The 72,089-nt window shown below is 41.7% G+C and overlaps 1 protein-coding gene and 2 long non-coding RNA genes across 4 annotated transcripts; 1 reads left to right on the forward strand and 2 right to left on the reverse strand.

Moving 5' to 3' along the window:
* Positions 1-19,336: 19,336 nt before the first annotated feature.
* LOC141366204 (uncharacterized) lies at positions 19,337-20,768 on the forward strand. The gene is made up of 2 exons (XR_012371304.1): positions 19,337-20,404; positions 20,524-20,768. It is a non-coding gene; the product is annotated as an uncharacterized lncRNA (long non-coding RNA).
* A 4,323-nt stretch (positions 20,769-25,091) lies between these two features.
* LOC129434520 (uncharacterized) lies at positions 25,092-28,763 on the reverse strand. Of its 2 annotated transcripts, none has more exons than XR_012370961.1 (8): positions 27,958-28,763; positions 27,224-27,285; positions 27,036-27,109; positions 26,688-26,911; positions 26,526-26,574; positions 26,369-26,439; positions 26,101-26,188; positions 25,092-25,911 (listed from the first exon to the last, which is right to left on the reverse strand). It is a non-coding gene; the product is annotated as an uncharacterized lncRNA (long non-coding RNA). The 2 variants fall into 2 exon arrangements; XR_012370962.1 differs by lacking the exon at positions 27,958-28,763 and adding an exon at positions 27,635-27,878.
* A 36,193-nt stretch (positions 28,764-64,956) lies between these two features.
* Positions 64,957-71,087, reverse strand: c9h5orf15 (chromosome 9 C5orf15 homolog). Its single transcript, XM_055180193.2, has 3 exons — positions 70,907-71,087; positions 68,484-69,058; positions 64,957-66,394 (listed from the first exon to the last, which is right to left on the reverse strand). Exons 1-3 carry the CDS (start codon positions 71,034-71,036, stop codon positions 66,263-66,265), a joined length of 837 nt encoding a protein of 278 aa, XP_055036168.2. The 5' UTR covers positions 71,037-71,087; the 3' UTR covers positions 64,957-66,262.
* Between the last annotated feature and the right edge of the window lie 1,002 nt (positions 71,088-72,089).

The raw sequence follows: 72,089 nt of genomic DNA on the forward strand, positions 1-72,089 counted from the left end.
AGACTGACCTGCTGGCTACCAGTCCAGCCGATCATGCGTAAAATCGAGCATGAAATAGGTACATCTCTAGTTTAAATCTGTGGTAGCCATTATGTCCATTTCTGGCAGTTCACACATATATAAATAATAATTCAAGTATTTGTCACACATTCTCTTTTAAAAGTAATATTTTATAACATATGTACATATATAATCAGCAGAATGGAGATATTGAAAATGCCATAGGAATCTGGTCTGAAATCAACTAGGGTATTTTAAACACTCTTTATAAAATATCAATAATTGTAAGACACTATTAAGGTCTTCTTCTGATTTAGACAGATAGACCTATTAAAGGCGAAACCTAATGAAGTGTCTTTTCTGTTCTTTCAAGGTTCAGCAATAAAGTTAAATGAGGAACAATTTCTTTCTGTCCATTACATTAAATGACTCACTCCATTCTCCTCTCTTCTGTGGTAAGGTTCAGTTCATTGCTGAGTTTTATGGCTTTTAAGGAAATGAGTTCTGCTTCAACCTGCAGAAGATGTGCAGGATGTGGACATTATTTATTCATCTTTGTTTTTTGAGCCTTGTTACCAAGTTAAATCACTTTGTTTGGTCATGTCTAGCATTTCATCAGATTTCCCAAGAATCCAGTGTAACAAATTGGAAAATAAGGTTTGGAGGTAGAATTACCCATAACTTCTCTCAGCAACTGCAAGATTAAAAGATTTTCTGAGTGGGTTTTTAAATATCTGTGATGGTTCATATTTTATTAATTGCTATTTAAATGTTACATTGAAGCAAGGCAGCTTTTCAGTAAACACATATTAGTACACTGCATATATAAAAAGAGGTTTATGAAATTATATTAATGCTAATAATTCATGTGAATATGAAATCAAGATTACAAGACATTTGGCTTCAGATTCTGTTAAGAGTTTAAGGTATAGCGGAAGATTTTCCCGAATTATTTAAAAGAACCGCCCCTCCTCATTTTTTTTAAAATGCACACACGCCCCACTCTCCCTCCTCCCGAGAAGGAACGCCTGTTAAATGCGTGCACGGGACAGGGAGAAAACATGCAGGAGCTCAGTTCTTCTCTTTGCTCTGTTTACAAGTTGCTGTCGGCATGTTTATAGTGACTGTGCGGTTCGTGACTTGTGCCAGGGCTAGCATCGCTAATCATAGCTTACATCAACTTTTACTAGTAGTGATTTTAAATGGATTTCTCCATATAGCATGACAAAATGTACCTTTCCAGTAGAAACTTCGCGTGGGAAGCCCTATCCTGTCCTATTAGCTCACGCCAGCGGACAGCGTGTGAAATAGTCTCCCATAAACACTCTGGTCTTTATAGTCCTTTCTCTTCTTGTCATACAATTCGTAGACACTTTTTCTCTTGCGACCCTCAGACATTTTGAAAAAAAACACAGTGAGAACGCGAGCTTCAAGGAATGGTTAAAACCGTAGCACAACACACATACACGTGAAAGTGCGCATGTGCAGAAAGCAGACCTGCCAACCTTTACGCATTTTGCGTAACAGATACGCATTTAGACATTAAACTACGCTGCTACGATATGTCACTTCAAAATACGCGAAAAGCCTTTGGTGGCTTTGAGTTAAACTGTCTGTGCATTTGCGCACTAGGCAACTCGTCTATCTGTGTAACCGCATTGGGCAGCAACCTGTTGGGAAAAGACGACGTCGACCAATCATAGCGCTAGTTTTAAACTCTTTAAAACGGAGAGCGGGGAGCCGTCGAAGCGAATAACGAAAATAACGAAATTGTTTTTCATCCCGGTCCATCTTCATACTGTGACTTGTTTTACAAGGGAGGATGGTTCTAAACACCGTTTTTAAAGGTAAATGGGCAGGGTATGGGAATTGTGACTTGGATCCATTGTAATAAGCCTGCCAACCAGGGGCGTCTAGACGCCTTTTACTGTTGTACGTGCCCCAGTCTGTTGTACCCAGTGTCCTATGTTGTGCCTCAAGTTTAAGTTTTTACTTTATTTGCCAGTATATTCATTTACATTGTTAATCGCGCCAAAAAAACTGAGCTATATGAACCGTAATTCACGCTTGTAAACACGTTGCAGTCCCACAAGACAAACTGGCGCGAGCACGCAGAAATCGATGTCCGCGAGCGGAGCGTCTGTGTTTACTTTTTCTAGCACTCTGCCGCCGCTCACTCAGAGCATGTGATGTGAGGCACGCGAGAAAACATGACAAAACAAAAGTACGCTTCTGAATTTAAATCAATCTTATTCTTACTCGATTGTTACTGGCTCCTGTACATCAGATTTTTTTGTGCAGAGCAGGGAAATAGAAGCAGAAAGTATAGATGATGAGGGAGGTAAAACGAACTATATGCTCAGCCAGTCAAAACCAAGTATAGAGGTTTGCATTATTGCTGAGAAAATCAATGTTTGTGTACTGTTCTGTATGGTCAGATATGACATTACTGTTTAGTTCACTAGATCTACTTTAGGACACTACATAAACAGTTGGCATCACTGCTAAAAAAAGCAGTTTACCAGCAAGACCAGCATATGTTGTGTTTTGTTGCTGGTTTGCTGGTGACCAGCATAGACCAGCTTAATTCTCATGGTGATTTGGTGCTGGTTTAGCTGGTGGTTATCATCAGCATACCAGCACCACCAAGACCATGTTGTGTTTTGGTGCTGTATGCTGGTGTCCACCAGCTAAACCAGCATGGGAATCATGCTGGTTTATGCTGTTTTTTCAGCAGGTTTAAACACTATGCTGATAAAATACACAAAAGGATCATCCACATATGTTTTTTATTGTAGTAGCAGCTAAGTAATGTTATTGTAAATTTGTGTAAAAGACTCATTATCATCAGTACTGTAGAATGCACATTTGCTAACATGGCATTTATGCATTAAAACATATTAAGACTGTTCATGTTAGGTATGTTAAAGAAAAAGTAGTGGTAGGACTGCTGTGCCCCATTAGAGGTTCATGTCAATGTGCCTGCTGGAATATAAAGCAAGGACATAGCATGCTATTTGTTGATTCTTTGTTATTTATAATGTCCCATGTATTTAAGACATATGCCATAAGCATATTGTTTAATAGGCATATTTTTGGAGGTTGCCTTTTCATTAAATGAGTTCTTCATAGCCTACTTGTATGTTGAAAGACTAGATATGGTGGTGAGTGGGAACAATTTGCTTAGTAATAAGTTGTAGTAATAAGTCATAAGTAAGCATGTGAACTCAATCACTACTGATCAGCAAATGTGCCTGACCTCGTGCCGCGCCGCTGCGGTAAGTTGCTACTCAAAAAAAAATTCCAAGGTTGGCAGGTCTGAGAAAGCGAATCTAGAGGCGAGCACGTATGACGTTATACGTCAACATATAATCAGAATGATTGACATTTGGGATGACCAATAATATAGGTGATCCACCCGGAAAACGAAAATCTTCCGCTATACCTTTAAATTAAAAGTAAAGAATTAAAATTTCAATATTTCAAGAGGAGAGTATGTTTCTCAGAATAAAATTGTTTATCTAATTGAATATGAAAATTATTAAGTGTTCAGGCTATGTAAAGGCTTCAAGTGTTTTAGGACAAATAAAGACATAGGGTGAACTAGATGTCAGTCACTTTCCCAACATTACAGTAGGGCTGGATTCTGGATGGTTCTGAGGGCGTTTGCTCGCTATAGCTGCATGGGAAAAGTCTGCATTGCATTTTGGTTTCTGATATGCAGGGGTGATTCTAAAATCTTTTAAATGGGGTGGTCCCAATCAGGGGGGCCCCATGGGGAAAGCCATGTGCCCCAAATGCAGAAGTGGGAGATATAATTAAAGTGTAACTAAACCCCTGGTCAGAGCCTGACTCCACCCACTTGCAAATTTGAAAAATGCAAGAAAAGTGGGCAGATCCCAACGGAGATAGAGGGGACGAACTAAGCTCATACCAGTGTGTGGTGAGATCGTAACAAGGGCATGATGTCAAAAAACTTACTAAAATCAATGAACAGCATTAATAAAGCCCCATTCTTACAGATCATTAACTAAAAAAAGTTGGTAGGGTTTAGATACTCTTCAAGTGCCTGGACAAGGCATCTCTCTTTTAATAAATAACCTCTTACTTAATCATCATTATTACAAGTATTTTTTAAGTATTTTTAAAAGCTATATTTTTATCTGATTAAAGACAAAATCATTTAAATGTGACCCTGTTCATGAACAAGCAAAGGAAATACAAAATATAAGACTACCATGCAAAATTGGTGTTTACTATTCTACATCTTAATATTACAAGTGTCAGAACACTAACATTTTTAAAACCACACATTTAAGAGTTTACCACGTTACTGCATACTATTTTTAGTAATAGTGACTTTTTTCTTTAAACATAAAGAAACGTAACATTACCATTTCTATTTTAAGACAAATTTATTAAAAAAAAAAAAACTTAGCACTTTTGTTTTTCCCCCTATTTTTCATGAGCTGAACTCAAAGATCTAAAACTCTTTCTATGTACACAAAAGGCCTATTTCTCTCAAATATTGTTTACAAATCTGTCTTAATCTGTGTTTAGGCATATCAGGTCTGGCATATCAAGATGCTGATTAGACAGCATGATTATTGCACAGGTGTGCCCTGAAATGCTCAACTCTAAGGCCCTGTCCCAAATGCCACACTCCGGACTTGTGGTCCTCCTCAAAGTCCACACTTTGATGGCATCATGTAGTCCAGACTTTAGGGAACCTTGATGCGAGTCCACGTGGGTGCACCGGAGTCTTATTTTGGGACAGACTCGAGCGTCACACTGGAAATAGGTAGAGAAATTGCCTGTCAGTGTGAACTCCTCTTTTCCATCGTCTGATTGGTCTGATTGCACTTTCGCTAGGACTTCTGAGTTGGTAAACTGCGCGAAGCCTGCTGCAGTGGGGGCTTTGCTGAAGACCGCATCAAGGGGGCAAAGGAGGCGCTGATAAGCACACTTCAAAGTGTAAAAATGACAGATGGGACACCCTACGGACTCGTAGATTACGCGAGCATGAACAATTTAAGGCCACAAGACCGAAAGTCCACATGAAGTGCGCCATTTGGGACAGGGCCTAACTAGAAAAAACTACCGCCAGAGTGAATGGCCAAACACGCACAGGCACGCACACACAGGCGCATACACGGGAACAAACGCTGTTTTACAAAAATTTCCATGTGTCTCATTAAGTTGCCTAGCTCCTGAATCAGTCTGTGGATCTCAATTGTAAGTGATTATCCCTATGTCCTAATCTCTTCAAAGATCAGAGCTCTTGGATGTAAACTTTTGAGCAGTAGCACAATATGTCACTAGGTGAATAAAGCAATGAAAACAATAATTTTCTCTTTATCTGGAGTGTCTGTTTACGTGTGTACCCTCCCTGAAGTGCTCTTAAAAGTATGCAAAAACCGCGTTTTGAGACTGCAGGTAAGGACACAAGCTTGCTATACATTGGGACCCTTGATGTCTTATTTTCACATAATGTGACTATTAAAACACGTTGTGAGATATCATCATTGATATTTATAAGCAGCACGCAGAAACATCTCTCTGACTTCAGTACACAAACCTCCGTATCTCACGAGAAATGGTCCAAAATCCCGGTAATTCTCGCCTACCCTTTTATGTATACTGAGGTTTCGGACATACTACTCGTTCGCCTACTGCTTTTTGCCTACTATATAGTATGGTAGTACGCGGTTTCGGATGCAGCCTCAGACACTGCTCAGCTAACTCTAGTGAGTGTAAAAAAAAATTCTTATTGTCCTCAACAAGTTGTTTCATAAAACAAGACTTTTTTATCATTTATATTCAATTTTCATAATAATATTAAGCATTTTGCACGTGTAACTGAAATTTCTTTCCACCCTGTAATTTTGGGGTAAACGCCCCTTTAAAAAACCAACTGATGTAGTCAGTGACATCCCCTACCCCATTTGGTCTTTATTCAGTAGAGGTTGAAACATATAATGCACACACAGAAAGTATCTTTTTTTTCCTTATTTTCATTATATTGTGTTTGTAATTGCATGTTGTCAAGCTTAAAATGTCCACCTTGTTATTGTGAAATATTCATTAACATTAAACTTTGCAGAAAATATGTATTTTAATCTGTGCATAGTCAGCTTCAATGGTAAACCACTTAGCTAACTGCAGCTACATAATGTGTTCATAGGGTGGCCATTCGTGCCAGTTCCGCCGGACACGTCCCGAACATGTTTTTGGGTACGTTCTCCGGAAGTCACGTTGGTCGACCGCATACGTCATCAAGGTTTAATATTTCGGGTTTAATTTCAGAAAAGCAACCGTTATGTCACGGAGTGACTGTGAAAGGGCGGAACCTAAAGTGAGGAAGATTAGTTCCGCCCGGACCATGATTCGCAAACACCACTCACTTCCGGGAGCTCCATGGCAACCCAAATGGGGTTTGATTCACAACAGGTGTGGAAACGAGTGTGGCGATTCACAATTGGGCGATCGTATGAAGAGGCGGCACATAAATAGTGCAGTGAGAGACCGGAAGGGGGCGGTCGATTCCTGGGCGAAACTTATTTCTGCCAAAGGCAGACGGAATGCATACCTTCTGAAGAGTCGGAAGGCCCCGTTGATCCGGCGAACGCATAGAAGCGAGCGGAAAGAGGACGGAGCTAAAGGAGACGAAAGGAAGGTTGTTATTTCCAGCAGTAATTGTGGGTGCAACGGAGCGGAGGAGATAGTTGGAGAGAATGTATGGTGTACTGTGGAGCTTGGACAAAGAGAGATACACATATTGGGCTGAGTATACGATAATCTTTATTGGAGCATTGTGTTCATATGCACTGTGTGATGTGAAGTTAACACACATTGAAGATCAGCTAGGATTGCAGGAAGGAGATCGGGCTGCCAGTTGTGTCTGATGTCGGTTATCTGGAAGAGAAGTAGAAGGATTCAGTGTTAACGAAAGCGTGAGTACACCGAAATATTCATCGTGTCAACAGTTACATTAAAAGTGTGGAATATTCGTATACCTGTTGTGAGTTGACACCAGTGTGTAAGCGGCCCCACTGTAAAAGGATTAGTGGGTGAGCCGGGGACAGCAAGGAACATCACTGGTGTGTGAGACGACCGTCTTTTATATACATGCCCGCTCGTGGCCCTGGACCCCTACTCCGCCGAGTGGTGACGTGTCAACAATAGCAAGTAAGGAACAGGGTGCATATTGTGGGGGACGTTGACTGAGGGAAGTATTGGCTGTTGTATGAAAATCCAGCTGCGTAGCCCTGAATACCTGTTGTGGAGTGCTTTCAGAGGTTCGCCCTTGTCTAGATCTCTGGTCCATTGTCTGGAAGAGAGGAGAGGGAAGCGTTCGAGTCATTCCTGAGGTACATACCCGGTGGCACAAACCTACCTGCAAGTCACCCAGCGTGGCGACGCCAGCTGAGGCCGTGGTAGGCACAATGCACAGCAACTTCAATCTGCACTTTCTATCTACCCTCGTTTAACTCGGAGAAGTGGTGTGTCTTTCCCCCATTTATGCACTGAAGCTGAGTAAATTTACAAAGGAATTCTGTCTGTTGTTACCAGTCCTACAGGTCGGAGTTTGAAGCTCTGTGTCGTCGAAGAAGTGTTTTCACGGTTGGAGGCGACCATGTGGAGTGTTGGCCCGGGAAGTCAACCCCGGCAAAGAGGACTACAGGTGTCGTGACGAATATATCCTCCCCAGTCCCCCGAGCTCTAAAGGGCTAAAGCCTGTCGTCCACCTCTTCGAGAATCCGTGAGTTGTTTCCATTCCATAGCCCTTATGTACTTACCTGTATGCCCGAAGTTCAGCTCCAGTTGCCCTTGTATGCCCTTCTGTACGGCCACAGCTAAGAGCAAGCGTATAGCCCTTGTAAAACTTACCTGTATGCCCGAAGTCCAACTCCAGTTGCCCTTGTATGCCCTTCTGTACGCCCACAGCTAAGAGCAAGCGTATAGCCCTTGTGTACTTACCTGTATGCCCGAAGTCCAGCTCCAGTTGCCCTTGTATGCCTTTTTGTACGCCCACAGCTAAGAGCCAACGTATAGCCCTTGTAGAACTTACCTGTATGCCCGAAGTCCAACTCCAGTTGCCCTTGTATGCCCTTCTGTATGCCCACAGCTAAGAGCCAGCGTATAGCCCTTGTGTACTTACCTGTATGCCCAATGTCCAACTCCAGTTGCCCTTGTATGCCCTTCTGTACGCCCACAGCTAAGAGCCAGTGTATAGCCCTTGTGTACTTACCTGTAAGTCCAAAGTCCAACTCCAGCTGCCCTTGTATGCCCTTCTGTATGCCCACAGCTAAGAGCCAGCGTATAGCCCTTGTGTACTTACCTGTAAGCCCGAAGTCCAACTCCAGCTGCCCTTCTGTACGTCCACAGCTAAGAGTCAGCATATAGCCCTTGTACATTTACCCATACGCCCCGAGTGAAGCCCAGTGGTCCTCCTGTATTTCTATCTGTACGCCCGAGTGAAATACTGGTGTATTGCCCTTGTAGATCCACCTGTGAACCCTACCTGTAAGACTTACTTGGACAAGTGAAGTTGTGATTGTGTGTTTTCTTCCTCGCATACTTACTCACACACCAGAGGCCAAGCCCCCAATACACCCGTCTGCACATCCACTGGGCATCCTGCACCTACTTACCTGTGGATCGTCCAAGTGTCCCCAACAGCAGGCCCCGGACCATGTGGCAAACAGCGTCAGGTACGCCCTACACCTACCCACCAGTATTACTTACCCTTTTTCCCTTCTGTACGTGCAAGAACGAGAAGAGCCCCACCGCAACTCCCCCTGCAGGACAAACACAAGAGACACTGCTGTGAATAACCCGGTTAAGTTGCGTGAGGGACAGGAAACGAACGGTCTAAAGACTAACCTAGGAGCCCCGTGACAGAGTCAGAAGCGACTCGGATTGCCACTCTCTGGACCAGAGAGATAGATTTTAGATTCCCCTCCCCCTTCCCTGAATACCTTTTAAATAATTAAAATAAAGTTTGTTTTAATTATACTTACCTTCCTTCGTGTGTCTGGTCATTGGGGTGTTTTTGGGACCTCCTTGAGGTGGAAACTAGGGAGGGGCGAGACTCACGACATCTGTGGTCCGCTCCGACCTGTGACAGTTACATTTCAAGGTAAGAATGAAACTGCAATGATTGTATGTCTTAAAAGAAATAAATCCTAATTTTCTAATGTATTTTAACTGAAATGTGAGAACCTCGATGACGTATGCGGTCGAGCAACGCGACTTCCGGAGAACTAACCTGAAAACATGTTGGGGACGTGTCTGAAGGAACTGGCACGAATGGCCACCCTATGTGTTCATTAAATGCTAACTTTAGCTAAAAATGTCCACCCTGTTATGAAAATGTACATTGAATTTTTCATGACAGGGTGGACATATTTTTGTAATGACACGTAAAGAGACGGAAGCAGTCGCTGGTGAAAACACAATGTTTATTAAATGACACAGGGAAAACCAATGACTGAATAGATGGCCAGGCAGGAAAAGTCCAGTGTTGTTTGCAATGGTGACGAAGGACTACGTTGGTGAGTTGGTGACGGTGATGTTGATAGCAGCGTTGGTGGAGTGGTGAGCAGTGGTGAAAATCCAGGCTGAACACGGGAACATCCACACAAAGACGACAGCAACAACAAACAATCCAACTCGACGACACGATAATCCAAACAAGACGACACGGGACGACAAGGCAAACATTGAGTGAGAATCTGGCGAGGAACATAGAGTCATGTGAGTATTTATGGAAGGAATGTAATGATGAGCAGCTGGAGCGAGACAATCAACACACAGGTGAACGGGATCATACTGATGAGCACATGGCAGAGCGGTGAGTAAACACACACAAACACATGACACGGAGGAAACAATGGATTTCCTACCGTGACAATTTTGTGGTTTGCTTGTATATTGTCTGCTTGCAGTTAATTTAGAAAAAGTGCTGGTGCTTGACCAATACGCATTTCTAACATCCTAAGATCTTAATACTAAACATATGAAGTTAAATGGAAAATCACAGTTTTTAGGGGGGGAAATTGTACAGTCTCAAAGGCAATTTAGTGATATTGACCCATCTATTCTGTAACGCACAGGCAGCCAGTGTAAAGACTGTTGACTTTAGTGATACAGTGGGGGAAATAAGTATTTCACACATCAGCATTTTTATCAGTAAGGGGATTTCTAAGTGGGCTATTGACACAAAATTTCCACCAAATGTAGCCATCTGTAAGGTTTTGTTCTGTGCTTTTCTGTTTACTGTGTATTTTTGTCATTGGAACTTGTATTTTGATTCTCTGCTCTGTTTGGACTTTTATTTTGAAACTCATCCTGCCATGTTTCACTTCACACTTCCTGTTTGTTCTTGTATATAAGTCACATCCTGTTCACCTGCTCCTGGCTGATTATTACATCGCCATCCTGTTTGTATCTGCCTGTTTTCTGTACCTGTATTCTGTATTCTGTTTTGATATCTGTTCCTGTGTTTGACTTCTGCCTGTATTTGGATTTATTGCCTGTTTTGCCGCCTGCCCTGATATATTTTGCCTGTCTTTGGATTTACGATTTGGATTTGCCCTACTGGATTTGTTTGCTGGCCCTTATTGGGATTTTACTAATAAACACCTTTAGCACATGGATTCTCCTCTTCATCGCTTTCTTTAAAGCACACCCGTTACAGAATAATCAGCCCCAAACCGGAATCCAGCGAAGGTCAGTAATCTCCCACCAGCACCATGAAACCTGTTTTTGCACTGCTTGCACTCTGTCAGAACCACCGGCCCATTGAGGATTTTGTGAGTGACTTTCTGGAATTATCGAACCAGGTACATTTTGATGAGGACACTTTAAAACCAATTTTCTACAATGCTTTGGATGAATGGTTGCGTTTGTGTATGCCACATGATATGTCTGCCTGGTCCCTGGAACGTTATATTGACTTTGCGTTGTTGTTGTGTGGTTCTCCGTTCACTGTGGGTGTGGTGGATGATGAACCAGGGAATATTCACCACACACCTAGCCATGTTTTGCCCTTTCTGCCCAAACCTGTTAATGTCATGCCTGTTCTACCCACACCTGTACAAGTCATGCCTGCTCCCAAAATGACCGCCACCATGCCTGCTCCCAAAATGGCCGCCACCCTGCCTGTCCCTAAAATGGCCGCCATCCCGCCTGTTCCCAAAATGGCCGCCATCCTGCCTGTTTCTGCACCTGTTTTCGAGAGAGCGACCACCATCCCTGTACCTGTGTTTCAGAGGGCCATCGTCACCACCACACCTGCACTTAGGAGGGCTATTGTTCACCCTGCACCTGCCATTAAGATGGCCGTCATGCCTGAATCTACCACCGCTGAGGTATGTCTCATTGACTATGTAATCTCTGAATTTGCCATAGCCCTGTGGTGCGTTTGGTCTGCCTTCTGCTCTGTTATTCCCGAGGTTCCTCAAGGCCCTGCATCTGATCCGCCCGACTCATCTGAGGCTCCTCCCCGAACTTCCAGCTGTCCTGTATGTTGCTCTCTCATTGGATGTAGGTCATCGCCGATGTTATTGTCAGTCAAAACACATTTCACACGGAATGATTTTGAATCGCCGACCGGTCCAGATATTTAGCATGCCAAATATCTCACGGGTGTCGGCGACTCGTCGGCGATCCTCTCAGAACGCGTCTTTTATAATTCACACTGTGTGATTGTCACTCGCGTGCACGAGCATCGATTTGCCTGTGATTTCGGCCATTTGTCGGCGATTTCGCAAAACCTGTCGGCGAGTCAAAATCAGGGCTAAAATCGTGCAGTCTGAACTCGGCATTACTCATCATCATTACTAATGTATGTGTTCTTTTACTAAACTTAAAGGAACCCATATATTTATTTTTTACATTTAAAAGTAAAAATAAGCAAAAAGAAAAATATCAGTAAGCTTTACCTTATTTAAATTCTCTATAATTGTCTGAAATGCATCTTTGAAGCACAAAGTAATATATTTCCTCCCTGTTTTACAGAGTAGCCAGGCATATAGCAGTATTGCTGCTGGTTCATCTTCAGCTGAAGCCATTCAGCCCACAGTGAAAGAGGCTTTCAACGTCAGGCTGCATATGGTCCCTCATCTCTATGTGCTAAAGAAATCAATCAGGCCATAGCATATTATATTGCTAAGGACATGATTCCAATTTACACAGTAGCAAAACCTGGATTTCAGAAACTGATGAAGACTATAGTTCCACTCTACAAAGTTCCCTCACAGAAGTTTTTTTCAAAGACAGAGATACCCAAAATGTACAACAGCCTTAAAGTGGAAGTTGGCAAATGTGTAGCCCAAGGAAAATGGTATGCAGCAACCACTGACCTATGGACCAGCAGTGGAGGAAGTGGTCATCCTTATATCAGCTTCACAATTCACTACATCAAAGATTGGAAACTTCAGTCAAATTGCCTGGAAACACAGTTCTTTCCTGAAGACCACACTGCAGACAACATCAGGGAATTTTTTGAAAACATGTTGCAAGAGTGGGGAATCAGCAAAGAGCGTGTTGTTAGTGTAACAGCAGATAATGCTACTAACATGAAAAAAGCATTTGACAGTGATGCCATTGCCACATTTCCCTATCATTGGATTGGGTGCTTCGGCCACAACTTAAATCTGGCTATTTCTAAAGTTCTAAAAAATCAGAGAGTGAACACAGCTATCCGAGCCTGTCGACATCTGGTGCAGGGATTTTCAAGAAGCTGGAAGAGAAGAAGAGAGCTCAGAAACAAACAAGAGGCCTTAAACATTCCTCAGAAGTCTCTTATCCATGATGTAGTCACTAGATGGGGACCAACAGAGAAAATGCTGCAGAGGTTTGTGGAACAACAGCAGGCAGTTTGTGCTGTACTGGCAACTGAAAGACGGGCATGGCATCTGATGCCAAAAGATGCAGATATTGCAGTCATTGAGCAAGTCTTAAATATTCTAGAACCACTCAGTGCTTTTACGGATGCTTTGGCCTCAGAGAGCAGAGTAAGCCTGTCAGCTTTGAAGCCAGTGCTAAGTCATATCATGTCAGAGATTCTTGAGGTGAAAAATGGAGACAGTGCCCTTACCAGAGACCTGAAGAGATTAATGAAGTCAGACCTTGAGTCCAGGTACACTGACAATGCAAAGAAGGTGATGGACTTGACAAGCTTTGTAGATCCCAGGTTTAAGGGAAGTTTTTCTGATGACCTTGAGGCTACAGTCAACTGCTGCATTGAGGAAGCTTCGAACCAGACAGAAATAACAACACCGAGTGAGACAGCTGCCCAGGCAGAGCCAGAGCAAACAAGCGAACCCACCCCCTGCACTTCTGGAAAACAACGCCAAAGCTTGGCCACCCTACTTAGTAAAATCACCTCCACAAGGCAACAAAGGGCAGAGGATGTTGAAGGCAACACCTCTCTGAAGTCAAAAATTGAAGCAGAGGTAAAGATGTATCTTTCTGTGCCAATAATTAAATCAGAAGCATGGAGTTTGCATGCTGAAGAACTACCTCATCTTGCTGCCATGAGCTCAGAAATTTCTCTGCATTTCTGCCACAAGTGTTCCCTCAGAGAGGGTATTTAGTGCCAGTGGACACATCCTCTCACCTCATCGTTCAAAGCTCCAGCCAGAAAAAGTGAATATGCTAACATTTTTGCACTTTAATCTGGAGTAAATCCCACTCTAGATACTGTACCTGGAAACTGGCTGAAGAATGTAAATTAGTTCTTTAAAATTATGTTCTTTTGCACTTTAATAATTTAAACAACTAGAGTTGTTGTGGACACATCCTCTCACCTCATCGTTCAAAGCTCCAGCCAGAAAAAGTGAATATGCTTGCTAACATTTTTGCACTTTAATCTGGAGTAAATCACTTTAATAATTTAAACAACTAGAGTTGTCTGCTTTTACAGTTGGACTGCATTTTGTTTAAATCTGTTTACATATTTCTACTGTGTGTTGTTTATTTATATATGTTTATATATATAAGTTCAAGCTATTAAACATGTTATTTACTTTATAATAATAACGTTAGCTCCTTTTTTCAACCTGTTTTTTTAATGCAATTCAACACCGTGGTAATACCGTCTACCGTAAAAAAAAATCATTAATCACCGCAACATAAAAATTTGTCACCGGCACAAGCCTAGTGCACACATGCAATTAAACCTGAAAAGAAGCTCTTCAGCACTCAAATCAGAGTTAAAACCATCCATTTGTAAAGACACTTCACTAAAGGTTAAGGATGAAGCTTATTTGGTAGTTGGTGTAATAAGAGGAAATTCTCTGGTAGTTTGTGTAAAACAGAGGAAATTGGCAAACGAAGATGGAAACGTAAACATAATAGTCTTATTGTCACACACCTCTAAGTTTCAGAAATGAAAGCGTCAGCGTAAGTTCTACCAGGAAGACTCTAATACCACGTCATTCATTCATTAAATCGGCTTACCAATCACAGCTCAATGCCGACTATTTAAACGCTGAACTAACACTCTCTCCTGCTGCCCGTAGGTGTCGTAGCTGAAGTTCGTTTGCTCGATGCTTAGTGCAAACCAAACGTTTTCAAAGCGATTGTTACTCGTACCAAGCAGAATCGGATGTCAAAACGCTCGCCCTTCCTCTGCTTATTTGTGAATTCGGTATGTTTACTCGGCCCGCAATGTTTTCGTGCCAATTTAACCTTTTCCCAGGATCTCTCATCCACGATATGCTACTCGTCTCATTTGCCGCTCGTTCTCACAGACTGCAACACAAGGTTACGGTAGGCGTGTTTGACCAGTCCCTTCGAACGCAACTCATCTTTGCCAAAGACCCTTATTTAGGGAAGCTCGCAAACTTGGCACAAAAACGCAAGGAATGAGGCCGTTTCATTTCAATGAACAGATTAAAATGCAATGCAGTCCTGTTAAACGTAAACTGTAATCGACCATATAGCAACTCACTGGACGCTTGCACAGGTGTCACTGATGATTGCCTGAGAAGTTCGGCCGCAACAGGTGTCACTGATCATATTGATTGCCTGAGGAGTTACGGTTCATGGTAAACACCGAAGGGTGATGTCTTCCTAACTAAAATATCTTTGTCTTCTCATCTAAACGAGTCACCACACGAAGGCTCTGTAAAGCAAAGATATATATATATTTTTTTACGGCATTATTCCTCCTGAAAGGCGATCGCGTCTCAACAGCACGGCATTAACGCGTGAGTAAGTTAACGTCAAAAAGACCCGAACGCAACTGTCTTAATTATCTGTGCGTGTTTGTTGTAAACAAATGGTGAAAAATGCGTAAACGACAAAATGGTGTAAAATCATATGTGTCTGCCTAAGAAACAAGGTAAGGTCACTGCTTTACATAATTTTCCTGAATATGTCTATACAACCTTCCCGATATGTGCCTACCTGTTCCTACCAATTTAAGGGACATATTAAATGTTACCTACTATATTTGTCAGTTATTGCAGTCTTTGACCAAAATATACAGGATGTCTTATTTTAGTTGTTAATGTCATGTCACTGTTAACATCACTATGCAGCCTGCTCAATACTGACGATAGGCCACATTGGCATACTAACACGGGAATAAGCACGCAGTCGTAACGCTCAACTTGCATTTCTTGCGCAAATTGCGAGTGAGTGTCTGGTTATGTCGGTCAAATGTACAATTATCAATGTTTCGTCCGACGACCGTCGGAAACGCTGTCACACAGTTGTAATAAATTGATTTGATTTCATAAGAATTGTGGCATTAAATGTACTGTCATTTTAATTTGGTGTGAGGTAAGTTATATCTTTTTTTTTTTTATCATTATATCGCAGCCCGTGAGATTGCCGACACGATAGTACTGGGAATGTGACAATTTATTTCTTCTATTTAATATAGCAATGCTGACATCGCGGGTATGCGCATCGAATAAAATCTGCTTCCGCCCGCGCGGTACTTTTACAATGCGTCTCATGCAATATTCAGTCATCGTCGCAAGGTTGTTTTCACTAAATACGACAATAAATACGTCAAGTCCGAACACCGGAAGCGTTTGATATTTTGAGTATTCAATTCGGAGGTGTTTTTAGTTCACAGCAACGGTTTAAAACTGAGTGTCACTTTCAACCGGTCGATGTGCTTCCACTAAACTCTGGACAATAATGAAACGTAAATGGACCACAATATATATCTTTTATCTTGGTGCTGAAACATGGTAATGGTATGGAGGAGATTGTATTTAAATAAATCGCGAAAATTTGCATATTACGTTTCTTGTTTTAGACTACAGTGAACGTCATGTCAGAACGTCCACCGCAGGCATCATTCTAAAAATAATGGTTAACATGGGTCCGATGCCCATTCTGACTAAAACAGCAAATGTTTATAATTTAATTTGAAAGTACTAACAAGTTCTACCTTGTTAAAATTTCATGAACATATCTGATAAAATGAGAAGTTATAAGCAAAAACATGTAAATAAGCAGCATTTCGGTCACACACATTCCATAGACATCCATATAACTTTCCTCTGATTTCTAATAATAAAAATATCATAACTTTCTCAATCTTCAACGGATTTTTCGTCTGCAAACCTCTTAAAACTTTGTTGCACATCACTGATACCTTCGCGGTCTGAAAATTACCTTGTAACAGGGAATGGAACTTTCTCTCATTGATTTTAAACCCAGCGTGCATTTTAACCACCCTAGTGCGAAGTCCACGCTACATGCATTACAAGTTCAGGTGCAACGAAGTCAAAGCATTACTCGTTTAATGAAAAGTTTCTTATGAGGCAAATCATGCTATGCATATTGGTGTTGCAACTGCAGGTTATGTAAGAATGGTATGTGACAACATGCGATTGACTTGTTTATCCATTAAAGTTTAACTTAATTATGCTGAACATTTTCAGAGACTTTAGGTGAAGTCTGACTCGCAGTATGGTCTAAAATATGTTCTCTAAAATTATTTGAGGCTACCGTGTCAACACAATCACATCCCGTAATGTTCTGGGATCGCTCCCGTAAAGAGAACCTAGTAAAATTGCCGAAAGATGCACGTTTAAAGTTCTCTGTGTGAAACGATGCGTGCTCATTATACGTGCTGCTAAAGCTGAGATCATTCACCTGCATGACAGAGCAGCGCATCACGCGCTCCTCATGATCTCATTTAAAATACGAGTTACGAATAACTGGTGAACTTCAGAAGCGCTTAAAAGTCAAGCATGTGCAGGACTTTACATGTATCACATGTCTTTACGGGTTTTCGCAGTAAGCATGACTCCGAAAAATAATCGGCAGAATAAATGACCCAAAAGTCTAATGATTCCGGACAAATCCTGGAAGCATTTTCTGTGTAGTATTCATAATCTCTGCGTGAGAAGGGCAATTGATGGTGTCGGCTATCATTGATCGTGGTCTATTGACATAACCTGATCCCGCACCTTCTAGTAGTTTCAGGATTTTAATAACACTCCAGTCAAGACACTAAGCATTCAATTGCGTATTGTTCGTTCACATTTAGTTCATACAGTTTAGATTAATTTACTTCCATATTTTCTAATCTTTCTAGTCTATAATTATTAATCTTAAAATTCAATAACCTTAATTTCTTTGTTTTATCAATTTCATGTTAATGTACGTTCTGTTTTCCTAGGTAATTTTTTTTTTCTGCCATCAATACACAAATACTTTGAAAAGTGAATACACTTGAAATGCAACGTTTCATCAGTTTCTATAGCTTTAAGCTGCATAATGATCAAAGTACGATCCAGCAGATACTGGTGGTGGTGTAGGTTACTCAACCATGTCTCATTTCTCGCTAAACTTATCTGTGGCATAGCGCGCCTTATAGGAATGTTGTTGCTTTCCATCACAGCCTCCGACATAGCATACGCAGCCTTTCTCACTATAGGATATATTGTTGCCCCATTGCATGGCTCTCGTGACCTCCTTGCTGCGTGGCATATCATTGCCTGTATCCAGCATTCGCAGTCATACTGCTATACTGCAAATTGTTGATGTGTATCATGGCCTTCTCGCTAATCAGCATATGGTTACATTGTGTCATGGATACCACAACCGACTTATTACATTGCATATGGTGCCCGCATCTATCCTCCGCAGCCTTTATTATGATTCAGCATATCGTTGCCCCGCATCATTGCCTTCGCGGTCTTCACGCTACATGGGAAGTCGTTGCCCCGTAACTGTCTTTGTTGCATACAGCATATCATTGCCCCGTATCTTGCCCTTTGCGGTCTTCGCACTAAATTGCAAAACGTTGCCCTGTAAGTGTTCTCCACGGCCTTCTCGCCTATCGGGGCTATCGATCGATGTGGCTTTACACATCGCCTATCAGGGCTATCGATCGACGTGGCTTTACATATCGCTTATCGTGGTTTTACACATCACCTATCGGGCCTATCGATCGATACGGCTTTACACATCGCCTATCGGGGCTATCGATCGACGTGGTTTTACATATCGCTTATCGTGGTTTTACACATCACCTATCGGGGCTATCAATCGACGTGGCCTATCGTGGCTTTACACATTGCCTATCGAGGCTGTCGATCAAGTGGCCTATCGTGGCTTTACGTATTGCCTATCGGGGCTATCGATCGACGTGGCTTTACATATCGCCTATCGTGGTTTTACACATCACTTAACGGGGCTATCGATCGATGTGGCTTTACACATCGCCTATCGGGGCTATCAATCGACGTGGCTATCGTGGCTTTACACATTGCCTATCGAGGCTGTCGATCAAGTGGCCTATCGTGGCTTTACGTATCGCCTATCGAGGCTATCGATCGACGTGGCCAATCGTGGCTTTACACATTGCCTATCGAGGCTGTCGATCAAGTGGCCTATCGTGGCTTTACGTATCGCCTATCGGGGCTATCGATCGACGTGGCTTTACATATCGCCTATCGAGGCTATCGATCGACGTGGCCAATCGTGGCTTTACACATTGCCTATCGGGGCTATCGATCAACGTGGCTTTACATATCGCCTATCGTGGTTTTACACATCACCTAACGGGGCTATTGATCGACGTGGCTTTACATATCGCCTATCATGGTTTTACACATCACCTAACGGGGCTATTGATCGACGTGGCTTTACATATCGCCTATCATGGTTTTACACATCACCTAACGGGGCTATTGATCGACGTGGCTTTACATATCGCCTATCATGGTTTTACACATCACCTAACGGGGCTATCGATCGACGTGGCTTTAGTCATTGCCTATCGGGGCTATCAATTAACGTGGCCTATTGTGGCTTTACACATTGCCTATCGAGGCTGTCGATCAAGTGGCCTATCGTGGCTTTACGTATCGCCTATCGGGGCTATCGATCGACGTGGCTTTACATATTGCCTATCGAGGCTATCGATTGATGTGGCCAATCGTGGCTTTACACATCGCCTATCGGGGCTATCGATCAACGTGGCTTTACATATCGCCTATCGTGGTTTTACACATCACCTATCGGGGCTATCGATCGACGTGGCCTATCGTGGCTTTACACATTGCCTATCGAGGCTATCAATCAACGTGGCCTATCGTGGCTTTACACATTGCCTATCGAGGCTATCAATCAACGTGGCCTATCGTGGCTTTACATATCGGCTATCGAGGCTGTCAATCAAGTGGCCTATCGTGGCCAATCATGGCTTTATACATCGCCTATCGGGGCTATTGATCGACGTGGCTTTACACATCGCCTATCAGGGCTATCGATTGCTGTGGCCTATTGTGGCTTTACATATCGCCTTTTGGGGCTATCAATCCACGTGGCTTTACACTTCGCCTACCTGGGCTATCGATCGTTTTGGCCTATCGTGGCTTTACACATTGCCTATCGGAGCTATCGATCGTTGTGGCCTATCGTGGCTTTACATATCACCTATTGGGGCTACCTATCCATGTAAAGCCTACCGTGGCACTTTACAACGAAGCATATTGTAATTCTTATCCTATTCCTTTTGTGTGAATCAGACATTAAAGTGAATGCCTATGCCTATCGTGGCTTTATTTTTGGGGGGTTACAATAAATAGCTGTTGTAGCTTAAGAAGTCTGATTCCTTCTTAACACTTTCTTTTGTTTCAGGATTGACATCTCTTTGATATCCTAGCAATCAAGCCAGTTGATCTATTTCACTTTTGGGGGTAGGCTCCGCCCCTGCCTTCAACATCAGGCAGGATCTGCCGGACTACAGCTAGACCCGGACGAAAGGCGGGGCATATGCCAAAATCTTATGAGACTCAAGCATCTCTTTTATTTTGAGACTGATTCGAATTTCTGTCTTTTAATTTAACATGGAATAAATGTCATTCAAACGTTCACTTGCCTTCTGAGTCTTTATGGTAGAAATGAAAGCGTCAGCGTAAGTTCTACCAGGAAGACTCTAATACCACGTCATTCATTCATAAAATCGGCTTACCAATCACAGCTCAAAGCCGACTATTTAAACGCTGAACTAACACTCTCTCCTGCTGCCCGTAGGTGTCGTAGCTGAAGTTCACCTCCATCCTCCCCACCACCACCAGGTTGTTCCCTGTTCTTTTGACCGGGGGTAGGCTCCGCCCCTGCCTTCAACATCAGGCAGGATCTGCCGGACTACAGCTAGACCCGGACGAAAGGCGGGGCATATGCCAAAATCTTATGAGACTCAAGCATCTCTTTTATTTTGAGACTGATTCGAATTTCTGTCTTTTAATTTAACATGGAATAAATGTCATTCAAACGTTCACTTGCCTTCTGAGTCTTTATGGTAGAACTGAAAACGTTGTTCATATTTTGGAATGAAATACCCCAAAGTTAGCAAAGTCCATTTAAAAAATCCTTATTGTGTTTTAATGGTCGATAAATCAGTGGAACCAAAAAAAGGATCATACAGTTCCAGTGCAAACAACTGCAGTTCAATACTACGTTGTACGTGGAGAGTTAAAGAACAAATAGTTTGAGCGAAGCAGTTCAGCAAATAGCTGAAAGCCCCAGTAGTGAGCCAAGTTTCATTCAAAAAGACAAAATCCAAGTGGCGAGTTGAGAAAAAATAATTAATAATTGTCATAAATCATAAATAAATGTTGTTTCTATTCTGCTTTGCTTTTTTATTTGCATCCATATTGGTGGCTTATTTATGTAAGCAAGTAAAGTAATGCCCTTTTTATACTTCGAGTGCCTGCACCTCCAAAGGTCTCTGCATGGCCCTGTCATTGGGAAATGATATGGCTGATGACTTGACACAATAACTGAGAAGGACATAACTGACTGTGAATGCTTTTTGCAATTAGATGACATTAATGATACAGCACAGTTTTGCATAAGAATGGTGTTTAAAGACATGACAGCGAGAGAGGAACTGCTTACACTTCTTCTGTCTATGAAAGAACACAGTCGGGGCGAGGATTTTTTCGGTAATTTAAGGACATAGCCTCCGATGTCTAAATTAGTGTCAATCACCACCTGCGATAGTCAACCGTTCTAACGGATTCATTGCCAAGTACAAAGAGGTGGATGCTTTTCCCCACTTACCTGATTATTATTGCATCATACACCAACAAGCTCAATGTGCAAAAATGCTGAACATGAAAAAAGATCATGAATGAATCCAGGAAAATAGTTTTTTCACTTCGTGCACGCTCAATTCAGTGACAGTATGTCACACCCCGGGGGCGGACCCGAAAATGCTACTGGCCACACCCCTCTTAACTCTTCCACCTCGAGGAGTTTCCCAAGACCACCCCAATGACCAGACAGACGAGTATACTATAATTAAAACAAGCTTTATTAAATATTTAAAAAGGGGAAAGGGGGAAGGGGAAAAGGGAACTTTAAAACTAATGTGGCTCTTCTTTGCCTCCAAGGCCACTTGGGGAAAAGACTGGGGGCCGGGGCTCTGGCCCAGCAACCCGTGGCGCGCTCCGCTTCTCCTGGAGGCAGAATCGAGCACAGTCAGAACAGGGCAAACACTCCACTGATGCTCGCAGCACCGGGGGATCCTCGTTACCACACGGAGCTTCACTGGTTCAGGTAAGTAGTTGAGTGCCGGGGGATCCTCGTTCCCACACAGAGCTCCACTGGTTCAGGTAGGTAGTAGCTACAAGCACAGAACAGGTTATTCCACAGGTTGCGTTACTCACAGTGCCGGGGGATCCTCGTTCCCACACGGAGCTCCACTGGTTCAGGTAGGTTGTCGCTATAAGCACAGAACAGGTTATTCCACAGGTTGCGTTACTCACAGTGCCGGGGGATCCTCGTTCCCACACCGAGCTTCACTAGTTCAGGTAGGTAGTTGCTACAAGCACAGAACAGATTATTCCACAGGTTGCGTTACTCACAGTGCCGGGGGATCCTCGTTCCCACACAGAGCTCCACTGGTTCAGGTAGGTAGTCGCTACAAGCACAGAACAGGTTATTCCACAGGTTGCGTTACTCACAGTGCCGGGGGATCCTCGTTCCCACACGGAGCTCCACTGGTTCAGGTAGGTTGTTGCTATAAGCACAGAACAGGTTATTCCACAGGTTGCGTTACTCACAGTGCCGGGGGATCCTCGTTCCCACACGGAGCTCCACTGGTTCAGGTAGGTTGTTGCTATAAGCACAGAACAGGTTATTTCACAGGTTGCGTTACTCACAGTGCCGGGGGATCCTCGTTCCCACACAGAGCTCCACTGGTTCAGGTAGGTTGTTGCTATAAGCACAGAACAGGTTATTTCACAGGCTGCGTTACTCACAGTGCCGGGGGATCCTCGTTCCCACACAGAGCTCCACTGATTCAGGTAAGTAGTAGACGAAGCTCTCGTTGTCACACCCCGGGCACAAGGCTTGATTTTCTCTCTCTCCCTACAGGATTCAGGCCGCAACAGATGTCACCATCTCGTGTCTCGTCGGAGGCTGGGCAGTTCGAACGCTACAAGCACAGCATACGCACAGCAAGTCAAGCGTAAACACCATCAATCAGTGAAACTCACCCACAGCACTCTTATACCACGTCACGTGAATTTTAGATCGTCCTTGCCACCTGACCACGACGACCTCGAGAGATTGGTTGGGCAACAACTGGATCACACAAAGGAGGGAGAGATGTATGGTATTCGCAGGCCCGGCGTGTCGGTTATCACTTCCCTGGCTCACCTGCACTTCCTCTTTCCCACAGGGCCACTGGCTTACTGGCGGGCGGTGCTTTGTCCGTGCTTCTGGTCAACCGCGGCTCACCCACGCTCTCCTCCCCAGTGGGGCCAGGGACCTCACGAAACACAAGAACACACACCAGGGTAATTCTTCATTCAAGACATTTGCAGAGAAGTATCACAGCGGTTACTCACGCTTGGTGCCAATAACCTTTGTTCACGGTGCTCTCGATGGCTCTATGTCCACTCCTTCTCACGTAAACTCCACACTATCCCTTCGTCCGCTGACTGTCTCTTACTCTCTTCCCCAAGGAGAGCGATCCGACCAGCGTGGTCCGTCTGCAAAGCAGCAACACAGCGTACACAACGTATACCACAAAAACACCCCGTTTGATGTCTGCAAGGTGTTTTTATACCCTGACTCTTCTCCTTGTCAGACTTTTATCTACCGCTGTGTTAATTTGCCCAACCTGAGCTTTATCAGGCTTAATTTTGCCGGAAGCCGGATTCCGCCAGTCGTCCAAATAAGAGGTGGAAGCCGGGTTCCGCCCGTCGTTCATTTGAAACGTCACCTGTGACATCCTCCCCCGCCGAAATGGTTCTAGTCCCTAGAACCGCTTCCTGTAACCCACTCTCCATACCGGATGGGCGGCCGCCCCCGGGTCTCACGCTGGGGGCGCTGTGGTGGGGGCTCTGGGGCTTCTTCGGCAGGTAAGTCATCCAGCTCTCCTGGAGCCTCTGGGGCTCCTTCAGCAGGTAAGTTATCCGGCTCTCCTGGAGCCTCTGGGGCTACGTCGTTCACTGGACCCACTACGACAGGCAAGTTCTCAGGCTCCCTTGGGGCCACTCGGGCCGGCCCCTCCGCCGGGCCTCTTGGAAAGATGACCCACCCTCCATACCAGGGGGTAGCAGCCTCCGGCTCCTTAGGAGCCACCTCTGTGGCTAGTGGGGGATAATTTGGACAAGGGCGGATCATGTTCCGATGGACCACCCGATCCGGCCCAGGCTTCCCTTCTGGCCGGATCGTGTAGACCGGCTGCCCCGGTCTCTGCTGCCGTTGCACAATGTACGGCCTCGCCTCCCACCGATCACTCAGCTTGCCTCCACCTAGTCGCCGATTGTCCCGGACTACCCTTTCTCCAGGGAGCAGGGGAGCATCCCGCGCCGTCCTATCATACAACCTCTTGTTCTTCTCCCCGGCTGCCTGGATCTTCTTATTGACCTGCTCGTAGGCAAAGTGGAGACGGTGGTGGTGTCGTCCCACCCACTCGGTCACGTTCCCTTCTCTCTCACCTCCCGCTGCTCCCAATAGGAGATCTGTGGGCAAGCGGATATGTCTTCCAAACATTAAGTACGTGGGGGCATACCCCGTTGTACTGTGCACGCTGTTATTATAGGCTTGTAATAGATTCGGCAAAGCACTCACCCAATCATCCTGGCGTCTCTGGTCCAGAGTTCCCAGCAGATTCAACAGGGTCTGATTGAAGCGCTCACATCCTCCGTTTCCTTGGGGATGGTACGAGGTCGTATGGGTCTTTACACACCCGTACAATTGGCATAGCTCTCGGATGACGCGGGACTCGAAGTTCGGGCCCTGATCCGAGTGCAGGAACTCAGGGCACCCAAATGGCTGGAACACTGCCCTCCATAATGCTGTGGCTGTGGTACTTGCTGTCTGGTCGAGAGTGGGGATAGCCCAGGCGTATTTGGTGAACAAATCTGTCACCACTAAGATGTTCTGGTACCGGTCTTTGGGACGACTCAGGGTCAGATAGTCCATCGCCACAATATGGAGGGGGGCCTTTGCGAGGATCGGGACCATCGGTGCTCGGGGTTCCTGCCGGGATTTAAACAGAGTACATCGGGGACATGCTTGAATGAACGTACTCACGGAAATCTCCATTCCTGGCCAATAGAAGTGTCGGCGTAGCAACGACACCCAGATAGCAAAATTTTTCAGGGCCAGAAATGGCTGAGTTCAGGCTGTTCTTTTGGCACACATGCCGCCACGGCTTACGGTCCTTGATTGGTCCCAGAGCTGCTTGCCTTAAGTAATCCAGAATCTAGCCGAAAGCAGACCAAAACTTAGCCACAACCCTTTCACACCTCGAGAAATCAGCCACAGCTCTCCCGGAATCTCCAGATAACAACCAAAAAAGAGCCCAAATGACCACATTAATCCCCAAACTTACCCACAACTTTTCCAGAAACCCCAAATGTAACCCAGAAAATAACCAAAATTACCATATTTACCCCAGAACCCACCCACAACTTATCCAGATGCCCCAGAAAATAGCCATAAAGTGACCAAAATATATTTATATCCCGTAAAATGTGTAATTGAAAAACACAGATATAAAGCAAATATAGAGTTTTATTGATGGTGACAAGGATAATTTCAGATAACAGCAAAATAAATGAAATGTCAAATGTTCTGCCAAATAAACAAATAACAGTAGAAGGATCAAATAAAAGCAAAGAAATAGCCAAAGTAACAAAAGCTAACAGAGAAACATTAACTTAATTGTTTTAAACAATAAACAGGCAAAAAAAACAGATGTAATAACAGATAGCAATATACAACAACTGGTTAAATATAAAAACATGCAATATAAAATGAATGTTTACAGATGTGCAAATGTGTATTAGATAAATACATTTGAAAATAATATCATGTTATGTCACCAGCTAGAAAAAAGCAACATTTAGTAACTTTAATCTCCAGTCATGTCTGTACACACAAAGGACTTCTTACAGCCTACAGAAAAAAATCATAAAATACAGTTAGAAAATACATTTACATAAAATGAATAAGATGATATAGTACACACTGCCAGTCCAAGAACTGATACTTTTAACATTCAATTCAAGACATGGGAAAAAATATGTTTGCAGATTTCAGAGTTCCAGAAGGATTTCTAAATTACCAATTAAATAAAGCACTTACCAAGTACAAAAATTGTTTTAGTCAAGCATTTTAATTTCCTGCTTCATTATTTTCCAGCGTTCACTCCAAACAATCCAAGATCAAGTACCTGGAATATTTTTAAAACATGGTGTCACTTTTAAGCCAAAACTTGTGCTTTTGTAACTTATATGAATATATGACAAATTACCCTAATAAGAGACTTAACAAATTAGATATAGACAATAATGTAATTCATCAAATCAAACTGCACAAAGATAAATAATGAGCATTATATACATCATCTTACTTAATTTTCTGTTTTGATGTCTTTGTCTCTGTCTGGAGAATGGTTTGCTGTTCTCCAAGAGGCAGTAATGTCTATCAAATACAGAAGTCAAAAATCAAATCACACACATTTGTTTACTCTTTTAAACTGATACATTTTTTAACGAAGTTAAACTCACATCAGTTTTTACCCAGACAGCTGGAACAACATAGTCTGGTATAGGACTTCTGCAAACAAAAAACAAGTATAAGTAAACTTTATATTGTAAAAAGGTAAAATAAAAGATTAAGACAAGCAATAAAGACAACATTTATAACTCTTAGGTATAAAATTCCTTTACAAAAGCAATGGATGTCCTCATGTCTTTGTCTCTGTCTGGAGTACAGTCTGCTTTTTCCCAAGAGGCAGTAATATCTATTAAATAGAGAAGTCAAACATCTGATCAGATACACATTTGTTTAATATTTAAACTATTACATTTTAAATGAAGTATTAAACTCAAATTATTCTTCATCCAGATTGCAGGAACAACATGTTTTGTTGACAAAGTGTGGTACATGACTTCTACAAACAAAAAACAAATATAAAAACAAGTATAAGTAAACTTTATATTGTTAAATGTCAAATAAAGGATTAAGACAAACAATAAAGACAACATTTATAACTCTTGGGTATAAAATTCCTTTACAAAAGCAATAGATGTCCTCACGTCTTTGTCTCTGTCTGGAGTACAGTCGGCTGTTCTCCAAGAGGCAGTAATATCTATTAAATAGAGGAGTCAAACACAAACATCTTAACACATACACATTTGTTTATTATTTAAACAGTTAAGTTTTTAAATTAAGTGTATTAACCTCATTATTATTCTTTACTCACATTATTCTTTATCCAGATTGCAGAAACAACATTTATTGTTGACAAAGTGTGGTTCATGACTTCTGCAAACAAAACGCAAATATAATTAAACTTTATACTGTAAAATAAAAGATTAAAACAAACACATACAAAATGCATGACTCTTGCATATTAAATTCTTTACAAAAGCATGTGGTTATTCTTCAAGCAGGGGTTGGTTATGTTACACCATAAAATAAAGCAAATAAATCTGGCCTTTTACAACACAATCTTGTAAACTGCACTGACCAGGACTGAAGAGAATAAGAGATCATAGTAAACCATCTTTATTAAGCTAAAACTTGAATACATGCCTTTCTAAAATATCAAAAACATTGTTTTACTAAGATATAAATAGTAGGAATGAGTCACTCTGCTATCTGTTATGATTACCAGCAAATGTTGATTTGTGGTTTGGTACAGAAAACATCTAATATTCGTTTGGCTTCTTTGGGGTTCAGCATTCATTTAAAGATTCAAACTTCCTATTGATTATTTTATCATCCCCGTCATGCATGTTGCGTCTCTTAATGTAAAAACATGCATGTTAACGTTATCTACGTTAAATGGCGACTGATGATAAAATACTTGCACTTACACGAAAATACATCACAGAAAAGAATAACAAACAAAAACGAAAACCAACTAGGTATCGCGCTGTAGAACAATAAGTGCAATCTACGTAGATTTAAAAGAAAAGTATCTTAATAACTTACCTTACTGTGTTATATAAAACTCCACAAGACAAAAGATCGCGTGTCCTTCGTCCAGTACACAGTGGGGGTTTGAATTTCGCGGAAGTTCCTGATCATGACCAGTTGCATTATGGGAAAGGTAGTCCATTTTCCACGGCGGATTGAACGCTGTTGAGGTTAAAGGACTACTACTTCCAAGATGCCTTGCAATATATGTCATTGTTTTAGAAACCAAAGTGCACCAATAAATATTAGTATTAGTTAGTCGTATTTTTTAATTGTAAACACAATTTAATGTAAAGTCTTATTTATTTATAAAAAATAAAATACAAAATTAAAAAGACTTAAACAAGCACACATACTTAAAATACTTTTGTTTGATGTATATTAGTGCAGACTGAATTATTAATTTATCTGTTTATTGCATTGTTTGTAAATTGCACATTGACACCTTTGGATTAACTGCCCAAAATAACATTTTCTACATTTCGTCTTTTAATAAGGATAAACATATTTATTATTGCCTTAAATATTAACTGTGATGTTTTTATCAATTGTAAATATGATTGTATTTGGTGTTGTTTTTTTTTTACTCTTTGGCCAACCAAACCTTAGCCAGAACTCTGCCATATATTTACTATTTTCTGGCAGACCACACTTAAGCCAGGACTCAGCCAAAAATGTACCTTTTGCTTTTGGCTGGCTAGCCTCACCCCACAACTCCCCCGAAAGCTGTTTCACACAAAGGTGTGAACAAAAGAGAGCCTACATTTAGCCATAAATGCCCAATGTAAGCCAGATTTGTGCCAGAAACTTTGCTATCTGGGCATGGTGCGTTCCTGCCCCTGGTGTCCCATCTGGTCATGGTAGGCCTCTAACAGTGCCCGAACTTGGCTGGCCGGTACCACAATCTGGCTAACCTCCTCATCGGTCCCCGGGTCCCGTATGGCCCTACACAATACACCTTCACGCAACTTCAATTTCTCCCATTGTCCCAGTATTTTTCGACCCACCTCTGTCTGGGCTTGTCTCTCGGCGGGGGTCGGTCGCCGGGCCTGCCGAAGCCACTCGCCCAGATTCCGCAGCTCTCGATCCTCCTGCTGTCTAGCCTTCCAACGCTGGGGGTCCCATCCCCAACTTACAGGTGCTGCCTCCCGTTGGCTCCCAGGCGCCTCCACCACGCCGACCATCAGTCCTTCCTCTCCTTGTTCTCCCTCGAATGGGGCCGGGCCCCTCGAATCGGCCCTAGCTGGCAACCGGGAGAGGGCATCTGCGTTGGTGTGCTCCCGCCCCGGGCGGTACTGCAGCTGGTAGTTGTAATTGGCTAGCTGGGCCACCCATCGCTGCTCTACTGCTCCCAACCGGGCTGTCTGCAAGTGTACCAGAGGGTTGTTATCGGTGACCACGGTTACCTTGGCTCCCCAGAGGTAATCCTTGAATTTCTCGCTCAAGGCCCACTTCAGCGCCAGCAGTTCGAGCTTGAAAGAACTGTAATTTGCATCGTTTCGTTCAGCGGGATGGAGGCTCCGGCTGGCATAGGCGATCACCCGTTCCACTCCATCTTGTTTCTGCGCAAGCACCGCTCCCAGGCCCAGATTACTGGCATCTGTATAGAGTAGGAAGGGTTGAGAGAAGTCAGCGTACGCCAAAATCGGGGCTTGTAAAAGTTCTTGCTTCAGGACCCTAAAGGCCGTCTCGCATTCTGGGGTCCATCCCACTGTGGGGGATCCTCGTCCCCGTGGTCGTCCCGTCCTGACCAGCAGCTGGTTCAAGGGTCTGGCGATCTTAGAGAACCCTTTAATAAATCGTCGGTAGTAGCCAACAAAGCCTAAGAATGATCTCACTTGCCTTACAGTCCTGGGGACCTCCCAGTCCCGAACTGCCGATACCTTCCCGGGATCAACGGCCACACCAGCTGCGCTCACCACGTGTCCCAGGAACTGCACCTTACGGCGCAGCAGGTGGCACTTCTCCGGTTGCAACTTCAACCCATACCTCTCCATCTCTCGGAACACCTTTTCCAGGTGCTGCAAGTGAGTCTCGAAGTCTGGGGAATACACAATCACGTCATCAAGGTATACCAGCACAGATTCTATTAACTGACCTCCCAAACATCGTTGCATCAGTCTCTGGAAGGTGGCGGGGGCGTTGCAAAGACCGAAGGGCATCCTGTCCCACTCAAAAAGACCAAATGGCGTGGTAAAGGCGGTCTTCTCTCGGTCCCGTTCCTCAACCGGTACCTGCCAGTACTCGCTGGCCAAATCCAAGGTGGAATACCAGGCAGACTTGGTCAAACTTGTCAGGGAGTCCTCAATACGAGGTAAGGGAAACGCGTCTTTCTTGGTCAAGCTGTTCAACTTCCTATAGTCCACACAGAACCTCCAGGCCCCGGTCTTCTTCTGGACAAGCACTATCGGTGCCGCCCATGGGCTACTACTCTCTCTCACGATCCCCTGCTCTAGCATACCTTGCAAAAGGGTCCTCACTTCGGTATATAGGGTGGGGGGTATTGGTCGGTACCGCTCCCGACTTGGTGCAGCTTCTCCTGTAGGGATACTATGTCGTATTACCGTCGTGCAACCATAGTCTTCATCATGGGTGGAAAACACATGTTGCCATTTCTTCAGTAGCTTCTGTAGCTCTTCCACTTGTTCCTGCTCCAGGTCCTCTCCTCGTAAGGAGTCCCCTGTCAAGTGGGCCGGTACCTTGTTCTCCCTCGTCCTAGATGCTCCTACGGTTTGCGTTAGTGCTACCTCAACTACTGCAGGGTGCACTCGCCGGAAACTCACATCTTCCTTGTCCCGCACCCGATGTCCCTCGACCGACGTCACCGTCACCAGCCGCTGGTGCTTGTGTAAGTGTATTGGGTAGGGGTTTTCATTACAGACCTTCACTGGCACTCGGCCTCGTCGTACTACCGTCAGTCCTCGGGCCACCCTCACCTGTGTGCAGTCTTCGTGAGGTTCCACCAACACCCAGCTCTCAGAGCCTCGACGCTGTTGTGGCACCCTGGCCCACACTATGGCTTCACTTTCTGCTGGCACCGACAATGCGAATCGACATGCTACTCGACCAACCTCTTCTCGGCCATCTTGGTTCTTAGCCAGCTGCACTCGCCTGCAGTCGGCCACTACTCGTTCCCAGCCTGGCCGCTCGGCCCTCGGTATTGTCTGAACGGGCCTAGCCCGAAATAGCTCCTCCCAACACTCCGAGAGGAAATTCCTACCCAGGAGGGCTCGATGACGGCCGAGGCAATGGTCCTGTACAATGATGACCCCCTTCTGCGGAACTCGTACTCCATACAATTCGAAGTCGATAGCCGATGTAGGGGATCTCTAAGCCGTTCGCCCCCTTCAGGGTAAGCCAGGGCGCTTCAACCTTGTGTGCGGGGTGGGCTCCAAATAATTAATGGGACAAGCTTTCTGAAAATAAAGTCACTTGAGAACCAGTGTCGACGAGACAGCGCACCGTGGTGCCACATACCTGGGCCTCTACTATTGGGCTAAGCCCAATCATCCCGTCCTTGGGTTCCATTCTTCTATGGGGGTCACTTTGGGGGGCGCCGACCACATGACCCACTGTGGCCGGTCGTCTTAAAAACCCCCCTCGGAGGCTCTTCGTGGTCCGCACTGCCTACTCACATGCCCGGCGGTCCCACACCGATTACAAATGGGCCTCCCTTGCTCGTCCCACTCGAACCTAGGCCGACTCGCCTGCCAGGGCCGCCTCATCCCATCCCGGCCTCGCTCAGAGTACATCCGTTCTCGGGGGGCGGGCCCTTCTTCTTTCCTTCCCGGCCCTAGGCGCAGTTCCCCTACCAGGGCCTTGGTTAGCTCGGCCATCTGATCTCGCACGTCTTTCAAGAGCTCCATCTTCAATGTTTGTTTCCAGTCTGATACCCCCGAGGCTGCCGCCGGGCCACTCACTGCTGCACATACGGGGGCCTCCTTGGCTTCCGCTTGGTCGCCTTCCAAGGCCATGGCCTCCTTTTTCAGGTCATCGAACGTGAGCTCAGGGTCTCGTCTAAACTGCACTCGGAGATTTTGTCGTAGGGGGCCCTCCCGTAGCCCTAACAGGAACTGGTCCCTTAATAGGGTCTCCTCATCTCCAATCCCATGATCTCGTCGGCGCTGTAGGCGTGTATACTGCTCGCGCAGCTTCAGGGCGAAGGCTCGAATGGACTGGTGGGGGCCCTGCTTACAATTAAAGAACTGCGCCCTCAGGACGGCCACAGGGGTGGTATCACCATACTGTTCGGTGAGGAAGTGGAAGATGGTCTGGGCGGTGGCTCGAACGGCTTCGGGGGCAGCCTGTACTTCTCGCCGGGCTTCTCCTCCTAGTGAGTTTAATACAAACTGCTGTTGTTGACTGGCACTCAGCCCTTGAAGGCCGGCCAAATACTCGAGTTGGGCTCTCCACTCCGTCAAATGAACCTCGGACTCGACCCCAGTATACTTCTGCACCCAGGGGTTTCCCAGGAACACGGGCATGACACGGGGTGGTGTTTCCGGCCTTTCCGGCACAACACGGGGTGGGGTTTCTGGCCTTTCAGGCACAACACGGGGCGGGGCTTCGGGCAACTCGTCGTCGGCCATTGGAGGACCTTGGTCGCTCAACTCGAGGTGGAATCCTGCCGACTACGCCAAATCTGTCACACCCCGGGGGCGGACCCGAATATGCTACTGGGCCACACCCCTCTTAACTCTTCCACCTCGAGGAGTTTCCCAAGACCACCCCAATGACCAGACAGACGAGTATACTATAATTAAAACAAGCTTTATTAAATATTTAAAAAGGGGAAAGGGGGAAGGGGAAAAGGGAACTTTAAAACTAATGTGGCTCTTCTTTGCCTCCAAGGCCACTTGGGGAAAAGACTGGGGGCCGGGGCTCTGGCCCAGCAACCCGTGGCGCGCTCCGCTTCTCCTGGAGGCAGAATCGAGCACGATCAGACCAGGGCAAACACTCCACTGATGCTCGCAGCACCGGGGGATCCTCGTTACCACACGGAGCTTCACTGGTTCAGGTAGGTAGTTGAGTGCCGGGGGATCCTCGTTCCCACACAGAGCTCCACTGGTTCAGGTAGGTAGTCGCTACAAGCACAGAACAGGTTATTCCACAGGTTGCGTTACTCACAGTGCCGGGGGATCCTCGTTCCCACACGGAGCTCCACTGGTTCAGGTAGGTTGTCGCTATAAGCACAGAACAGGTTATTCCACAGGTTGCGTTACTCACAGTGCCGGGGGATCCTCATTCCCACACGGAGCTTCACTAGTTCAGGTAGGTAGTTGCTACAAGCACAGAACAGATTATTCCACAGGTTGCGTTACTCACAGTGCCGGGGGATCCTCGTTCCCACACAGAGCTCCACTGATTCAGGTAGGTAGTCGCTACAAGCACAGAACAGGTTATTCCACAGGTTGCGTTACTCACAGTGCCGGGGGATCCTCGTTCCCACACGGAGCTCCACTGGTTCAGGTAGGTTGTTGCTATAAGCACAGAACAGGTTATTTCACAGGTTGCGTTACTCACAGTGCCGGGGGATCCTCGTTCCCACACGGAGCTCCACTGGTTCAGGTAGGTTGTTGCTATAAGCACAGAACAGGTTATTTCACAGGTTGCGTTAATCACAGAGCAGGGGGATCCTCGTTCCCACACTGAGATCAACTGATTCAGGTAGGTAGTTGCTAAAAGCACAGAACAGATTATTACACAGGTTGCGTTACTCACAGTGCCGGGGGATCCTCGTTCCCACACAGAGCTCCACTGATTCAGGTAAGTAGTAGACGAAGCTCTCGTTGTCACACCCCGGGCACAAGGCTTGATTTTCTCTCTCTCCCTACAGGATTCAGGCTGCAACAGATGTCACCATCTCGTGTCTCGTCGGAGGCTGGGCAGTTCGAACGCTACAAGCACAGCATACGCACAGCAAGTCAAGCGTAAACACCATCAATCAGTGAAACTCACCCACAGCACTCTTATACCACGTCACGTGAATTTTAGACCGTCCTTGCCACCTGACCACGACGACCTCGAGAGATTGGTTGGGCAACAACTGGATCACACAAAGGAGAGAGAGATGTATGGTATTCACAGGCCCGGCGTGTCGGTTATCACTTCCCTGGCTCACCTGCACTTCCTCTTTCCCACAGGGCCACTGGCTTACTGGCGGGCGGTGCTTTGTCCGTGCTTCTGGTCAACCGCGGCTCACCCACGCTCTCCTCCCCAGTGGGGCCAGGGACCTCACGAAACACAAGAACACACACCAGGGTAATTCTTCATACAAGACATTTGCAGAGGAGTATCACAGCGGTTACTCACGCTTGGTTGCCAATAACCTCTGTTCACGGTGCTCTCGATGGCTCTATGTCCACTCCTTCTCACGTAAACTCCACACTATCCCTTCGTCCGCTGACTGTCTCTTACTCTCTTCCCCAGGAGAGCGATCCGACCAGCGTGGTCCGTCTGCAAAGCAGCAACACAGCGTACACAACGTATACCACAAAAACACCCCGTTTGATGTCTGCAAGGTGTTTTTATACCCTGACTCTTCTCCTTGTCAGCCTATTAGCAACCGCTGTGTTAATTTGCCCCACCTGAGCGTGATCAGGCTTAATTTTGCCTTTGGGGAAACCCCGGATATGAAGTGTGGAAGCCGGATTCCGCCCGTCGTCCAAATAAGATGTGGAAGCCAGGTTCCGCCCGTCGTTCATTTGAAACGTCACCTGTGACAAGTACTTCCACAATTTTTTGGAGGAAGCAACACTGATCTTTGTTTTGCATTCACAAAGAAAAGTCTTTTAGAAAAATGTACAAAATTATCCACAAATATTCCATATTCTGATCTTAGGTCACCAGCTAGTAAATACAATCACTATAGTGTCATGATCACGGTCTGATCGACTGCTGTGTTTTGGGTTTTGTCATGTGTCTGTGCGTTTTGTGTTTTGACAGCTTTCACGTGCGCGTCTGTCACTTGGGCGCTCCTCCTCCCGCTTCATTCCTCTCACCTGCGCCCCACACCTGTTGTCAATTTTCTCTCCCACGGTTTGGTATTTAGTTCTCTTCCTCCCTCTGTTTCCCTGCTAGTTCGTTATGTTATGTGCTTCACCATCCCTGTCTTGTCCAGTTTTTGTTTCTTTATCTAGTTCTAGTTTTGGTAGTTTATTTTGTCATTTGTGCGCTCTGCTGTGTCGTTCTGTGCTGCCTGGTGTGCTCTGTGTTTTCTCTGCCCTCAGGATTACTTCACCACGGGCTCTCGCTGCTTCAGACATTCTCTCCGCCTCTTCAGTACTGTCGCTGTCCAGCGCTGTATGCTGACCATCCGCGGCGTGTTACAGAAACTCTGCAGCCTGCTTTGCTGTTATCTTTGCACCCTCTATTTGTACAGAATCATCACCCTGTCATCGTACAGCGGAATCATCACACTGTCTACGTACAGTAGAGCCTCTCTCAGTCTACATTCAGCAGAGGTCACATCTTGTCATTGCATCACGGAATCTTTGTGCAGCGGAAACTCACCCTGTCTACGTACAGCGGACATCTCGTCTAGACTCTAAGCAGCGGGTTTTGCCTGGCAGAATTCTCACCCTGTCACCAAGCAGCGGAACACACATCCTGCTATCTAGCAGTGGAACTCTCACCCTGTCACCAAGCAGTGGATCTCTTTGAGCGTTCTTCTCTCTCTCTCTCCTTCAGACCTGCAAACTTGTCGCTTTTCGGCAACAATCGCCGTTTTCTTGGTCAATTGGGTCATTCACGTGAATCGCGTAGAACCGGAGAGTTTTTTTTTTTGAGGTGGTGGGGGGGTCGGGAGGCTGCCCTTTATTTGAATGCCATGCGGGCTAGAATTGCCAAACATTATTGGATAATTCTTATAATTGACACTTCTCTGCCAATCGGAATCTTAGCATTTGCTTTTCTCTGGGCCAATCGGAATCTTAGCACTTCCTTCAGAATCTTGAAGACAGCGCGGTCCTTTGGATGAGAGACACACCTGGCTACCACGCGAGTCTGATGGACACTTTTAACGTCAAGGAACCATCAAGGTAAGTCAACTTATTTGGACCAAAAACAACAACTATTTGTTTACTTGATTTAAATTAGCATTAGCTACCGCTTATATTGTATTTTTAGGAACGAGTCTACGCCGAGTAATGCACAAATGTAGACCTTGCATAAAGTTTGCCTATGCTTCGAGCAAAATGACTAATGTTAGCTAACTTAGCAGGACGATTGTTAGCTAGGCTTATCGTTATCCGGGTGCTCTGCCCTGAGTTCCGAGATATATGGCTACTTCTCGAATTCTGAGCTAACGTTACCCTGAGTAACTTCATTACGGTGGCTGTGGTGCGCGCTTGCGCAGGCAGTCATTCGTGATGTGGGTAAATGTGACTGTTTACACAATAGCTGATGCAAGAGTAATGTTAAAGGAAAACCCACCGTTTTTCAATATTTTACTATGTTCTTACCTCAACTTAAACTAATTAATACATACCTACATATCTTTTTCAAATGCATGCACTTAATCTTTGTACATCGCGTTGTGAATGTGTTAGGATTTAGCCTAGCCCCATTCATTCCTGGTGGCTGTATACCTGGTAAAACAGTAATTTTTAACAACATAGGGCTGTTTAGACAAAACAATCTGGCGAGCGTGTTGTCCTAGGCTAATACACCAACAGCAAATTTCTGTATAATAAAGGGCTACATTTTGCATCAAAGTCTGTCAATGAAATCTTTACATTGTGTTGTTAGTTGAATTTACATTATGAACACTAGCACTTTGAGATTGTTTATTCAATGTAAGGAGCCCTACATATAAAATGCATTATTATTATAATTATTGAACAGAAATGTATGTTGATATTCACTGCATATCAGCCATTCAGTATGGAGACACGTTGTTTTATCATATTAGTCCTATGTATGATAGTTTGCAAGGTTATATTTTAATGATTTTAATTTACTTTCAGGCAATGGTTCTGGGCACTTTGGTGGAGCACTCACTGCCATTCACAATGGCCCGTCATCGTCAACCTTGCACAGACGCCAGCTGAGGACAAAGTAGCATATCGTCACCTTCCTAAAATAATTGCCTAAGTAATTTTTTTGATTAATGTTCTTTTGCATAAGTCGTCATCTCATGATCCTGGCCACGTCTGGTAAAATCGCCCACATCCGTTTGAATAGATCATGCTATTCTACCCCTGTAGTATAATGACCAAAGTCAAGAGCATGATTTAGGCTGTTTTATTTTGCCTAAGTTAAAAGACATTGAGACTTAGGCAATTTTACAAGCTTTTCTAAATGGCAGCTGCATCAAGAAGAACACAAATCTACTCAACCTCTTAAGTTAGTTCCATTTATTTGTGTTCTCTGAGAAACCTGAAAAAACAATTATTTTAGGAAGGTGACGATACTGAGCATATAATGAGATGAGTGCCATGGCTATATACTTTTATCCTTACATGTTTATGTAGTTCCTGACCTGAGCACCTGATATCTAAGACGTTTATTCTCTCTCTTTCTCTCGCAATGTCTAATGACCCTGCGTCATTCTTAAAGCAACACTATGTATTTTCCATGTAAGACTGACTTACGGCTCGACCATGTGGTTGAAAAGCGCACCAGTGCTTGGTATCAGACACTCTTCTGCATGCAGGGGGAGGGGTGGGGCTGTGTGCTCTACCCGCCAATGCAACTTTCAGAGTGTGCATGTAGTAGCTAGGAGGCTGCTCAGGTTGGAGCAGCAGTAGAATTCGTCCAGTTAAGAGATTTTCTATCACTGAAATAATTTAGAGACATTATTTAAAGTTCGAAAAACTACATAGTGTTGCTTTAAGTTGTGTTCGACTTCTAGACCATACTAGCGACAATGGTTAAAAAAATAGAAAAACAGTTGAGTAACCAATCTGTGACAATGACACAGAAAAATTTGCTAAATATTCCGTGACTAATATTCTGTGACTATACTGCACTGGCGCCTGTCTTGTCCATGTTTCTTTTTGTGAGTTTAGAGTGTTCCCCACCCATCAATCAATTAATATCCGTGTTGCGCCTTTTTTACCTTGCATTATTTTTATATTTTTAGTTTAAGCGAAGTACAGTACTTAAAACAAAACATACTTTTAAAAAAATACATTAAAAAAGTAATTCAACAAGTAGAAGTACACAAAAAACGACTTAAAGGAGCTGTACATAGTGTTTCTACTTAAACTAATCCCTTTTCAATTGCCTGTGTGTGAATGGGTTGTAATCTCACATTAAAATGATCCACTTTGCGGATTTTGCTATTACCTTTGAAACAAATATTATTATTTTTATGTGAAAGTACCATGCTGGATTTGGCACGAAATCCAGTGACGTCACCCGCATGCGCGCCCAAGCCTCTCGCCTCGTCTACTGACTTTGCACTCAACCATGGCACTCAACAGTGACGACACTGCAACATGTCTGATAACATTAAGAAACGACCTGCTCCCAGCACAACACAGACTTCAACACAAACTCCACATATTGTGAGTCTTCTGCTTAAGCTTGTAAGGCCAAACGTGAATCGGATCAACTTCAGACAAAAACATGGATTAAAACTCCATAATTTAAATGCATTTGAATTATGGAGAAACCTCCGCTTTGTTTTGGGTATAAAAACGGATCCGGAGTTGGCTTTCATCCTATTGGACAGGTAAGCTAACATTACTACAAAGCATTTAAAATATATTTAGATTTTGTGCTTTAGTTTTTTAAATGTTGTGTTCGCCCAGCCGTCGTCGATCGATGACGTAAAACTGCGGACGCGTTTGTTTGCGTGCGTCCGCTTTTTAAAAGTCTTTAAACTCGTACAGTCTGACATTGGTGGAAACTGAGATTATACAATGCGACATGGAATTAACTAGGATATTATCGCACAGTGTGGCAAGCAACAATCTGCTGCAGCGCTACTTCCAAAACATTGCATCTGAACTTTACAATCAAGGAAAGTAGCCAGCTTTGCTTTATTTGAGCTCGTTTTTACATTCATGTGCTTTCTATTTGGAGATGAGCATGAGGTTGGGATCCTGGCCACAGACCAGGGAAAGACATGGGTTTCAAATGAACCCATCAGCATTGGAGAATGAGATTTTAGCACTGGTGACATTGAAGAGAAGACAAGATCTAGTGAATAGTTTTGGAACTTTCTTTCAGAAGAGAAATATTCAAATATCAGAAAATGTGCCACCTCATTAACTGCACTTTTTCTCACATGAAGATTAAGACAAAACACAAGTACACAATGAATAATGACAATTTGGAAGCCTGTTTGAGACTTACTACCAGTGGCTACTGTCCAAATTATGCAAAACTGTCTGATTCATTTCAGTGCAAGTCATCAGAATAAAATAAATGGCCTGGCTACTGTATTGCTGTAGGTGTTTTGAGATTAGTGTTAAAAATGAATGATATCAGCACTGTTATTGTTTAGTGTTGTTTTGAATTGTTGAATTACATATGCAATATATGCAGTATAGTCATAACAAGCATTTGAAGTGTAATTAAAAACAAAATAAAACTGTGCTTTTTAGCTGGTTGATCTTGTCGGGTAAATTTTTTTTTAAAGTAGATCATCAGAGAAAAAAGTTTGGGCACCCCTGCTCTATGACTGACTGATGACCTCTTGCTCAACAGCAGACACCCAGACAAGGTCATCGGTGTACTGAAGCACCTGTCATTTGGCATAACCTTGAGCTCTTTGATGTTACAGTAACATACATGAATAAGTAAAGTCTTACCCTCTCTGAGGGCATTGACTCCCATGGGGACAAGGCTGAGTTCAAAAGCTCAGGGACAACATGACACAGACTAGTGACCAATTGTCGTGTCAACATAGCAGTCAAAGGTGATTTAGTACGACTGAAAATCTGCTTTGTCCACTTCCAGAGAATACAGGGTTGAGTTTATTATAAAATAAGTTACTCTCACAAAACTATGTGATTTGCAGTAAAGCCATAAAAAAATAAACCCATCTAACTATGGCGTTTTTCACTCACTTTAAACCTCCATACGTTCTGGGTAAAACGCATCCCACAGTTGCTAGCTATTCTATGCTTCCAGCAGCACCAATTTGTAAACATTTTATTGACATTGTACAAATAAAGGATGGTTGTTTAAACTGAAGGTATTGAAGTTCCACAGAGCCACAGTGTTTACACTTCTGGAAAAGATTAAATCATAAATGTCTTATTAAAAATTTTATTGCACATTTAACAGAAATAAGAGAAAGTGTTTTGTTCAATGAAAGAGTGGGAACCATGATCTGTGTATTCCTGCCACAAGCTCACCATCAGAGATGCGCATAAGCAGTGATGGGCAGTAACGTGTTACTGTAATCCAATTACTTATTTCGAGTAACGAGTAAAGTAAGGGATTACAATTGCAAAACCAGTAATTAGATTACTGTTACTTCCTCGTAAACAGGCTGCGTTTTTAACCTAGATTTTGTTTCGTGAGACTGTCTCGTGTCGTGACGTGAGTCGAGTGACAATAACGTATGAGCGCCGTGCCATCAGTCAATGTAGTGTTGAACATGAAGAGACAACATGGAGCGCGGAAGAGAACAAGACCATGCAGCGTTTAATGCTTGGAAGTACTGACATTACTTTGAGTTTAACTCAGTTAAATTTGACAAAAACATCAGCATCCGCTGTACACTCCGCTGTGCGTGGGAATAACACTTTTATCTACAGCGAAAAATTCCACCTCAAATCTGAGCAAACACCTAGCAAACCGGCACAGGAATGTGAAACTTGCTGAAAAAAACCCTGAACCCCCAGCTGACATGACCGCTGCGGCTCCATCTCATATACAGTGTTAACGTTGTAAATAGTCCTCAGATTGTATATTATATTCTATTACAAGACGTTCATGCGAAATCTGATGTAAACAACAGACTATATATCTATATTTCATGGATTATACGCATTTGTGGACAAAAATGGTCATTGGATGTATTTTATTAGACTGTTTTCATGGGTTATTCACACATCTGAAACAGACTGGATTCGACTCGCAATCATTATATCAACACAAAGGTAAGAAGTCCCGTTTATATTTTGCATGTTGTCATCTGGATTTAATAACAAAATACTAAATTTATGATGCTAGAGCATCTGTATCTAAAAACAGAGACCATACACTGATGCTAAACCCGTAGACCTTTTAAACGATGTATAGTAATATTAGTATTATTAATGTTTGTAGACAGTCAGCTATATAGATATTGTTAGCAGCATTAAAAAACTACGTCATCACGCCCACGAATTGGTGCACGTTGAGAGGTTAAAAAAGAGAATGTTTCATTTGATTCAATTTTAGATGATGGAATATGCAAAAGGAATAGAATTAGGCTGAAAGGTCTGTTGCTTTATAGCATATTATGGTCATGTATTGTGTTTTTGAAAAGTAACTTAGTAAAGTAACTAGTAAAGTAACTAATTACTTTTGAAAATAAGAAATTAGTAAAGTAACTGGATTACTTTATTGGAGAAGTAATCAGTAACTAATTACTATTTCCAAGTAACTTGATCAACACTGTTAATAAGTACAAAAGGAAAGATGCTGACATGGAGTGTCCATACATAGGCTACAGTACAATTGGTATGGTATTTCTTACATAAAAACTTTTAATTAAAAGAACGGGTTGGTTGATTCTATATTAAGAAGATGAATAAAGATAACTGACCAAATTGTTGTATATTTCCAAGGGTTTTGTCTTGTGTTCTGTTTGGTTTAATGTTTAGGTCTTTTATTTTAAAGTCATGTTTCTGGTCTTTTATTTTGAAATCATGTCATATCACACTTCACTTCCTGTTTGTCACGTATAAAGCCTGTTCAGTCACCCAGTCACTTTGCGAAGTATTGTTAGTGTAACACTGCATATGCGCTCTTGTCATTGTTTCATGGGTCCTGTGTTCATGGTTTTGACCCCTTGCCTGTTATTTGGATTACGTTTGTGGATTACCCTTTGGATTTGTTTGCCTGTCCTTCTGGGATATTTTAATAAACTTCTCTGCATTTGGATTCGTCTCTCTCTCTCTCTCTCTCTCTCTCTCTCTCTTGCTTAGTGTAAGCAGCCCTAGTTACAATAGTGTACATTTTATTTGTTATACCCAATCTCTCTCTTTCAGTTAGAGACATTTAAATGTGACATTCTGGAAATGAGATCTAAATTTTCAGACAAAAAACGGCTTGTGCATCTCTGACCATATAAGCTGGCACCCCCAGGTAGATGGTTAAGCTGGGGACACCTCTGCTGCAGCCTGAATTTGTTGGTTGCCTATTGCTTGCTGTAGCCATACAGCACATGAGCACTGTCACACACCCTCTCACTCCGACTCATCCAATCATCCACTGCTGGTATCGTAGATGGTTCCCCTGACCAAAGGTAGGCCTGTCGAGATATACGATAAATTAATTGATCACACGATAAATAAAATGAGTTCGTCCAAAAAATTACCCAGTTCAAACGTCAAATGTTGCACGTAAATATGACGTCCAAGTAGGGTCATAGTTGGACGTCCAAATAGTGGACCTAGTTTGGACGTCCAAATAGTGGACCTAGTTTGGACGTCGAATAGATGTCCAGAATTGGTCATGGACCCAATATAGACATGATCTGCAGGTCTATCCGACGTCCTGTGTTGAGTGGATATAAACTCATAATTTTTCCCGCTGGCATTCAAATGACAGCGGAGAGACTCGCCCACCGTCTCAACAGACCACCCCCTCATAGTATTCAGGACAGAAGCGGTCGAAAATGGACAAATGAGACGGATTTAAATACCAGGTGTAAATTTGATATGTCTCTCTTGTCCAGTTGTGATCCAATCGATGAAAACACATCTTAATACCAAGTGTAAACAGCCAAGTTTCAAAACCAAACGCTACAGCTGCAGTGTACTTCAGATTTAAACCTAAAACCGGGGTTAACCACTAAACCTGAACGAGTTGGTATGTCGCATTTGTGGTAAAACATGACCGCTTTTCATCCGGTTATTTTGTTCATTTCTTGTGGCTATTTAAAATGTCTTCCAGTTCCAATATTACATATTGTTTAGAAATAAAAGTTTAAAAATCTTTGAAAAGGTGTACCTGCATTATTATAATGGTCCCGGAACAACAATATTATCGTCTATCGCGACAAATGCTGAGACAATTGATCATCTAGCAAAATGTGTTATCGTGGCAGGCCTAACCAAAGGAACATCCAAGGTTGATAACCCAGCACACATTTGAAGGGGGTAAGTCCAGAAGAATGAGTGCATATTCTACAAACCTTGAAGGGGTCTATTGAAGTGCTAAATGCCACATAAGTGCTAACATAAAATAGTCATATGTTGGATAACGTTAGATAGCTTGCGCTAACGTTAACTAAAGTTCAGTGCCTCTCCATATTAAACTGTTTAAATGTAAATTAATTTAATTGCGGTACATGAACAGTGTTAATCCTGATGTCATCTGCGATAGTGACGATCGTAACATGAGGCTTCACCTGGGTGCATTGTGATATGTAAACCCTCACTTCCAAATGACTCTCATATTTAAGTCCCACTTGAATGCTCCTCGATAAGAGGTGGACCTTCTGTGTACAAAATATGTCAAAAACATCTTGTGACAAGGTTTTCAAACTGACAGCTCCCATTGTAAAACCGCAAGCAAACTTTTGTTTGTCCTAGTTCGAGCGTAACTAAGGCGGCGGGGCTTAGTGATAAGTCAATTGGCATGCTGACTGCAGGAATGTCCATGGCTGCGTCAGAAACCGCATACTGTACAGTAGGTACTGAATGAGATGAATTACCTACCATACTGTATAGTATGAATCCTGGTAATATGAATTTGATTCGTACGTACTACATCTGCCATGTTGATAAATTACGTGACACACGTCACCACGTCATGTCACACCAGCACGAAAATGTAAAGAACCAGTAAAGTTAGGAATGTTTTCATTAATTCTTATCTCTTATATTGGCGTTTTAATGTCATTTTACCAATTAACAGTTCAAAGAAGCGCAAAGGTCAGCTGCTTGCAGGTCAAAGCTTCATAGACAGCTTAAAAAGAATTTAGTAAATAACGTAAGTATCTATTTAGCAAGTAAATGTTACCTCAGAATCAAAAGACATGAAAACACAACAATTGACTTTGGCCCAAGAAAATAATTTATTTATGAGATATTCATAACTAAATTAATTAATGAAGAAAACAATAATGTATATAAAGCTAATTTTTATTACATGTAAAAAAATCATTTAAAAACAGTGTATAATCCACACACACATACACACAATTAAATAAGCAAATAATGTTGCTAATAAAACTACGTACACATTTACAGACTGTCAGCCCTACAGCATACTGCCGCCTGAACATTGCAGTGCCAATTATTCGGCTGTATTTTGAAGATGGAGCTGACCCCCGTCCCACCCTCCGACTCTCTCGGCAGTCCGTCAAGCCCCTGATTGCTGCTCTAACGTCTGACTCTGACCATGGCTGGGAAAAGGACATTGAGGTGCTGGTTTTTCTTTACTGGCTGGCCCATGCAGCATCATACAGGGTAGTGTCAATGGCCTTAGACATCCCCAAGTCCTCTGTGCACAGAGTGAGCAGGGGAGTCATTGGGATTTTAAGGAGAATCAAAGCTTTCCCCAACGTGGATGACCTGGAGGTAGTGGGTGCAGGTTTTGCCCAGCTGGCTGGGTCTCCAGCTTTTCGTTTAGTAGCTGGAGCAATTGATGGGTGTCACATCCGCAACAAACCACCAGCAAGTGATGGCCCATGCTATTTTAACAGAAAGGTGTTTTATTCTGTCCAGCTGCAGGCCATCACTGACCACCAGGCAAAGTTTCTTGACCGTTGTTGGATATTCTGAATCTGTACATGATTATGTTTATACTGGCCGACTGTATCCACCTGCAGGAAAATGCATTCTTGGAGATGGTGGATATCCTTGTTTGTGTTCGCCCATCTGCCTCATCACTCCCTACAGAGAACCTGTTCAGAATCCTGTTCAGACTCGGTTCAACACCAAGCACTGCCGTGCTCTGAGCATCGTGGAAAGGGCCTTCGGGATGCTAAAGACACGCTGGCATTCCATCTTTTTCAAGGCCCTGGAAGTAAGCCCTGCCTTTGTGCCAGATGTGGTTGCATGCTGTGCGGTGCTCCACAACCTCTGTCTTCCAGAAACACAAAAGCCAGCACAGGAGATGATGTGCGGGACAATCTGGCTGCAGCTGTGACCGCTCCAGACAACTTGGTGCCTGCTCTTCATGAGCATGATTACCTGTAACATTGCACATGTTAAGAATAAAAAAAGATCAGTTTGTGTTCTCAAATGTGAGCTGACGGAGTAAATATTAATGTTACATTTGGATTATATTCTATTTATATGTTTAGTATATTCCATTAAATTTTCGTGTTTTACTTTTCTATTTTTGGGGTCACCTGTCCCTTTAAGGGAAAAAAATTAAGTAACTACATTTAAAAGCTGTCTGTACTGTGTGAGTAAATTTCTACTTTGATGCACTTTTCACAGACAACATCTTTTTCAGATACTCCTAAAAACAACCTGAACACTGCAACAAAATGAGTGTGCACATAAGTCCTTTAATAAAAGTGAAAATACCATAAAACAATAAACATTTCATTACAATGAACTATTAAATAAATGAACACTATAGTTTACATTATTTTAAATTATTTTTGGGCAATTAACTCTAGTAACTTAAGGAAACTTTCCTCTCTCTCCTTAGTCTCCCAGTCTCTTCTTTCGTCTCGTTCTTTCATTTCTCTGTCTCTTCTTTGGTCTCGCTCTCTCATTTCTCTGTCTCTACTTTCCTCCATTTCCATCATCTCTCTCCATCGCCTCTTCTCCCTTTCAGTAGCATCTCTTTCTCTTGCTGCTTCCCTCTCCTCCATCTCCAGAATTAGCTCCTCAACATCCTTCCTTTTTCTCCCTCTCTCTGTCGCAGACCTCGCTGAGAATGGTGAGGTTTCAGGCCGGGTGAGGCAATAAGGGTAGGTTGGCGAGATATATGGTCGGCCACCTATTGCCTCATCCATGGCAGCATACCATTTCCAGGTGCTGCTGTAACCTCACCATCTTCAGTACTCACCCCCGTCTGTGGACATTTGAGATCCTACAAAATTTGAAAAGCATAAAATGCAGGCAATTAAAAGCATAAGATTACTGCCAGATGGACAAACATTAATGTGACTTAATCATGAAGAATATTCTTTTATAAATTACCTTTTTAATAAAATTCTTACTTTGTATTTTTGTATTAGGTTTTCCCATTTTCGTTTTATCTGAGCAGCAGAACATTTCCCCACAAGGTTCTGCTCTGTCACAAAAACTCTGCAAGAAATGCACAGACAGCAAACACAAATAAAAACTTGGAAAAAGTTGCAAATGTTACTACATTATACTACCAGAGTCAACAAACTTGAGAAATATGGCTTCATTGTATACTCACTCAAAACCGTTGATGGCTGCATTCCGCTTTACAGTGATGAGGGCTTCATTAGCCACTCTCCACTGGATAAGCATTCGGGTGTGTTCATCAGTCCTTGTAACATCAAATCAGCATTTAAATATTAGTGATTAGATTCATGATTATACCTGTAAATGCTACATTTATAAGATAAACACATTCACATACGCTATAAAGAGGTAAATACAAATACACTTGGGAAATACAAACATAATACACATACCTCGCTGGCTGCATATAACCAAGAGGGAATGAGTTCACTTGAAAATACCCGATTCAAAATACAAAAATTAAAAACATCTTCTTTACTTCTTTGCTTAAAACACAAAAAGAAAAAACTTCTTTGCTTAAAATACGAGTAACTCTTGTAATACACAAGCGGAGAAAACTTCTCACCAGAACGTAAACTTTTCCTGTTGCACCTCAAAAAAATGTCTGTGTGCAACGCAAACGTACTTTAGTTCCTTGTTAACATCAACACTCAATATTCATGAATAGACTGAACAAATATAAGACACTCGATGTGTTGTCCTTAACTAGACACAAGATGTGTTCATTTAACACATTCATTTTAAGAGTGTAACAGTAACTTTGAATGAATGTAAATAAAGAACTCTTTAGGATGCCATCGTCCTCGTGTGGGTTAACAGGATTGGGTGCTTGTAAAACTGTGGTATTAAATGCGATGCAGAACTTTGGGGGCACCTAACTTTTGTTCTGGCGCACCGGTGCAACCAGTGAAAAAAGTCTTGAGTTTCCCATGGGATGTTGCAAAGAAGTGCCAGTTGATAGCTGTGTCCTGTTCTTGGAACTTTGTGAAATAGGTCATTATGTTCTTCTGCTTAAAATGTTGTGCTGCCCCATCTGAAAATATGTCTATCTGTGTGTTTGGCACTGTCTGGCTCTGTTCCAGATTGCTGATGACTTCACTGAGCATGACAGCTACACAATACTTGTCATGGGTCAAGTTGTCTGTAACCCCAACAAATAATGATGCCCCCTCATGGGTCCAGGCCACAGCTGTGAAAATGTTGACTTGTGGGTGGTGCCAATGTGCACCTTGGACTTTGTCCTGCTAAACAATCAATACATTCTCAGAGAAGTCCATCTGCAGTCCTGCACATTGAGGGAAAGGTGCTGTGTAAAGCTAGTGAAAAGCTGTTGCTTGTTTCACCTTGACAAAGCAGTAGTCTTTGAATGCTGGCATCTCAGCAAGGGACTTCAGAGCATCTGTCACTGCGATCCCTTTCTGCACTTTCTCTGGTTGCCCTTCAGGGTTGCGCACCCACTCTAACCACTGGGCAAGATCGGTCAGGACCATTTCCCCAGCTGTCTCACACAAAAAGTCAAAGGGCACAAACTGCTTGCAGATACTGCATTCCCCAAGCATGCACGCTTCTTCATTGGTTTTACAGAAAACCATACCCAGCAGCTCTGATGAGGATGCTGGTATGCTTGGAACATGTCTCAGGTTCTGCAGTAGGGGATTAATAGTTTCATGGTATTGACAAACATTGTGTGGCAACTTAGACTTTGTCAATACCCCATCAGGTCTGATGGATTGAAACCTGGTCAGACCAATCATTCTGTTAGGGTGGTTTTCTTTATATAGAGCATAGGCTTCATGAATTGTCATCACAAGGTATCTACGTTGCTCTCGTATCCTGACCCCTGCTCTGACAACTGCGATGCAGTCTTTTTGTCCTGGTGCCATCCAACTGATGTCACTAAGCAGGTAGAATTATGTTACTTCCTGAGTAACGGGAGCAGGTAGCTTGTTCTGTGGTTTGGGGGGATGGCCATTGTCTTGATCCAATTGATCCATTGTCTTAACTGCGACGGTTAAGTCTCCACTTTTGCATCTTCTGCCTCTCCTTCATCCTTGTTGTATCTACACTGGTCTTTCTTACTTCTTGCTTCCTCTTTGCATCTTTCTGCTTCCATGCTTTCTCCCCCATCTCAGTCTTCTTTTTCTCTCTCTGTACTGTCACTGCTTTTCAGCAGCTGTCAAAGGTATTGTGGCACTGTCAAAGACCTGATTAACAATGCTTTTACTCCCTGGCTTTACAACAGGTGATTTCACTAATTAGCTCATCCACCTGGCTTTTTTGCTAGTTAGAATTATTTGGATTCAATCAAATAATAAATGAGATGTACACTTGTACAAATTGATTTATTGCAGGCCCCCGATGGTCAGAATTCCATGAAACCTGGCATGCACCCTGGGGATATCAGCATGACCATGCACAATAAATATGGTGCAGTTCAGAACATCTCAGTCAAAGATATAGAGATCATTTTGTGACTTGTCTGTAACTCCGTTACCGATATGGTAACGGAGTTACATATTTTAACCTGAGAATAGCTCCCATATTTGGATACAAATTTTCAAATGAAATATACTAAATTAATTGTTCTACCATGGTTCTTTCTTTTGGGAATTATTTTTTATTTTGGGGCTTAATGCTACTGAGGGAGGGGAAAAAGAAATGCATTTTTTGGTAACAGAGTTACAGTAACAGCAGTTACAGAAGTTTCCTAAAACCCCTTTAGATATATTTTTTCTTCATTTCTATGTCAAAATCATATCAAGGGAAATATGTACAACCTAAAACAAGAATAGAATAAGAAAAAAGTTGGTAATATCTTTCACAATTACTTTCAAATCAATGAGCTGTTCAAGAGCACAAATCCATACTGCCTGACACTCCACTTGTCATTATCTTCAGAAATGCTGTAACCTTTGATCTACGGCATAAAGAAACAAACGTTAACCTGTTTTGTAAACTAAGTTATTGGTAATCATACCAGATGTGTTTTATAGAGATGTTTAAAGTTTTATTTTTTACCCTAGAGGATGTTAACATGCGTAAGATACCCATGTGCATTATTAGGAAATCCTAACACATGAAGTTTGGTATTACTTTTGTATTTCTGTGTAAAGCACTCTGAATTACCTATGTGTATAAAATGTGCTATATAAATAAACTTGCCTTGCCTTGCCTATTATGAGTTTCATATCTTGACATTACATAATATATTTTACAGTGTGACATGACTGCCTTTTGATCCATCTTTTCAGAGGATCTCCAACAAATCTACAAAGCATTGGATGTCCCACCTGCCATATGTTACCTTGTTACCCTACGGCAAACAAGGATACTTTGAGATTCATGGATTTTAAATATGGTTTAAATTATTTAAAATTATTTAGTAGTAGGTTACTCAGTCTACCTATTAAAATATTAAGATTAGACACATAAAATATGAATTCTTATATTTCTATTTCATTAATAGCTCAGACAAATCATAATTTGCTCTGGTGTGGAAGGCAGTGTCCCCTCTACCCCCCCCCCAAAACACTGCTCAAGAAAATGTGTATCTCAGCACTCAGTAGAGTATTTGGCAAGTGATTGGACAGTAATTTTGGGAGCTTTGGTTTCAGCTCTCTTTGTCCAAGTCTCATTCAATGTGTAGTGAACCAATTAAATAACTGACTGTAAATTATTCTGCTCCATTTAGCTAATTAAGACAATCTAGATAATGGGACACATTGTGAGTTTACTGCTCTGGTGTGCACCTTCTATTGTGTCTGTGCTGTTTAGATTTATAAAAAAAGACATTTAAACACTGTGACCCATTCAGTCAATGCAAAATCTTTAGTTACCTTTACCAAAAGCTCTGGGTTAAAAGGCAGTTGTAGTCTAATGGTTAGAGACCCAAAGCTCTGAATGTAAACTTGGCCATTTTAACATGGGGGTCTATAATTGACATTTTGGAGCCAGAATTGTAGTTTAAATCACTTCCGTATTGGCTTCATCAGAGAGATCAGAAGGTTGCTCCTCGATAATGACACAGGAAGTGTCCCCGTAAACTGAGGGGCTTTAAAAAATACTACATAGTTTTTCATAGATTAAAGACTGCCAACAGGTGATGGTTGGGGTTAGGGACAGGGAGAGTTTAGGGAAATAGAATATACAGTTTGTATAGTATAAAATGCATGATGGAATTATCCCCATAAACCACATATGCCGACATGTGTGTGTGTGTGTGTGTGTGTGTGTGTGTGTGTGTGTGTGTGTGTGTGTGTGTGTGTGCATGCCTGCATGCGCATATGAATTAAATGAAAATAATGAAATGTGAGAAGCAGTTGTCACATTTACATGTAAATCCAGAATCCAGTCTGTCAAGGACACAAAGCAGTAATGTAATTAATGATGTTTGCTATCGCACATCACTGTATATGGAACCTGTTACTCTAACTTAGCAGGAACAAAACCACAAACCATATGGCTCACTGAAGAAACATAATGATAACTGTTCTAAAGTGACATGATTGACATAACTGATATAATCGGCAAGTATTGAAACCTATACTCAGAGTGTGACTTCTACATATTAGGGACTTTAAGCAACAGCCTCTGGTGTAACGGCAACGGCATTCTTGCATTGTGCATGCGCAAATTTATCTGCTACTTTGCGCCGTTTTACTGTAACGGTCAACTATGGGAGAACAGCTGATTTGCCCGAGTCGCTACAATGTGAAAGATTAGGTAAATAAATGTTATGTTTTATGGCATATGACATTGTAATTGCATCAGTTTATGATTGTACCACTAGTCTTTTATATAATATGTGTTAAAATGTTTTAAATTTAAGCTAATTTTAACGTTTTTTTCCGTTTGTAGGCTAAAAGGCAAGTATTGCTTACACGGTAAATCTAGGTTTTTAGACTTATTTACATCATACAATAGTAAAAACTCCTCTTCTTAAAGTTTTGTTACAATCAGAACATATCAAGCGATCTCTAACAAAGCAATAGTGAAATGTGGTAACTTAGTAAAATGCTTTACTAACATAAAGACTGATTTGCCATTCCTGTCAGATCCAATATTAGTGGTGCTTTTAATCACAGTCTCTCTCCAAATCCAGCATTGACTTGTGGCTTCTTTGCAAATTAATCCGCGGTACACAAAGTATACAAACACTCCCCACACGAGCTGTAACTTCTTTAAAAACAAACTTTAACCACGCATTCCTAATATTATGTTCCCAGGTAAGGTTATACAACGACTGTGTTCTTCCACAACCGAACACTCCGTTTCCATGGTTACTCATAACAGATCATCGTGTCAAAATAAAAGTCTCTCATGAAAAATATTTTTAAAAGTCATTTTGATTACATTTGCATCTTTAAAGACCTGTTTACTGAGACAAGGCATACGCCTAAAAAAAGTAGTCGTTGCCTTTTGGGTTTGGAGGAGATGTTTAAATTCTAATCTGACATCTCATTTCGGCACATTCCTAAACCGACTGTTTTCTTGGCTTGGTGACAAAAACTGTTATATTTCAGTAACAAGGACGTTTTCACTTCTGAAGCTTGTAAACATATGTGAAACAGTCCCTAACCCACTGTGAACAGCAACAGAATATTTTATCTAGCGAAGGAAGACTTTTAGGGATTTTACTTCATAAAAGTTGCATTGATACATATTTTTGCTTTAAAGGGACACTTTACCCATTTGCATTAAGCTTTGTATAGTTAAAACCCCAGACATGTTTTTTAAAATGGTCGTGCATCATTTCCTCAGTTGCTGCTGAGACGGGAGAAATACAGATTTTAATGTTACAGTTCCTTCTTTCAATGATGTAAAAATCATCATTTTGCATCATTGAAAGCAGGAAGTCCAATATTGTTGAGGGGGTTAGACTACAAACACCCCTTTTCTCTGTCAAATAGGCACCAAATTCAAAATGTATGTTACATTTTAACTACAAATATGACACACTTTCAATAAAGATTCATGTTAACAATATTAAAAACTTTCTAATATCTGGATAAAATACAAAGGCGTTCTGAAAACAGATCGACTTAAATCCAGTTGGCAGTACCAGGGCTCAACATAAAGGACTACCCGGTGTCCCGGGGCCAGCGTCAGAGACATTCTTCAGGCCAGTGCTTCGCCCTCAGTCACTACAATATATTTTCTGCCTGTGGCCATATGTCTGTATGTATTATTATGGAATGTTACCATCGAGACGCATTATAAGCTTCGCGAAAGTTAAGTTCTCAGCAATGTCATGAGGTTTCTCCTACCTTAATGGTTGTTGTAAACAACAACGTGTGTTGCTTATTATGTCATCTGGTACATAAAAGAGACATTAAGATGGTGGGGTCACCAGCCAAAAACATAATCATTTAACATCTTGGAAGCAGACATTTACTTACACTGTTTGCCATCAGTTTACAGGTAAAGCAGAAAAGTGGGGAGACTTTTTGTTGGAACATGTCTGTTGTATATGTATACAATTATATTTGACTTTTGAATTATTATTGTTTTTAAATATGTGACACACACTGAAATCTTTTTTTTTGGGCCAGTGAAAATTTTGGCAGGGCAAGTGAAAACCTGAACCCACTGGCCCAACGGGGCCAGTATAAAAAATTATTTGCGTTAAGCCTTACAGTACACTGCTTTTGTTTTATATATATTCTAATGGATGTGTGTCAACAGAAACAGCAGCTCTTCAGCCCACAATGGCTTTATTTGTGTTGTTGTGAGAAAACTGACAGTTACATGAATGTGCATCTGTTTCCACCATCTGCTCAAAACCATCAAAATCCAACCGCAGATCTTCAGCTGACTACAACTTCAGCACAGTTCAATAATCAAAGGTCATAAAGAAGACAGAAAGAAAAAGAAATGTCTATTTTTATTTCACTTCTGTCAGACTCGCAGCAGTTGTGTTTAACAAGCGTATGTGTTTAATTAATGCTTAACCAATTTAAAACTGTTGGAAAAGCTGAAGACAGGAGCAGTTTGCCACATTTTTACTGATGTTTATTCAAAATGCCATTGTTTTAAGTCTAATTTCAATAGGATTTTCCTTAAATAATCATGTGGAACAAAACTGAAGCGTGAGGACTGGAAAAATGTTTCTGCATCTCTGTTTTACTTCAACAGCATGTGAGTTACAATATCAAGAGAAATGATATTTTAGATGAGACTGTAAAAAAGATGACTAGACATTTGTGACTGCAGTGATAAATAACATTTTCTTTATAAAAAAATACAACCATTGTTTATTACCAAAAACACTTGTTTTCACTTTTTTATTGTTTAAAAGCAGCTTTAATGAAAAGAAAAGAGACCAAAGACAATTAGAGAATTACAAATAAAGGTGACAAAGAATGCATTGAAATGATGTGTTACATGTTCTCTGATATGTACACAGAAGGTTTGTGGCTTTATTAAGTGCAAAAATTATCCAGAGATGTTTTTACATATCCATTTATAACCATAGACTTTGCCCTTAGAATGAAATGGTCTATTATTATCTTATGTGAAAGGGTCATGAATAATAATGTTGAGCTCTGCTCTGCCAATCAGTAAATGGACATGTAAAACCATCTCTGGATAATTGTTTGCACTTAATAAAGCCACATTTAAATAATGCTACATCCACTCTTTGCTTTAATGTCAATCCTTCATATCATCCCCTTATTTATTTGCTGTGTCTGTTCATATATTCTTATATTTATGTTTAATCTACTGTTGTGATGAGGTAAGTGATTGACATGATGTGTAAATAAACCTTTATGTGACAGGACCTATGGTCTCAGTTCTTGATTTTGGCATCAGGATCTGGACTCATGCCCTCAGTCTTGTCCTCTATTGTGATCACTTTATATTATGTCTGTGTTAGTGACCTTTTTGTCTTTGTGTTGGAGCACAAAGTCTTGATTTCATCATGTCTAGGCCAATAAGTTGGCTACACTGTGCCCTGGTGACAGCGCCATCTAATGGATGATTAATGAAATACTAATGACTTACAGTTTTAAAGGTTTATTCCAAAAGTAATACTTTCTGTCATGTTATGCAACGTGGTTTGCCAAGTGCACTATGTTGAGGTATGTATTAACTTCTTAATCATTATATGTAAAAGAGAGACTTTTGACTTTAATACACTTTATTAAATCAGTTTCTGAAAACAAACACTATTACTATATTATAACACAAGCATATCAAGCCACAATGTTAAAAGGAATAATAATAATAATAATGTTATTGCTATTATTATTATTATTATTAGTAGTAGTAGTAGTAGTAGTAGTATTAGTTGTAGTAGTAATAGTGATATTGTCAGGGATATTCAGGAACAAACCCAGATGCAGACTTTGAGGAACACTTAGTTTATTTAAAATAACAGAAAATATGGGGAAAAAACACAAGGGGGCAAAACAACAAACAAGGTAAACAAGACACTAAGCAGACTAGACGACTTGACAAAAGACTTCACAATAAACTTGACCAATTGTCACAGGTCGGAGCGGACCACAGATGTCGTGAGTCTCGCCCCTCCCTAGTTTCCACCTCGAGGAGGTCCCAAAAACACCACAATGACCAGACACACGAGAGAAGGTAAGTATAATTAAAACAAACTTTATTTAAATTATTTAAAAGGTATTCAGGGGAGGGGAAGGGAAGTCTAAAATCTATCTCTCTGGTCCAGAGAGTGGCAATCCGAGTCGCTTCTGACTCTGTCACGGGGCTCCCAGGCAAGTCTTTAGACCATTCGTATCCTGTCCCTCATGTGACTTAACCGGGTTATTCACAGTGGTGTCTCTTGTGTTTGTCCTGCAGGGAAAACTGGCGGTGGGGCTCTTCTCGTTCCTGCACGTGCAGAAGGAAAAAGGGTAAGTAACTGTTGGGTAGGTGTGGGGCGTACCTGACACTGTTCGCCACGTGATCCGGGGCCCGCTGTTGGGGACACTTGGACGATCCACAGGTAAGTATACAAGGGCTATGTGCTGGCTCTTAGCTGTGGACGTACAGAAAGGCGTCCAAGGGCTACTGGAGTTGGACTTCGGGCATACAGGTAGGTTTACAAGGGCTATACGCTGGCTTTTAGCTGTGGGCGTACAGTACGGGCATACAAGAGCAACTGGAGTTGGACTTCGGGCATACAAGTAGGTTCACAAGGGCTATACGCTGGCTCTTAGCTGTGGGCGTACAGAAGGGCATACAAGGGCAACTGGAGTTGGACTTCGGGCATACAGGTAGGTTTAAAGGGCTATACAGATTGAAGTTGCTGCACGTTGGGCCTACCAAGGCCTCAGCTTATTCACGCTGGGTGACTTCAGGTAGGTTTGTGCCACCGGGTATGTACCTCAGGAATGACTCGAACACTTCCCTCTCCTCTCTTCCAGACAACGGACCAGAGATCTAGACAGGGGCGAACCTCTGAAATCACTCCACAAACAGGTATTAATACACAAGGGCTATACAGCTGGATTTTCATATAGCAGCCAATACTTCCCTCTGTCGACGTCCCCCACACTATGCACACTGTTCCTTACTTGTTTTTGTTGACATGTCACCACTCGGCGGAGTAGGGGTCAAGAGCCACCAGCGGGCATGTATATGAAAAGCGGTCATCTCGCAACACCAGTGCACGTTCTTCTCCACAGGGTTTCTCTCCCAGGCTAGAGGGTGATTTCTGACAACATGACACAGCACGACACTGCAGACTCCAAGTGAACACATAGCAAAAGGAAAGGACTCACCCACTGCACTCCACACACTCACAGTGAATTAAGGTCAGAACCACCTAGGGCCTGGGAATAGTTCCTGGATGTTCCTGGACGGCCAGATGAAACATCACAGCCACGACGAGGCAACGGACTTCTTCCTTGCTGTTCCCGGCTCACCCACCAATTCTTTTACAGTGGGGCCGCTTACAGACTGGTCACAACTCACAAGAGGTAAACGGATATTCCACACTTTCAAAGTAACTTTTGACATGATGAATACTTCTGTGTACTCACGATTTCGTTAACACTGAATCTTTTCGCTTCTCTTCCAGATATCCGACATCGGACGCGGCTGGCATCACAATCTCCTTCACTGCAATCCTAGCAGATCTTCAATGTGTGTTAGCTTCCCAAAACACAATGCATGTAAACACAACACTCCAATAAAGGTTATCGTATACTCAGCCCCATGTGTGTATCTCTCTTTGCCCAAGCTCCACAGTACACCATACACTCTCTCCAACTTCCTGCTCTGCTCCGTTGCACCCACAATAACTGCTGGAAATAACCACCGTTCTTCCTTTCATCTCCTTCAGCCCCGTACTCTTTCCGCTCGCTTCTGTGCGATCACCAGATCAACGGGGCCTTCCGACTCTTCAGAAGGTATGCATTCCGTCTGCCTTTGGCAGAAATAAGTTCGCCCAGAAATCGACTCCCCTCCTGTGTTTCTAATGCTCCATTTATATGTCTTCTACTCACTGAATTGCCCAATCAACAATCGCCACGCTCAACAATGCACCTGTTTCCAATAACACACCGATTTGGGTTGCCCGGAGTTCCCGGAAGTGGGTGGTGTTTGCGAATCATGGTCCGGGCGGAACTAATCTTCCTCCCTTTAGGTTCCGCCCTTTCACAGTCACTCCGTGACACAAACGTAGCCCTCTATAGCACAAACTACCTTTTTGAGCCTCACATTTTTTTATTTAAAAAATACACTCCCTGACAAAAGTCTTGTCGCTTATCTATATTGTAGAAACACCTGCTATTAACCTGACTTTTAATCAATTGGTGTTAGAAATAGCTCATATGAAAAGCTTAAACCCTCCCAAATGATGTTTAATCCACTGAAATAAATTTGTTTCACTCAAAAAAGATTTATAATTTAATCAAGACAGAGAGGTCAAATTTTGGCAAGACAAGAGTTTTGTCGCCTATATTACTGCAAATACAAAAATATGTCAGCAAATTAAGTAGTGGTGCTGTGAGATCCAAATTTAATATCTTGTATGACTTCCATGAGCTTGAAGGACTGCATCCATGTTGTTTGGCAAGGATTCATACAATGTATTGATGAAGTAATCAGGAATAGCAAAAAAGCAGTCTTGCATGCCTCCCAGAGTTCATCAATATTCTTTGGTTTCGTCTTCCATGCTTCCTCTTTCATCCTACCCCACATATGCTCAATGATCTTCATGTTTGGGGACTGGACTGGCCAACCCTGGAGCATCTTGATCTTCTTCGACTTGAGGAACTTTGATGTGGAGATGGAGGTATGCGATGGAGCACCATCCTGCTGCAGAATTTGACCTCTTTTATGGTTGGAAAATATAAGAGGTAGCTAAGATTTCTTGGTATTTTAGACTATTGATGTTGCCTTCCACCCTGCAGATCTCTCGCACACCCCCATACTGGATGTTATCCAGACCATGACTTTTCCACCACCAAACCTCACTGTTTTCTGGGTGAATCTCAGATCCATGCGGGCTCTAGTGGGTCTCTTGCAATATTTGAGGTGACTGTGGTGTAATTCAACAGAAGATTCATCTGAAAAATCAACCTTCTGCTTTTCCAGCGTCCATCCTTTTAGCAGGCTGTGGGCCTTGACAAATGCCACATGGTTTTTCAATTGTCTTTTGTTTAGTGCTGGCTTCTGTGCACTGATTCGACATGGAGGCCATTTCGGCACAAAATCCGACAAACTGTTCTGGTTGACACAGGGACTTCAGGTGACCAGGTCTCGTGGAACTCTGCTGCAATGGAAAATGGGCTGACCTTGGATTTTCGAGCAAACAAACGGTCCTCTTAAGCAGTTGTCTTGCGGGGTCTGCCTGACCTGGGCTTGTCAAAGCTCCAGTCTCTTCAAATCTTTTTTCTATCCTCTGTACTTGACTCTGAGACACATTGAAGGTGTCTGCCACATCAGCAGTGGATCTGGTCTTCAGCCTCTTGATAATCAAAACTTTAGTCTCAGGGTGAGTCTTAGGCATGTTTGCAAAGGTCTAGTTGCAGTTGATGTGAATGTCTAGTGTACTGGGGTTCTTTTATACACACCTGAGACCTAATTGATCCATTATTAGTCACAGATGAAGCTCATATTACAAGGCAACAACACTTATTAGAATATTAGAATACTTTTTGACAGTTTTGTTTTGCACTGAAACATTACAAAAGCTGTTGGAATTAAAATGAGCTATTTCTTGAAAACAAATCTCGATTAGAAATATATTTCAGCGGTACTTCAGGTCAATTTGTACACAAGCGACAAGACTTTTGTCAGGGAGTGTATGTGTATATGTACAGTCTTGTTCAAAATAATAGCAGTACAATGTGACTAACCAGAATAATCAAGGTTTTTAGTATATTTTTTTTATTGCTACGTGGCAAACAAGTTACCTGTAGGTTCACTAGATTCTCAGAAAACAAATGAGACCCAACATTCATGATATGCACGCTCTTAAGGCTGTGCAATTGGGCAATTAGTTGAATTAGTTGAAAGGGGTGTGTTCAAAAAAATAGCAGTGTGTCATTCAATCACTGAGGTCATCAATTTTGTGAAGAAAAAGGTGTGAATCAGGTGGCCCCTATTTAAGGATGAAGCCAACACTTGTTGAACATGCATTTGAAAGCTGAGGAAAATGGGTCGTTCAAGACATTGTTCTGAAGAACAGCGTACTTTGATTAAAAAATTGTTTGGAGAGGGGAAAACCTATAAAGAGGTGCAAAAAATGATAGGCTGTTCAGCTAAAATGATCTCCAATGCCTTAAAATGGAGAGCAAAACCAGAGAGACGTGGAAGAAAACGGAAGACAACCATCAAAATGGATAGAAGAATAACCAGAATGGCAAAGGCTCAGCCAATGAACACCTCCAGGATGATCAAAGACAGACTGGAGTTACTTGTAAGTACTGTGACAGTTAGAAGACTTCTGTGTGAAGCTAATCTATTTTAAAGAATCCCCCGCAAAGTCAGTCTGTTAAAAAAAAGTCATGTGCAGAAGATGTTACAATTTGCCAAAGAACACATCAACCGGCCTAAAGAGAAATGGAGGAACATATTGTGGACTGATGAGAGTAAAATTGTTCTTTTTGGGTCCAAGGGCCACAGGCAGTTTGTGAGACGACCCCCAAACTCTGAATTCAAGCCACAGTACACAGTGAAGACAGTGAAGCATGGAGGTGCAAGCATTATGATATGGGCATGTTTCTCCTACTATGGTGTTGGGCCTATTTATCGCATACCAGGGATCATGGATCAGTTTGCATATGTTAAAATACTTGAAGAGGTCATGTTGCCCTATGCTGAAGAGGACATGCCCTTGAAATGGTTGTTTCAACAAGACAATGACCCAAAACACACTAGTAAACGGGCAAAGTCTTGGTTCCAAACCAAAATAATTAATGTTATGGAGTGGCCAGCCCAATCTCCAGACCTTAATCCAATTGAGAACTTGTGGGGTGATATCAAAAATGCTGTTTCTGAAGCAAAACCAAGAAATGTGAATGAATTGTGGAATGTTGTTAAAGAATCATGGAGTGGAATAACAGCTGAGAGGTGCCACAAGTTGGTTGACTCCATGCCGCACAGATGTCAAGCAGTTTTAAAAAACTGTGGTCATACAACTCAATATTGGTTTAGTGATTCACAGGATTGCTAAATCCCAGAAAAAAAAATGTTTGTACACAATAGGTGTGAGTTTGTACAGTCAAAGGTAGACACTGCTATTTTTTCTAACCCACCCCTTTCACCTAATTGCCCAATTGCACAGCCCCACGAGCGCGCACACCATGAATGCTGGGTCTTGTTTGTTTTCTGAGAATCTACAGACCTACTGGTAACTTGTTTGCCACGTAGCAATAAAAAATATACTAAAAACCTTGATTATTTTGGTTAGTCACATTGTACTGCTATTATTTTGAACAAGACTGTATAATATCACCTGACATGTCTGTCCAATGAAATGAGGGGCTGAAGTGGTTGTGACCTTTTGTTTGGAGTTGGAGCAGTGGGTTTGGGGTTAGAACGACTTTCTGTAACATAAAATGACATCCTAACTCAAACCCAACTCTAACCCTAATGTCAGGCGACAATTGTTTAAAAGTATAAACCAATAGTTCACGTGACATCCTAACACAAACCCCAATCTAACCCCAAACCCACGCAAAAATGGTTTAAAAATAGGAAAAACAATTAAGTAACCAGTACGTGAAGCTGACATGGAAAAGAAAGTCCGTGGTACAGACATGGAAAAATGCAGAGATCCGTGAAAATGGCACGGATAAATGAGCAAAATATTCTGTGACTATACCACGGAACTGTGTAAGATCATGTTGCAGAGGACTGTAGCAACCCCAAAATTAAAAGTAAAGCAAAGTCGCTTGCTAATGAAATGCAAAGCTTTGAATTTATCATGATGTTCTGTTTTCCGTGAACACCGTCAGTAAGAAGCTCCAGTCAAAGGACACGAAGCTTGATGTGGCCTCATCACAGCTAGATGGATTAATTGACTTCATGCAAAAATACAGAGACACTGAATTTGTGTCTGCAAAAGCTACTGCAACAGAGATGGAAGTGAAACGCAAATGTAATGAAAATGAATATATTCCAGACCCAGAGCAGGTACATAAAACAGACTATTTTAATGTGATAGTTATTCTGTTTACAACTATTTGAATCTTTCCATACAGGTCATTGAGTATTGTAAACAGAGAGAAACGTTTATGCTGATTACAACCCTGGAACTCTTTGTTTACCTGAGCTTGACCCCCAACATTTAAAAAGAAGCATTTGTATTTTTCTGTTTGTTTTGTTGTTTTGGCTGACAGCGGGAGCTGCTTGGCGCTTTCGTAGGGTTGCCAACTTACTCTGAAATATGGGACAAAAGATGGCCTGCCGACATGGTTTTGTGTATACAGTGTATTTAAGCAATTTGTCAAAATGATAGCTAACCTCCTAATTAAATGTCAATTTATAACTCTTATGCCTTGGCCACAAACGGTAGGTTTATTAAAAGTTTGTTAATTTACAGCAGGTACTTTTAACACAGTTCTTTAATTGAGCTATTACTTTAAAGGGGCATTATGTAGCTTATTAATTAAGAAAATCTTTAAGATAGAGTTTTAATTTGTATATTTATGAGCCAACCATAATGTAATAGAAAGAATGACACCTTGACTGTCCTCCACGGTTGTCTCTATCAGCCTGTAGGCTCTTTTGTGTGTTGATGAGTCGGGTCCAAATTGGCATGAAAATTCAAAATGTGACATCATGCGCGTGCTCGTCTACTTGGGCGTTCCATATAGACGCAGATGCCAGCCATTAGTAAACAGCGGCAATCGCTAGGGTGGCCTTTCGTGCCAGTTCCGCCGGACACGTCCCGAACATGTTTTCGGGTTCATTCTCCGGAAGTCGTGTTGCTTGACCGCATACGTCATCGAGGTTCTCACATTTCAGTTAAAATACATTAGAAAATTAAGATTTATTTCTTTTAAGACATACAATCATTGTAGTTTCATTCTTACCTCGAAATGTAACAGTTGCTTTTCTGAAATTAAACCCGAAATATTAAACCTTGATGACGTATGCGGTCGACCAACGCGACTTCCGGAGAACGAACCCGCAAACCTATATGGGATGTGTCCGGCGGAACTGGCACGAATGGCCACCCTAGCAATTGATAGCATGTTTCAAATGGACTCTGCAGACGGAAAGAAGCAACTAACCTCCAGCACAATCCAGACACCCACGGAAACTCCTCTTAAAGGAATAGTCTACTCATTTTCCATATTAAAATATGTTATTACCTTAACTAAGAATTGTTGATACATCCTTCTATCATCTGTGTGCGTGCACGTAAGCACTGGAGCGCGCTGCAACGCTTCGATAGCTTAGCTTAGCCCCATTCATTCAATGGTACCATTTAGAGATAAAGTTAGAAGTGACCAAACACATCAACGTTTTTCCTATTTAAGACGAGTAGTTATACGAGCAAGTTTGGTGGTACAAAATAAAACGTAGCGCTTTTCTAAGCGGATTTAAAAGAGGAACTATATTTTATGGCGTAATAGCACTTTTGGGAGTACTTCGACTCGGCGCAGTAACACCTTCCCTCTCCCATTATGAGAGTGAGAAGGGGAGCGGACTTTTCAGGCGAGTCCAGTGAAACCCACAAGTTTTCTAGGCTAACAGACTGTGTTAGCGACGACTGCAAAGGTTTCTAATCTCATTTAAATGATTCCTGAATAAAATATAAGTAAAACATAGAAAACACAAGAAACAGACGAACATCAGTGGTTATATATGAATACAGATTAATTGCTTGGTCGTAATTATTATTTAGTCTTCCCTGAATATTGGTAGGGGCATGCCCCTAGCATCCCACCCTAAATCTACGCCCATTACTGAAACGGGCGCCAGGTAGATCAGCCTGTAGAGCATTGCGTTAGATCATACAGATTTATCCCTAATGAACAGGGTATATGCAGCAATCCTTAAGTTAAATTTACAACTTTTTAATACCTTTAGAATATTTTTTAAAACCATCACGACACTGAATTGCAAGTGTTAATCAGTGACCTTTCTATTATTTACACATATTTTGACATATATAACATACAAAAAGAGTAGACATGGATTAAAGTGAAAAAAATTCTTCTGACTGAAATGTTTTTCAGGCCAAGTCATATTCCTTTAACACTTTATGTAGGCGAGACCAATAACATTTTAAGGGGAGATTTTTTGCCATAAATTCCATATTGGAGTCTCATGTGGCATGTATAGGTAGCTGTAGTTTGCAGGGCATTTCAGATGCGAAGGCGAAACAGCTAAATAACTCACTATATAAAAAGAAAACATGAATATCACCACCTTTAATGAATCTTTTATTAATTATTTATTAATTGTAAATGTATTTATTTTAGCATTTACTAATATTTTTTTTAATCAAAGTTGAAACTCTTAACATTAGTGAATGCACCATGAACAACCATCAATTACTGTAATGACATAAACAAGAATTCATTAATGCTTATATACTCTATATTTTCATTGTTTGTTCATGTTACATAATGCATTTACTAATGTGAACAAATACAACTTTTCATATCATATTATTCAGTAACGTTACACATAAACGACTAATCCAGGGTCTGTTCTGTTCACACAACAGCTTACAGTCACAGCTATACAAACGTTATGTATGAATATAAACCCTGAACGAGCAACTCGAGTTAAAGTAGTGTACAAATCGCACAGGATGTCTGTAACCATAGTGAATGAAATTGAATGACTTTACCTTTATCAACAAAATATTATGTTACAATAGAGGCAGCGGTGATGTGCTATTTTATGCGCAATGTTTCTGCTGTTTACTTTCTCTTAAGACCTAAATGGTCGTGTTTATATGAGGATATTTGCAAAGACGGGATTTTTGAGGCATATGTGTTATTTAAGGCCAATAAAGCGGCAAAAATACTTACAACACAAGCTCAATGAGAAACGAATGCGCGGCTTGCGTGCTCCTCTGACACAGAAACAGCGGACGCATTTAGCACTGTTGTTTGTGTTTGAATGGCTTAAAATCACTTGTTTTTAAACTGCAGTGCTTAAATATATGGACAAATGTTACGTTTTTGTGACCACACGCAAATGCAACTGCAAGAACCGACAGGTCGATGACATCAAAGTCCCGCGAGAGCATTTCGGAAGCAGTCTCCTCATATGATTCCTCGTCAATCTCTCTGACGGGATTTGGATGTCATCTGCCTCTTGGTTCTTGTGGCGCCACATGAAGTTTCCCACAAGTTTAACATACCCATTGTATCAGCGGCTAGATCAGCATACCATTAAAAAACGTGACGAGGATGATCACGTACGTGAGAAATCATTTACCCCCAAAATACAGGACCCTTAATGTAGTCATACTGTAGAAACACGCAAGTTACCTGGCTGTTTGGGTTTCTTAGCCCCCGAACTGAAAGGCTTGCCAATCTTCATCATTTCGCTAAGCCAAGTCAATCTCCATTGGTCTTTTACACCTTTATCGATCTTCAAAACATCGGAGCCTTCCTGCTTTATAAGTTTGACCATGCTAGCTGAAATAAAGTTTTACCTCAGCTTAACGGGATACAGTCAGAAAACCCGGAGTGGATCCGGTGCGTAGTGATTTCAGTACGCTCACAGTGGAGAGAGGAACGTGATTTGGCTCCACTCCAGGCTTTGATAACATCCCAGAGACGAAAGATCTTTGATTATGTGCCCAGATATGCTAAAGCCCATATTTAAACGAACTAACGCGAACGCAGATAGAATTTCAATCAGAATAGGACACCTGATAGTCTGAAAAAATAATACCTAATTTGGAAAAAATAATACCTCTAAGCCAAATTTAACACTTTTAATGGCCTTAAATTTGACAATTTTGATTTATCACTTTTTAATACTTTTTAAAACCCCGCGGACACTTGCATACTGATAAAGATTGTTGTCATATGCATAGTTCCCTGTAGCTACAATCATTTTAAATCAGATGTATAAATGTAAATATGCTCAGAATTGACAGGTTTAATATTTATACCCTAATCCTTAAACAAATCTTTATGAATTTGTAATACACATAGCATCATATGCTCACATTTCTATGTAAACCTACCTGTTTATAATGGAAATAAGATACACACAATGATTACCCGTTTGAATAAGCTTTATTGATTGAAGAAGAGGCAACTTATCTTCACACATAATGCATGCACAGATGCAACCCCTCATGTGCTTTCACGTAAATGAATTCAGTCCACTGATTCAGTAAACAACTGCCTTCCTCTCAAATAAATTACAAACGTCAGGCTAATCTACATTATTAGAGACTATTTCTGCACTCAGTTTGATGATTTTAGCGGTTCTTGCTACAGCTGTTATACAGTGTTTGCCATAAAAACACATGTGCAATGACTGAAGGGAATGAATAAAAAAAAAAACTCCACAACTTTGGCAACGACAGAAGCTGCTCATCTAGCCAGCGTGTGCAATATAAAACAACTTCACTGAAGTCAAAACACAAATATAGAAGGGCCTGCCCCAAAAACAGCTGCATAGCAAAGCAAACTCAGATTGAACGTCCTAATTTCTATTAGCAGAGCAGAACACACACAGTTTCACATCATCACAGAGGTAATCAATAATAAACCATTGTTGTGCTGGACTCAAAATAAACAATATATCACTTATGTTTTAGTGCAGACTTTAAATTGCAACATTGTAAGGTACAGCCTTTACATTTGTGTGCAGCGCTTACGTAGCTGAAAAAAATCCTCACGTCTCTTCAGGCCAACATGATAATGTTAATCTTTACATAAACAAACCCTCATTCCCCTTTCTTTAAATAAATCAACAGTATTTATCTGATTGTTTTCACATTAAGATTAAATTAAAGGTGCAGTGTGTAATTTTTAGGAGGATCTCTTGACAGAAATGCAAAATAATATACAAAACTATATTATCAGGGGTGTATAAAGACCTTTTTATAATGAACCTTTATGTTTTTATAACCTTAGGATGAGACGTTTTTATCTACATACACTGAGGCTCCCCTTACATGGAAGTCGCCATTTTGTGCCGCCATGTTTCTACAGAAGAAAATCTCAGACGTTGACATTTTTCTGGTGGCGACTATCGTAGCTTCTCTATGCGTTTCAAAAGCGATGGGTAAGCAGTAGACTGAGCAGTTGGTTGCAATTCGCAACCTCACCACTAAAATGTACACACTGCACCTTTAAGTGTAAAAGGTTTAAAATGAAATTTAGAAAAACATCAACTTCAACATTCATTCTGAAACATCTGCATTTAAAGAAAACAAACAACAGAAATAAAAAACAATCTGATACAAGAGACCAGAGTACACAAAGTAAATTATCCCAATTTCTCATCCCCCGATTAAATAAGACACCATGTGTAGACAAAATCAGCATCTCTTCAGTAAACGATTGAATTGGTCAAAAGACGTAATCCTTGGTCATCTTGAGTGAAGGCATGGCTTCCTGAACGTTCTGGTCAAGTCGGTGATAATCGACTCCTCGCGAGCAGATCCCGTCCCTCCAGCGACGACTCTGAGCCAATAGCATGATCTGTACATACAGAAAGCAAAAGATCATTTACACACCTTCAGTCTACAGCATTGACTTTACTCAATAATCCAGCAGATATGTTGTAAGATCACTGCTCTGTATAATAACTGATTTCACAGAAATAGGCCAATGATCTTCATTCATGTGCACATAAACACAGTCATGATGAAAATGCAAACCATGCTTCCAGCTTAAGGCTAAATGCCTCCCACAGCAAAACTGTTACTGTACCGTTTACCAAACACTGTTGGTATTTTAAGTTTCAATTAATACTTTTTTTCTTTAATAAGACTAGTGATGTGCATTGCAGCATTTAGCAGCTAGCCAACTAGTCTCAAAGATAAAATGCACAGGAAGACAGTCCAAAAAAATGCGTGATTAATGTGCGTTGTGTATAAATATGATGAGAGAGAGAGAGAGAGAGAGAGAGAAAATGAAGGTCTTATGCTGCGTTTACACCAGCCGCAGTAAAGGCGGCAAGCACGGGTGATTTACATGTAAGGTCAATGCAAGGATGCGATTAGGCATCCTGCGGTGCAGTACACGCGGTGCAATTGAAAAATCGGAACTTCGGCGGATTTCCGCGCCGCGATAACCATTCAGGACCTTGCTGTAGTAGTGACATGATTACAGGAAGCGAGCGGAGTCTCAGCAGAGTCGCAGAAGCCCCTCCCATGACGCAAATTTCCGCGTGAAGGTCTCGAATGGCTAGAATTTCACACACGAATGAAGCGAGTAAACTCAAATGTTCAAGCGTCCAACTACGCGCAAATAGGGCGTTTTTGCCGCCTCTACCGCGGCTGGTGTAAACGCAGCATTAGACATGAGGTAAGTAGATAGAAGATGATAAACGTGTAAGTAGGGTTGGGCAAAATTTTTTTTTTTTGATTAATCTGGGTTTTTTTACGTGGTCGATTCAAAATCGATTCTCAAGGCCAACATTGAATGTAAGATTAACGTTAATCTAATTACTAGTCTTCTCCACTCGACTGTTCTGACTTTTTTAGCAAACATTTTTCATCTTTCATCAAAATTGTATTGTATTTAACATAATTGTATGCATTTGAAAATTAGAGATGGGTTCTGTTTTAATATTCCCAAGTGTACCTAAAATAAAAGAGTTTAATATACAGGTTTGTGGCTCTTAATTTCTTTTTATTAATTACCCACTTATAAACTTATGTTCATTGTTCTTTTTCATAAATATAGATTTTTGTATCGAATTCGAGTTGAATCGAGAATAAAAATCAATCACCCCCCCCCCCGAAATCGAACCAATAGCTTGTGAATCGAAATTGAATCGATCGGTAACATCTTTATCGATACCCAGCCCTACGTATAAAGCCGATTTATAGTTGTTACGCAGACCGCAAGCGCTGTGATTGGTCCAACAGAACCCCTCCCGCCAGGAAAAAAACTGCGTCATAGGTATTTCCGTTTGCGACGGTGAAAACAAAGATGATCCAAGTTGAGGAGTGATTTAACTCAAACTGCAACAAAAGTCGCAGTTTATTTACTTCCATCATTGCTGGTATTCTTAATCATACACAACAAGTTGCTGTTTCTTCTTTGTTTGTGGGTTAACTTGCAAAGCTTCTTCTTATTTGACGGTCGTGCTGCTACTGTGGTTACACGCGTGGTTACTGCCTACCAGCGGTCTGCGCGTGTGTTTGCACGTCGACGCGGACGACGACGCAAAAGTATAAATGAAAACCGACGCAAAACCTGCGCCGTAGTAAAATATAATTAAAGTAGGCTAACTAACTGTACTTTTACTTGAGTAGAAGATGTTATTACTCTGTCCACCTGTTACTTGGCTAACAGCTACTGTAAGTTCTTCTGCTGATTATGGCTCCAGTGTAAATTAGGTTATAGGCTGTACCAGTTTGGCATGACATGGCTTGTATGATTTCCGCCATGTGAAAAATGAGGGTGTAATCGCAGAATTCAGGCATTAAAATGGTTTTCTGAAAAATAAAATTGTTTACTGTATTTGTTGGGCTGAAACTTAGGATTCAGATGTAAACAGTGTTTGCTATGCATAGCGCCCGTCCAAACAAACATGAGAATTATAAGAAGAGAATCGTACCTTTCTCTTGTTGTGGTAGGTGATGTACAAGATGGCCACCAGAAAAGCGATGATGACCAGGTGAAAGAAGAAATGTGAATCTTCATCCCGAGGTGTGTAGACTGTTGTGTCTATGTGAACATCTATGTCAGGGCCATTATGAAGATTCCTCTCATTACCCTGAGTGGCCGAGATAATATAGTTATCTTGGTCGTCATCGCCGTCATCATCGTTAATGTCTTCATCTCCAATGTTAGGTCCTGGGGTAATATCGTCCATGTAATCCTCTTCTTTAGTTTCATCAGGGATGGTGATGGTGGGCTGTTTGTCTGCAGACACAGGGTTGGCCTTCTGGGAAGCTTGTTCTTCATCCACCACAGTGGTTGTACTGATGACTGTGGTGGAGGGTAAAAGAAGAGCGGTGGCGGCAGCAGGTGATATTGTTTTGGTGAGGTTGATGTGAACAATAGGAGCTGCTGTTGTTGTACTCAACACCTCAGCCGGTTTATCCACATTACTGTCATTTATTGTGGTGGAAACATTAGGTGTTTCCTCGTTTTCAGTTGGATGCTCACTGCTGCCCTGAATAATCTTACCTGTAGACAAAATAAAGAAAATATTGCAAGTATGTAAAGTGAAATATATCATTATTTCATTTGCTCACATTAAATTTCAAATCTTTCTTTTGGTAGATACTTCAGCTGAAATAAACACACAACATTTCAATGTTTTTATATTACTTCCATTATTTAATTTTTGTTTTAAACCATTAACGTGCCATTAAATTACTATGCAAACGAGATGTGTGGAAACACCAATTTATATAAACAAATCATTCTGCAATGCTTTTGTAACTATTTAAAAAAAACTTTTTTTCATGTCTCTTTTGTGGAGTTGAATTTTCTAGGTCTTAATTCTGAAAAACAATGGTTACATTTTAAACAATGAAACTACAGTGTTTCTTGGATTATGTACTTTAATTTTTTTTATTGAACAAAATGTTATCATTACAATCAACACATTAACAATTAGGAATAACATCTTAAAGGAATATTCCATTTTCTTAAAAGAAAAATCCAGATAATTTACTCACCACCATGTCATCCAAAATGTTGATGTCTTTCTTTGTTCAGTCGAGAAGAAATTATGTTTTTTGAAGAAAACATTGCAGAATTTTTCTAATTTTAATGGACTTTAATAGAACCCAACATTTAATACTTAACTCAACACTTAACCGTTTTTTTCAACGGAGTTTCAAAGGACTATAAACAATCCCAAACGAGGCATAAGGGTCTTATCTAGCAAAACGATTGTCATTTTTGACAAGAAAAATAACAAATATATACTTTTAAATCACAACTTTTCGTCAAGGTCCGGTCCAGGGCGACCTAACGTAAATGCGTAGTGGCGTAGGGAGGTCACGTGTTACATATATAAAACGCACATTTGCGGACCATTTTAAACAATAAACTGACACAAAGACATTAATTAGTATCAGTTGACATACATGTAGGAACGGTCCTCTTTCAAGATGCTTGTAAACACTGGGGCGGAGTTTCGCGTTCGTCCTCTGTGACCTCTTGACGTCATGAGTAATTGCGGTGACGTAGTGGGGTCAACTGGCGCATCACGACCGGATCTACACGACGAGAAGTTGTGCTTTAAAAAGTGTATATTTGTTATTTTTATTGTCAAAAATGACAATCGTTTCGCTAGATAAGACCCTTATGCCTCGTTTGGGATTGTTTATAGTCCTTTGAAACTCCGTTGAAAAAAACTGTTAAGTGTCGAGTTAAGTATTAAATGTTGGGTTCTATTAAAGTCCATTAAAATTATAACAATTCTGCAATGTTTTCTTCAAAAAACATAATTTCTTCTCGACTGAACAAAGAAAGACATCAACATTTTGGATGACATGGTGGTGAGTAAATTATCTGGATTTTTCTTTTAAGAAAATGGACTAATCCTTTAAGGAATAAGTTATGTACTTTATGTTTATTCTAAATTGGAACTTGATGACGTATGCGGCTGACAAATGCGACTTCAGGTGGACTCATGTGACGCAGTTACTGTGTGTATTAATGTGTTCAGCTACAGTGTGTAGTGTACATGTCTTTACACTGTTGGGGAAATAAATAACACGGATTATGGCTTATTTACAAACAAACGACAGTTTTATTTACAAAAAACAGACTACTACGTCAAAACCAGCCTTCCGGTTTCTTCATAATTTAGATCATTATTACCTATCTGTGCTTTTACTTGTAAACAGATGTAATGATTTCATGGCAAATATGTGATAATGCAGATGGATAAAACGCTTTCGATTTAACCAGGTTTACTTTTCACACAAGCTAACGTATGCTTGATGATGTCACAAAGGTATCGTTGTCATTAGAGTAAATGTAAATGAATCGAATTCAAGGAGTAAATCTGTCACTTACCCGATGTTGTCACTGGAAGACATCGAACAGATAGAATCTGCAGAGACATTAACACTATAAAAACTCCCATAGCTGATCGTCTCACGTCTACTCTATGCACAGCCGCCATCTTCTGTGATGTTCTCCTCATCTGTGCGCATGCGCGCTGAGAGTCAAACTACTGGATGTGTTCAAAACGGGATATTTTCCCCTCTGAAGGGCACTTCGAGAAGGGGTCGCCACATAAACAGTCGCTCCGGATTAAGATAAAATAACTTTGTTTTTCATTACTCTGTTTGCCAAGTGTATTTTGATCTGTCACAGTATGAAACACAATTGCGCAACTCACCCTAAAGTGTACACATTAAGAGTTCTGATCTTCGAAGGGAATAGGGCATAGTGATGATCACTTCCGATTGGGCTTCGCCCAGTATGCGTGGCGTAGTGCGCTAGTTATGTTGCGTTCAAAATTACGTGTGTTACGCCATTTTTTTATTAGTTGGCCATTTCTCAATTCAAAGGCTGCAGCCAGCGGGTGTCGCATTTGTAGGCTGCATACGTCATCAAGAATGTTCTGTTTCACAATAACTATTCTATATAACCATGTGTAGATGTGATTTTGACATCTACATGTATGAATAAAATTTTTGCCATATAAGATGAAGAAATTGACTAAATTGTAAATATTTTTATAATCATTCTCAAAATAACAAATAATTTATTTCACATTCAATGTTATGACTGTATTAATTTTAGTTGAAAAGATAGAAAAACAAATGCCTGTACCCTTTATCAATCAAAATGTATATATAAATTATTTGTTATTTTGAGAATGACGATAAAAATATTTACAATTGAGTCAATTTCTTCATCTTATATGGCAATTTTTTTTCATGCATGTAGATTGTCAAAATCACCTCATTTGCACATGGTTTTCTTAAGAGAAATTACGCTTTTAATGAACTTTACTCCAATTATCATCCCTGAATGGAATTCCAGCAAACTTTTTCTCTTGGAATAACTTGTTTTCTTTAATGAAAAGAACCATATTGAATCAGGGGCAACAATACACGTTTTGACCCAACTAATATTAAAGGTATTATTTATATCCACATAATCCAGCATTTCAAAACCTTTATGCTTCTTACCTGCTTATACATTTTTAAGATGGTGGTGTTTATTTTTCGAACAAAATTCAAACGCA

This window comes from Misgurnus anguillicaudatus, chromosome 9 (genome assembly GCF_027580225.2).
Source record: "Misgurnus anguillicaudatus chromosome 9, ASM2758022v2, whole genome shotgun sequence".
NCBI classification, from domain to species: Eukaryota; Metazoa; Chordata; class Actinopteri; order Cypriniformes; family Cobitidae; genus Misgurnus; species Misgurnus anguillicaudatus.

Coding starts and splice junctions, on each gene's coding strand:
- c9h5orf15 (XM_055180193.2), bottom strand. CDS start 71,036: ATGAGGAGAACATCACAGAAGATGGCGGCTGTGCATAGAGTAGACGTG. Junction 69,059..70,906: donor TCTTCCAGTGACAACATCGG/GTAAGTGACAGA, acceptor TTTTGTCTACAG/GTAAGATTATTCAGGGCAGC. Junction 66,395..68,483: donor CCTACCACAACAAGAGAAAG/GTACGATTCTCT, acceptor CTGTATGTACAG/ATCATGCTATTGGCTCAGAG.